Genomic DNA, 60,948 nt, shown 5'->3' with positions numbered 1-60,948 from the left:
CCTTTTGCTGCTTGTTATACTATGCAACTCATTAATATTTTACTTCCAACGTTTTGACATATTTTTTTTCATCTCAGCTTTTACACAATGTTAAACCTGACATTACTTACTTAAAGTTTTTGGCTCACTTTGCTATACTTCAACTCTTCAAGCTCATAGAACAAAATTTCAACCTCGTGCAAGAAAATGTGTTTTACTTGGTTTTAAAACAGAAGTGAAAAGCTACCCTTTTGTTAGATTTCTACTATAGGAAATTTTTTTTTATCAAGGAATGTAGTATTTTATGAAAACATATTTCCTTTTCTTACTAGTGACAAACACTCACCTATTGATACACAAAATTTCTTGGATTTTGTCACCAAAATTATTTTATCTCCATCGTCTCTTTTCCCATAAATTATTGATCAACCCTCTTTACCACCTACATCTCCTCCTTCTATTGTTTCCGACCTTGATATTTTTTCTTCTCAACCTTTTTCTGTTGAACCTGCCACTACTACTCTACAAAAGAAATCAACCCGACCAAAACATAAACTATTTTATCTGGAGGACTATCATTGCAACATGTTATCTACTTCATTCGCCACTCAATCATCCACAAGTACCTTATATCATATCTCTTCATATCTCTCGTATGCGTTATCATACTTTCATATTACACAATTTACGAATAGAAATTAAATTCATAAAGAATAATTTGGTTACAGTTAGAGAGGAAATGCAAGGCACTTGGTTGTCCATAATATATTTACTGCACCAAAAATTATGCAATGGTTGATTTTCAAATGAAGACCTTTATGAAGAACAAAACTGTTGCAGTGTGCATAATATAAAATAAACAACTAGGAAGTGGATTATTGATAAAATGAAGGGTTCACTAAACACCAGCTCAACTTTAATTAATGTCGAAGCTTTTTTACTGCCTCAAAAGCGAAATCAGTGCATCTCTTAGAGGATCAAAAAATATTTAGATTTATGAAAAAGCAGTAGAAATAATTAAAGACAGTTACAAGGAGCAGTGCAAACATGTATATAACTATGCTCATAAAGTAATAAGGAAGAATCACGGTTTAGCACATCAAATAGATTCCACCATTTGTGCCCCCATTTGAAAGATTGTATGTTTGTTTGATCATTGTAAAAAAATTTCAAGGCATATTGTAGACAATATATGGATACTCATTAAAGGGATATTTTAGTGGGTAGTTACTATTTGTTGTACGATAGGATGCAAATAACCATACATATGTGATTGCCTATTGATGTAAAGGATAAAGCGATAATATTAAATGTCATTTCTCATCAGAGATACACCACACTCTACTACATATTCAAGAAGGATATTTTCATATTTCTGGTAAACATCTGCTAAAATTCAAAATGACAGATCTATTCCTAATGCTGCTTCGTGAAGATTTGAGTGATCATGTGAACAATAATTACAATTTTATCTGTGACACGCAAAAGGTATGTGCAATCATGTACCACTTTTTTTTTATTCTCTCAAGGACCTTACTGCATTTATATTCTAAATTTGAAGGACTTGGTTGCCACAACTACTTGCTCAAAGACTAGTTGCATTGATTGCTTAAGAAAGAAGAAGATGAAAATCAGGAGACTATATGATAATGTTAGTCTAAGTTGTACACAAGATGAAGTTGGTACAAGAATAAATTGAAATGAAATTGTTTTCATAGGTAGGAAGATGGGTGTAGCCGTCAACAAGGAATGGGGAAGAAATTAGGGTTTTTAATACTGAAGGTGGAATTTTAAAAGTTAGAGGGGTGTAAAACAAATGAAGATGCACTGACCTTCCACCTCAACACGACCATTTCTTTCTGCACCTCCTTTTTTTCTTACTGCACCTCCATAAAACCTAATATTAATTGCTACCCTCATTAAATTATATACTAAAGCCTAATTATTTTTCTCCCTCCCCTCTCCGTGTAGCAGTCCTTCCTTTCGTTCTCTCTTTATCTCCTTCCTTCCATTCTCCTTCACCCGATATTGTTGGGTTCCTTCCATTCTCCTTCACCGATATTGTTGGGTGAGAGAAGTGAATGAAAAAAAATGGACGAAAGGAGGGTAAAGAAGAAAGAAGGAGAGTGGTGAAGAGAAAATGAAGGGAGAGAAGAAGTGCATGGAAAGTAAAGGATAAATATAATGAAGGTTTAGGTATATAATTTTAATGAGGGATAAAATTGGGTTATTAGAATTTATGGGAGTGCAAGAAGAAAAAGGGAGGTGCAGGAAGAAATAGTCCACAAAAACCTCCTCTAATAACACAACCAACATAAGAAAAAAATAAATTTGAATAAATGCAAACAGATCCAGAACCCAATTCAGAAAGAAATATTATTTGAAGTGCAAAAGATGGATTCTGATTTGCTAACAGAAATTAAAGCGAAAGAAAAATGTTTGTGTAATAAACCTATAATTAAACTATATATCCATTGACTGGTAATTTTGGTACATTGTAAACCCACCCTAATCTCCGCTGTCTGTATAGTTAATAGATCCCTAATTTTGAAGTAAATTATACTGATGACAAATATCACTAGAATTCTTTTACGATTTTCAATAAAAATCACAAGCACTTCAATTGTAAATTTTGCATTGAAAGTTAACTTTAAATTAACGAAGTAAAATTATATTTTTAACAGAAATAAATAACTACTTGAGAACTCCATTTAAATTTGACCTTAGTTGCATCTTCACCAAAAACATAATATTTAAAAAAAATATTAAAAAGATACTCTAATAAACCAAAGCAAAATGACATATTGATAAGCTGTTTAATAACTGACTGTTTTTTTAAACAACCAAACGACAACTAATTTTTTGAACATTCAAATGTTTAATCAAGATTAAATTATTCAATAAAAAAGTTTATAAAAACAAGTGATCATATAAAATAATAGAGTTTTTGGAACTCAAACCCATGTAAATTCTTGTAACCGCCTTCTGTGTTCAGCTCCTACAAATAAATAAAAAAATTGTGGAGACCTATGAATGTACCATTATAAAATAAAATGAATGCAAAGGATGCAATTCAATGCCCAATACTTGGCGTAACAAGGGAACTTCCATTCCCCACTCGTTTCGTCTATCATTCCTAACATCAAGCGTTTGACACGAAAGCGTGTACAAAAATATAACCTTATTCTATATTTTGTCATCCTAGGTTAGTGAGAAATCAGCATAACAGAACAATATGGTTTGTGATTGACGATGGGCTGTTCCAATCCCAAAAAAAAAAACATTGGAAAAAATACCTCGTACGAACAGAAAAGTTCTGGTAACACCAAACACGTGTGCTAAATGAGAATTGGACATTCCAGAAATCATGCCGAAAACATAATTAACTTTAGGTATAGGTGCATCATGCAAAACTAGAAACCTATAATGTACAAATCACCTTCAAAGCCCAAAATGCAGCAAGTGAAGAAATAACCTGAATTTAAGCACACCTATAGTCCTATCGATTCAACAATTTTCATCAAAGATACACATAAACCACACGAGTTTCGGCCTCCTCATGTTCCACTCCAGAACATCGGTCTTCCTCAAATTACCTCCTCCATTCTGCTTGAATTACCTTTCCTGCAAGGCGAACAGACCCATTGATGATTACGATCCATTCATAGTAAAAAGAAGACATACCAGAATGTGACTCTGACGCAGATTGAAAATTGGAAGTTCGCATCTGCTAAGTTGTTCAATTGCTAATAAAAGGAACTATGCCGTTTCAGAATTTGCATTTTAGACATGTTTGGCATGATTAAGCTAATCTGACAACTTAGCTAACAGTAATTTGAAATAAGTGAAATCATTTCCCAATGTATTTAAAGCATTATGCTTTCTCGGGTGAATTTTCAAAAAACCACTATATAGAAAAAACTATCACATACCATTCCCATCTCTAGAAGATGATGATACAGTTCTGTCGCTTCTGTTGCCCCCTTTGCCACCTGAGTGAACTGGTCTGTGTGTCCTGGGTGAATGCGAACTAATTTTGCTGTTAGTTGAGGATGGCAAAGAATGGCGCCGGGTCTGGTTGTTTCTTTCACTTCCATCTTGTCCAAATCTTGGAGATCCTTGTGCCCTTAACTTTGCCTTTGCAGATTCAGTTGCTGCCATGTAACTTGGCAATGTTGGACTATTCTGTATTCCATTATCTGCACGTTCCTGTTTTGCTACATTAGAGCCTTTTCTGTTCGGTTTCTGGTTTTCACTGCCTATTGGATCTTCCTTGTGACTCAAATCTCCATTTGTCAAGAGAGAATTTTCATCTCCACAAATAAGCTCTGGCAAATCTATGGGCTCATATTTTACTTCATCGGAAATATTTTTATCTTTAGTTGTAATTTCAGTCAAGGGCTTCGATTCCACAGTCACTTGATTACTAGTTGGTGTGTCAAGCATTTCGTTACTAGCTGAAAGTCTTGGAGTAGTTTCTATATCTTGCACGCTGGAAACAGTTAAGGCTGCTTCCTTCTTGACCTTGTCATTAAAACTAACGACCTCTTGTTCTGAAACAGCAAGGGATGAGGTAACTGTGGCCTTTTCCAAATGTTCCTTTGGCATCTCAGTTTCAACTTCTGAAGGAACAGCATTCTCAGCAACAGGATTATGAACCTTTCTCAAGTTACGTTTAACCTTTTCAAGCTCATTTTGTGGATTTTCCTGCACGGGATCTGAGGGTTGACTTGGAATTTTCCTTGAGTTTCTTTTGGGTTTCTCAAATTCAGGATTTGCTAGCACTGGGACTGAGTCAAAATTCGAAGTAGGAAGCTTCCTGTTAGTACGTTTTGACTTACTCGTTTGAGTATCTCCAACTGAAATATTGCCATGCTTTCTTTGAGCCTTGCTATCCTGAATTTTCTTGGGTTGGGGAACTGGTTTCCAAAATTGAGATGCTGACCAGCGCTCCAACCAACTTAGGACTGAATTTGGATCACCCGGAACATATTGCAACCGCAATGCCATTATTGTAGTTGACGAAGTAAAAAGCTGGAACAACAAACATCATTATTACATGCCCAAGTTAACTGATCATAAAAGACAAATTTTAGTGTTAAGATAGGCAAGATTATTGACATAGAAATATACAAAAAAAATAACTATATTCACCCACAAATTTTAGTGTTAGGATAGGCAAGATTAAAGACAAGTTCACCATATAGAAAATTTAACCAAACAAAAGAATAGACACAACTAACATCCCACTCAGACCCAGATAGAACAAATACAGTCTCAACATTTTAAGATGGGTAATCATAGTTTCTTGGTATGAATTCCTCCTTCCATACATACATCCCAGGACAATCAAAGCCTATTACTCTTCCTGTGAACAACTCCCAGTGTTTTTATGACAAAAGTAGCAGTAAATAAACTGTTGAACCTACGATTAAGATTAAAATTGAGCATGCACACACTTTAGCAACAACTAATTGATTTTACAATCCCATCATTGGATTTAATTTATTTAAATTGGAGTCTCTAAAATTTTCAGTTTAACTTTAAATGTTTGCAATTCCAATCTATAAATATAAGAAAAAGTCTTCATCATTCTTAAAAAATGAATTTTAAACTTAACTCAATCTCACTTCACTCGCCATCATGATAAGAACATCAAATGTGAGAATAGTGAAAGGGCTGATAAACCAAACAAACCTCACTAAAATAGACTCTGATACCATATAACCAAGTGAATTTTAAGCCTAGTTTAACCTCAAAACCAACTTGTAAGGATCTCCAACGGTCGTGACAAACTAACATTTCTTGGTTTACCTAATGACCACAAATTTCATATAGATAGTGACTTTGAAAGTATGAGCACCTGCCTCTACATTCATGCAAAAGGTTACTCTTACTTTAAACAATGGTAAGTCAACAACAAAAACAAAATTGTTGTGAACAGCGGGAGAGTATTACAAGGATTGCTTGTAATTTGTGTGGTGTGGACACTAGAATTCATATGTATAATACAGAATATATGTAGTAATAAGGAACAAAATCAATAATAATGAGAAATATTTTCTTAGACATTTTCCTAATTAATGTAATAGGATCATATCATATTTTTCTATTTAATGTAACCAAATTATCTTTAACAAGGGGAATGGGGAACAGCAGGTCATACACAACCATTTTTAGGCCCAATTTCATCTTGAAGGTGATGATGCTCAGACGGATAGTGTACACAAGCGTTTATGGTTGTAATCACTTCAGTATCTATTGTAACTAACTTCAGTCAGTTATGCTGAGTTGTCAGTTACTTAGATTAGCTGTAGTCTAGTCAGTATAGATTGCTGTGAACCTGAGAAGCCACAAAAGAAAATGTAGATCTTTGGTCCATACTATACATCCTGTTGTTCATTGGACTCAAAATTGCAGATATTACATAATCATCTTACATAAAACCTAAATAAGTATTAATTGAAAAATGTATATTATTACCTGACGAAACCAATAGCATTACTGTGGAAAACAATTACAATCTTTTTGGAATTGGTCCCTATTTAGAGAGGTTAATGGAGTGTTTTACTGTCTCTGTCACAATGATGTTTTCTCACTACAGACATTCAAATTTTTACATTTAAACAAAATACATTGTGATAGGTATCCAGAATTTACTAGAGAATTCCAAGACAGATTCTTGGATGTCTTATTAGAAACAGAACAGAACAGTTCTACTAATGTGGTAAGAACAAGAACAATCACATACAACACTCAAGGTCTTTCAAGAGGACCTGTCTCTCCTAACTTTTCCCCTTTTCAAAACACTCCAAAAACTCCCTGCTCCCCTCCTAAAAAGACTATTTATAATAGTCTGTTACAGTTATGTAATCACAACTGTACTAACTACCTTCTTTTTTCCTTCTTTTGTAAACTGTATCAAACCTATCAATAACCCTCCATGAAGATTCACCTTGTCCTCAGGGTGAAATTCTGGAAATTCTTTATGAATGCAGGAAACAGATTCCCAACTATTCTCAATATCTGAAAGATGTTTCCATTTGATAAGAACTTCTAAGTCACCTTGAGTGGTCTTTCTAGTATCTAGCCGTTGTTCTGGATACACTTCTAGAATATAGTCTTCAGTAAGTGGAGGAGGAAGTGGAGGAGGCATGGGCTGGGTAGATGTGGCTGGCTGCCCTCCCTGGTGACTAGTGATGCTACTTGTCATGTCTGGGGTCTCCCCTTTCCCTCTCTTATGATTACTTGCGACAATAGAATTTCCCACATCTCTGGAGAAACTTCTAGTTATTGAATATGGCCTATACACATTATTGCTCCTGTTTTCATTCGGTGTTCCCCCTGTTGCTATAACCTGATTTCTTCCCCAACCATCTGAGCTTTCATCACCAATTCAGCAAGATTAGTGGGTTCATATAATTTGACCTCAGCCTTGATATCCTCCTTCAACCCATTCAAGAAGATGCCACCAGATAATCCTATTGAATCCCCTTCAAGAACCCAACATATTGTTCAAATTGCTCAATATAATCTTCCACTAAACCTGTTTGTCACAAGCCAATCAGAATTTCGAAGGAATTTTGAAGCATCGTTGGTTGAATGCCTCCCACATAGGATTTGGATTGCAGGTTTCCTGCCACTAAAACCAATTCAAGGCTTTCCCTTCCAAAACAACCATGACAGCCTGCATTCATTCCTCTTCACTGACTTCCTTTAATCGAAAAACCTTTCCAATCTGTTAGTCCACCCATAGGCCTCCTCTCCTGCAAAGACAAGGATGTCCAGTTTTCTCCATTTTGAGGACACTCCCGAACTTTTCTCCTCATCTCTCTCTGCTTCCATCATTGTCTCCATTTGTGACCAAATCATCATCAGTCAGTTTCGTTATTGAAGACAGTTTCTCCACCACACTGTAAACCCCAAATCATGTCTTCCAGATGTTGGAACCGTGTATGATACTCGTTATCATGTTCTTGCCCCATCTTTTCAAGCCCATCCAATCTTGATTCCAGTCTTGTATTCACCATGCCCCACAGGACCAGAAAAGAGGCTCTGAATACCAGTTGATAGGTATCCAGAATTTACTAGAGAATTCCAAGACAGATTCTTGGATGTCTTATTAGAAAAAGAACAGTGCTACCAATGTGGTAAGAACAAGAACAATCACGTACAACACTCAAGGTCTTTCGAGAGGACCTGACTCTCCTAACTTTTCCCCTTTTCAAAACACTCCAAAAATTCCCTGCTCACCTCCTAAAAAGACTATTTATAATAGTCTGTTGCAGTTATGTAATTACAACTGTATTAACTACCTTCTTTTTTCCTTCTTTTGTAAACTGTATCAAACCTATCACACTTTAATTAACCAATTTACAAGGAAAAACTAATGAATTTAGTTAATAACATTAAACTTGTCCTACATTTATAAGTTCTTTCCAAATCTACCCTTAATATTAATGAGACATGCTTTATTTTATTTCTTTGAAATATTTGTATTCTATTCAATTCTTTTTATCTCTCTCTTCATAATATATTTATTGCTCTTGTTGCATGTGAAGAGAAAAAATAAAGTTGTTTAAGTACATACAAGGCAAATTGGACTTCAAAAAACCCTTATGCACTGATTTTTTCCACCATCTATTTATTGAACCTGAAGAAATGACTCATAATTAAGAGTATTTTGAAAGAAAAATTATCTATGCTGCACTTTATAGTGGTTCTCATAAAAAGGACCGAGCAAAATCTCTATTTTAATTCTTATAAAAAGGACAAGAGGGAGCATACTATTGTACATTCTGGAATGAAACTTGCACAGAATAAGTAGCCCAAAAAAGGAACTTAACATGAACATAGAGTAGTTACCTTAAGAATGAATGCATTTGCTGACAGCTTTGTAATTTTCGTGGATATAGCAATTGGCTTGACAAATTTGCCATCCTAAAGGTACAAGACATCGAGAAGGAAAACTATTAGCAGTAGTTAGAAATATAACACATGCAATCTTCCCCCACCTTCTCTCATCCCTGACTTGTGAACACTCAAAAACACAAAATTATCTAACAACAGCTAACTGGTGCACTACCCAATAACCAAAAGAAACTCATTACAAAATTCACAAATTGTTCAATACAGATTGTTGACGCATAGCAATATTTCACCATGTAAAAAACTAGTTAAGAAAAGTTGAAGACAATCTTAACAGCCTGTATAATGCACCAATTTCTTCTGATTGTGACAAAAAAAGTAGTGCATGAAAATGACCGTCTTATTTTTGTAGGAATGAATAATTCAGAATAAGTGTTCGTATTTAATAGAATCAGTTAGCTCGAATGTGACAAAGAGAATCAGGTAAGCTATAAATTCAGTTGCATATCGGCATCCCACTCCCAATAACCCAGAAGAATACTATGACCAAGACAACACACGCATTTGTCACTTGCATACTTTTCCATACAGAGAGTTTAATCAGAAGAACAATATGAGTGACTAACAATTATTTACTGAGAATTCAATTTTTTAAAAATTACCAGAGGGTTCAATATATTGTACTTCTCATGGATTTCAGAACCAACATTAGACTGCCTAACTCTTCCTCCACGAACAAGTGCTTGAAACTTGACAATACCATACATAGTGCATAATGTAACAACAGCTTGTCTCCTAACCAAGTGCCCACGAATGAGTGCTTGCAGCCTTATTATGCCTTTCAAGGCCCTAAATGCTCTTCGAGCCTTCATGAAAAAACTCCGATTAGTTAAGGAACAACAAGGAACAACACCAAATATTACAACTTACAACAAGTCACACAATCGAAACTTGACAAAGATAGTTCTGACAGGTCAAGAAATTGTTTGTATGCCAGCCTTTCATAGACATATTTATCAAATTATGAGTGAAGCGTTGAATAACTCAAGAGAGCAAAAGATTTTACGGATGAAGTACAGCTTTCTATAAAGAGTGTCATAGAAGGGGGAACCCCCAAATCAGGCAGAGTTTATCTTCGTCAAGAAAACAATTTCCCAAGTAACGATAAACATGTCAGTCTTAGATAATATTTACAAAATATGGTCTCAAGTTGGAAAAGAAATATGGGAAGGGGGAAAGATAAATTACAAAAGCCCAGGGATTATAACTCTAAATATCACATTAAGCGTCAAGGTTCAATTCTAATAATAATAAACAACTACACCTCGTAATTTCTTGATCCACCAAAGCCTCCAAGTCAGATGTAAAGATAATTTACAATAATAGCAGATGTAAAAATCAACTCCACTCAATTACTATTCTTTAGCAGTGTAGATTAAAACATACTTTTCATATTTAGAGTTCAGTTTTGCTTTCAGACTAAAAGACATTAGCAATTTAATCAGTAAAGCATTCTATAAATCAGTTAATTGCATACCAAATAACCCCTGAAAGCAGCTTGTGCCTTTGTTGCTGCTTCCTCCAGCCTCATTTTCTCGGGATCCAGTGCATCCTCTTCATTAGTAGATCCTACTAAGTCTATTTCTTGATTGTCAGGTAAAACATTTTCTGCTTCTTTGTTATCCACTTCCTGGACTTCATCGCGATTGGGAATAGCATCAGAGGTTGGTTCTAAAGTCAAACCCGTTTCCGGCACCTTGGAGGTAACTATTACTCCTTCTTTTTTAGTAACAAGCTTCTAAATGAAATTACAGTAAACCAGAGTCAGGTATTTTATTACAGAAGGGAGAGTCCATATGACATACTATCACTGTCATTGAGAAAAATAAGTTTAAGATATACTTTTAACAATATAACAGAATCAATAATTATTAGCAATATATGACTAATTGTAGGTTATTTTCAAATTCCTCTGAGTGCCAACAAAGGTCAGCACAGTGCAAAGTAGTAACAAAAGTTAAGTCCTGCAACAACAACACCAAACCAGAATGTATTATTTAAGGAGAACGGAATTTGTGTTCTCTACTTCCTGTTTTCATTCTCTCTGTCCATGACAATGTATGATTAACAGTACCAATCACATGCATTAAAATTTAAATGAAAAAGAACGCTAGCAACAAGCTCTCTAGTACATCTAACTTCTTATTTAATGAACCTCGCACATGATTTTGTAGTTTTCAATGAATTTTATCCAATAAAAAGTGTAAAAAAGAGTGCTAGAGTGTATTGCATTTTTCTTGAAGAAATATATATTGGGCTATTTATGTCATGAAAAAAACAATGTAATTTGAAAGAATATTTGTAAATGTATTCGTGAAATATGAATATAGATAAACATGAACAGAATGGTGATGTTGCCTTAATTATCACAACATTACCTCTCTGCCTTTTGAAATATTGGATTTGGATGACTTTTTCCCAAACAGTACGGTTTTGATCCATTTTCCAGGTGACTTACCCATACTGGCACCTGTAAAAGAAGGTAAAACTGATCTCTCAGTTGATCTCCATGATTGTTGCTTCATATTAGTAAAATTGAAAGTATGTAATTATCCTGAAATCAAGCACGATGCCTGCTTGGCTGCTTAACTAGATCACCAAATTCAATTAACTTAGTGCAACTAAAAGAATTTACAGTGAACTCGTCAGTTCCTTTAGTTAGCCAAGCATATAGGTGGGATCTTAAAAAACCTGGCATGCCCTCCATTTGGTACGCGAAAGTATTCAGAAAAAAAAAAAAAGTAAGATAATGTTATGATTTTCAAAAAGAAATTTTTTTTTAGAGGTCAATAAAGGAAATTACGTTAAATTTATAGCGATAATCAAACAATACCTAAAGACACATGTAAATGATAATATAGAAGTTAATAGACCTTTAAACAAAAATAACGAATCTTCTATGTATAAAAGCACATCTGGCGACGGCTTCTCAATAAATATAATTATGCAAAGAAAATAACTTATACAATAATAACTTTTTTCCCTTTCCGCATTATTTTTAGCAGAAACATACAGTAGCTTTTTCTTCCATTAGGATGTTAGTCTCTGAATAACTAACTACCTTTCCTTATCAATAAAGAAAAATCATCAATGATTATTATGTAATCAACAACAGAAAAACAAAATTTCCCAAATCTAAATCAAGTATTATCAACAATTTGGGATGACATAATTACTGACCAATCAACTATCCACAGTAAATAGTCAATAGATATCATGCTCAATTAGTACCATCTTTTAAACTGATGCAATAATACAGCACTAAAAAAAATGGTATCATGTCCATATCCTTTTTAATATGATGCACCGTCACTCTTTGACTTTTTCCAAACCCCATCGCTAATCCTCGACTAAAAAACAACAAGCCCTATAAGCCACCGACAATCATAGCGTACGGAAAGGAAATGATGAAAAAACAAATACAATGCAAACTACGTTTGATCTCTCGAGCTCCAAGCTCCTGCCTGCTGAGATTCGATTGAGCACTACAAATCTAAAAGACTACAAATCAACAGTAATCAATCAACAACATACAAGCACAAAACAGAAAAATATATTAACACACAGCGAAAAAAGGTAATTTAAAATGGAAAAATTGAATTCACCAAAACCAAAAATCGAACATATTTCACTTGAAATTCCGCAACACTGAAAATGTATTAACGGACGGGAAAGAGGTAATTGGAAATGCACCAATACAGAAACCCTAGAATCCACAAGATCTGCTATGTGCAAGAACTAGGAGGCACAGAACAGTGCTCGGTCCTTGAATCAGTGTCTGAAATTGGTGCCAATAAGCTAGAATGAGACTAGATCTGAAGATTACCTGACCAATGTGGAACCTTTTCACTTCAAATCTACCATTACTGCGAACCACAACCAAACAATGAGAATGCAAAATTAAAACAATAATTTATTTCCCCATTTGTTTAGTTTACTATTCTAGAGCAAGAGGATAAATATATACAGAGGAGTGAACAAGAGAAGAGAAAGAACACAAGAAGTTGGTGTACCATGGGAAAGAGAGAGAGAAGATTGATCTAAAGCTGCCTAAACTTTGTGGTTGCTTTGTTTGATGCTGCTGCTCTCTGTAAACTGTGCTAGCTGGATGAGTGAAATTTGAAATAACAAAAAATGTCTGAAAGAAACTGAAATGCCTGGATAAGTTGTAGGGAAATCACCACGTGTCACTCGTGCACAGTCTAGAACCCTCTTCGTAACCGTCCGATTCAAATACTTGGTTGATTTTAAATCGTTGACAACAAGAATGGTTTAATCCAAGGGTGCAAATGAGAGGATGTGCTGCACACGAGGACACGCTAAGAAAAAAGAAGTTGCTGTGATTTAATAGAAGGTTGTTTCTGGGAGTGCCAGTGCAGTTACTTCAAAACGAAGTGTTCCAGTTTCTTTAATCTTTATTCCGAAGCATTGACAAATGACTATTAGACCCCTGTATCTCGAACTGTGCTTCACGCGTTGAGTCGCGTCTGGTAGAGTTGAACCGTTGATGGAATTAGGTGGAGGGCAGAGATGAAAGCGCGTGGCTTGTAATGAGGGTAGTTTGCGTGGTGCAAGGTTTGGAAGCCACGGTGGCAGGAACAGTGTGGGAGATTGCGTGGAGCATGCGATAAAGAGAGAGTGAGGGTGGTGTAGTGAAGTTAACAGCCCCACCTTATCACTCCCCGTAATAAACGCACCATATTCATGCCGTTTTTGTATTTATGGGCGGGCACAGTGATTTTCTTACGTAAAATTTATATTTTGTTTGTGTACAATGAAAACAACAACTTAAAACTTATCATTACAATTTCAACTACTATTATTATTTAGCATTAATTTACATATTTAAATATTTCGTTATTATCATATGATGACTAAGAACATATTTTTTATATCAATAAATTTACTGTGTGAAGTAAGAGAGAGTGAGACAATCACCTGCTTGTATTAGTTGATTTGCAAGTAATGGAAAGCGACAATTTGAGAGTGATGCACCCAATTTCACTATTTACAAAATGAGGAGATTTGAGGTGATGTATTGTAGGGGTTCGTTACAATGACAAAATTACTCATTGTTTCTTGTTTGAATCTTGATAAATTATGTTGTATGTTTTATAAGAGTTAAATCATTCCATCCATTTCCCTTTTTGTATAAATATCTTAAATAGGTTAGGTTTTCCTTTTTTTTTTATGTATATCAATTTGATCTCTAATTTAAGAACATAGATGTAATTAGACCTTAATAGTAAATTATGTGAGCCAATGTTAAATAAATCATGATTGAATGTTAAATAAACCATGATTAGGCATGTTTATGTGTAATTTTCAACTTTCGTGGCTTAATAAACAATTCATTACGTGGAAATTTGTTTTTAAAATAGAAAAGATAGAATATTTGACAAAAATAGAGTTTATGGGCAAATTGGGTATTAAAGCCTTAGGTTCATTTATCAACTTTGAAAATTGAATTCAGTAAAATTATGGTTCATTAATGAAATTTGATGTCCTTTGAAAACTGATTTGTTAGAGCCATGTGTTCATTAGAAATGAATGTCAATAAATGTTTTTTCTATTGTAGTTTGCAATTCATTGTTTACTGATTTTTTTTATGATGCCTTGTAGAGTTTGTGTTTTGGAAACCATATTATTGGTTTTAGAGTATGATTGTTGATACTTTGGCAAGTGTACCAAATCGTTCAAGTAATAAAACCGGTAAGACCGGATATCGTTTCCCAAGAGACTCATGTCCTAGACAATCGTATAATATCTAACTAATTTAGACTAAAGAATGATTCCATGTTTTTGGGGTTTTCATGCAATTAAATTAAAGATAAAACATAAAGGGTAAAAGTGATCTTTGATAATGCAAACACTTGGAAATGAAAAGATTAGAAATGATATGAATGATATTGTTGGGGGTATGATTTCACCTACTTCACTCTTATGCAAAGAAAAACACTTCCTCTTTATTAATATGCCAATGTCAATCTACTAAATTACTCAAACCCAATCCCTTGGTAGAAAGAGCCTAGACTTACTTCTTAAACTCCAATCCCTTGGAAAACCTAACAAGTTCATCCGCTTTAAGAATTGAGATTCAAGACAACCAAAGGTCCTAGTTCTATCCCTAGATACAATTTCCTTTAGGTGTTTAATCCAGTTCTAGATTCACCCAATATTTCCCAATATCAAGCAAACCCTAAAATCAAGATATGGTTGAATCAATCATACAAGCTTTAAGCAAAGGAATTAAACACTAACAATTAATCAAAGAGGCATATAATCATTCAAAACAACTGTAATTTACATAAGAGATCCGTGGTTACATCAATCCCCAACAATAATGAAACTAGCTCTCCATGAATGGAGAGTTTGATCTTACAACAAAGGTGGAAATGGAAGAAGGATGAAGACCCAAGGATGAAGAAGGGTTGTTCCCACAGCTCCTAGATCGCCTCTGCACGCTCCAATTGAGAGAAATCGTGTCTGGGATGCCAAAGATGCCAACCCCTTCGCGTTCCAGAACTAAATAAGCCGTTTCTGCCACATCAGCAAAAGTCGCGCCCGGCGGCTCGACAGACAGGCGCCCAGCGCTCCCTCGGTCAGCACTGTCACGCCCGGCGCCGCCTAGGCCAGTAGGCGCCCGGCGTGACTCTCTGCAGCAGCCTTGGTTCTTCATCTTTTCAGCTACTCTTCTCTCTTTTCTTGGGTTTTGGCAATGTTCTTTGGTGAGTAGCTTCTCCCAGCTTCTTTGAATGGGGATTAGCCATCAAATGGGCTAATTACAACTAATAATGTAATCACTTACAAATAACAAGAAATTGAGTTAAACAAGACTAGAAGTAAAGGAAGAGTTGACAATTTCCATCAATTTGATGTTGGATAATGAAGTAAAATTGGTCATTATCAATGATGTGTTTAAATGTGAGTAACGTTTTAAATATTAGTGTTTGTCTCACATGTTAAAATATGTTTTAGTCGTAACCCCATCTTTAAAGTCATGTTGGAGTATCTATTTTAGTTTAGTATAAGTTTAATATATATTTTAGTGTCATGTGTCAAATTAACATCATTCAATGTGACTGTGGCAGTGTAATGCAACAGTGTTAGTGGCACGTGTCACTATCATGTTAAGTGTCATTATCTTACTCTCAATTTAGTCATTTTGTTTTTATTTTATCTCTTATATTTCCTTTAAAAGAAAGCATGTTGTCCCTCTCCAAATTGAAATAAAAATTAACTTTACAAATATTTTATTAAAATTTATATTTTTATTAAATATTTTTAACAAAATTAAAACTTTATTTAAAATTACTTTCAAATTTTAAATTGTTTAAACGTTTTAAATTATTTTAAAATTTTATATCTTAATTTGTAAAATTGTTATTTTTAAGCCAACTCAAACGTATATAATTTATTGAATTTTACACATTTTTAAAATATACAATGATTTAAAAAAAATTGAAAAAGTTGTTAAATTATTTTATTTTATGAGATGCAAATGATATACAAGTTCATAATATTTGTTAGTTTAAATTATTTTTGACTTATTTTCTATTAACATTACTTTTTATTAATAACTTGACAACAATTTTAAACAAAATTTAATCTAAAATATAAATATAAATAAATTTAATTTTGTTAAAAATATTTAATAAAATTATTTGGATAATATTTATAAAAATTAATGTGTTTAAATTTGAAGAATGACAAAATTGTTTAATTTTTAAAAAAATTAGGTTTGAATCAAGATAAAACAAAAATACACGACACTTGGTATAAAGTGACATTAAATCAGAAAACCGATTTAAGATTTTCCTTGACGAATTAAATAATTTAACCTTTATTTTACTACCCATATTTATTTATTTATTTAGTTTACAATTATCCCTAAAATTTGGTTATTTAGTCATTTGACATTTTTTATTTATTAACTTTTTCTCTAAACAAGCTCACCATGTACATCAACAACAAAGTTCAATTAAAGACATTTAAAAACAATCATTTCCCAAACAAAACTCAATAACTAAAATATAAAGATTTAAATATAGTTCTCAATCAAAGCAAAATCTAGTGATTAAGTCACTTTTATATCTACATCATTTATCTTTTAGTTCTATTAAAATCACAATATTTCATTTATTTGTAATACTTTATTCCAATTAAATTTATAGCTTAAACACAAACTTATTAAATTTTAAGGAACTATAACAAACTACCCAAATTCCAATTATTTCAATATATAATAAAAAAATTTCAAAAGATAATTTTTCTCAACTAACCCACGCTGAAATTTGTTTTTAGAGTAAATAAAAACTTTATCTATTTGAAAATATGATCCTTTAAATTTTGAAAGATATAAAATATGGAAATAAAATTTTAGAGAGAATTTGGGAAAAAAATAAGAAAAAAATAAAAGGGATAGAGGGAGAAAAGAAAAGAAAATATAAGAGAGAGAGAATATAAATATTAAATTTTAACCCATGAATATACAATAATGTAATGAAGATTGCAAAAACAATGTCTACATTTTCTCTACTTATATATAATTACGATGTTCAATACTTTCTAAAAGTGTAATTTTAAAATATATTAAAAAGTACTTATATTTATATTATATAGTATAAAGTGATTTTTTTCAATCAAATCATTAAAGTATAAGTTTATACTATTGTTTCTATTAAAGAGGGTGAGTGTAGATAACTCCCAACTGATTTCATTCCCATTTTTATTATTTCTTCCTTTATTTATTAAATATTAGACCACTCCGATATTAAATTTTCATTTACCAGCAGTATAATTATAATCCAATCACTTTTTAAGGTGGTTATAAAGTTTATTTGTATTAATTTCCACATATGTTCTTAATTATGCCAGATGTATGATTTTGTTGGTCAATTTGATAATCTTAGGAATCAATCCGATTGGTTAACATAAATCGAGTTCATACTATACAATTATCATTATCATGATTATTTGTTTTTATTTTGATTAAAATTGAACAATAATAATCAAATGTCAAATGTATACATAATATATATCAAATGATTTAAAATATTTTACATATTATCTAGGTGATGTGATTTTAATTCGACTACAAATTTAAAATAAAAAAATAATTTGATAGTACATAACATTAACGGCTTTAAAGTGTAAGGAGAAAAAACGTTTGATAGTTACATTCGCTTCCAATCTCAATTAGAATAGAGGCGCAGTTTCCTTAGCATTCCAAACGGAAAAAAGACGGAATAAAAAAAGCGGTCGGTTTTTAAAATTTGAAATTCAAAACAAAACATTACAACTGACATGTGAGTTGTTCCACTCCACCCAACCAGAGGCATTGCATGTTTTCCCGCTCATTGTGACTTTTATAAACCCATTTTCTATTTTTATATTTAAAACATCAGAAACCACCACCAGTCATTGTTGTTTCTCAATTCTGAAGCAGAAGATGGAAATGGAAGAAACCGTGAAGGAACAGTCTCTCTCTGTTGGTACTTTCTTTCTCATCCCCTCCCAATTGTGTGAATTTACTTTTTTATTTATTCATTTGTTCATGTTTTTGTTTGGAGTGACAGTCATAATCGTAATAGTTACGTGAAATTGAGTTATGACAATTGAATTGTATGGTGGTTCTGTTTCAGGGAATTCTGCGAGATCTAAACTCCTGAGGTATCCACTACGATCGTCCTCTAAATTCAAAGAAAGCAAACCAGACCCACCTGATGCCACCAATTCCTCTGCATCTAAAAGGTACTTTCTCATGTCTTCTTCTTATCATGTTAGATTACGTCATTAGGTATTATCTTGATTGAGAGACAATTTCGTTTACTTATTCTTGTCTTAGAATAATTTTGAATCTCGATCTTACTAATATGCTTCTCATATGGATGACATTCTCTGCACCAATTACGAATATTGTACTTAATTCGGCGTTACTCATGTTTGAGGATAAAAGAACTTTAGTAGTCTTTACTTTTATTATTTGTACGCGTTGGTTCCTTTGATTTTTAAAGTTTGTCGCTTAAAACATAAGTTTAGTCCCTTTGCAGCTTTTACAGAGACTAAAACTCAAGTTCTCTTCACTCATAAGGCCAAATTATTAGTTTTTTTGTGTTTGTGGAAAAGTTGCAAATTCTGCAAGTTTAGGCCTTAACTCTCTCTATTGGAGAGCTTTATGTTCCGCTTTGTTTTTAAGCTATCTAGGTTGTGTTTGGGAATTGGGACAGCGGTAGGGAAATCACGTGGTAGTTGAAAATCCCACGTTCACAAAAATAAACAAAATAAATAATATGTAAAGAAAATAATAAATTCATTTCTTTCATATTTTGGATCGTAGTTATGAAATTTAAATACCCAGAATTGATTTCTTTGAACTTCTGATATTAATTTCAGTTCTTACTTGCTTCGCTGTTTGACCTCTCTTCTCGAGGCAACATGATAAGTGGCTTTTGTATGAACTGTGAAATTTGAATTTATTGTAAAAGAATTTTCATTTTCAGAGGGTTAAGTACTCCTAGTGTAAGCAGAAGTGTTGTTGGTCTTAATTTCTCCGGAAAGGACAAGTCTACTGGTGCTAAACCACCAAGGAGACTCTCTGTTCCTGTCAAAGCCTCTTCCTCTCCAAACCCAAAGTTGATTGGCAACATTACCCCAATCTCAGATACCAGAAAAGTTAGGTATGGTAATGATGACCAAGGGCCTCAAAGCAGAAGTCAAACACCCGCATCTGACATTCCCAAAACTCACGGCCGAATGAAGTTCAATCTCATTTCTTCCTCTTCATATTGGCTAAACCAGATCCAGCTCTCTGAATCTGCTGCTAAGCACTCTGTTTCACTTGGATTCTTCAAACTGGCTTGGGAAGCAAGATGTGAGGTAACAATGTCTATCAGTAGACATTGGGTTTTTTCCTTTTTTAACTTCTTCGCTTGTTTTTGTCTGCCATATTATCTTTACGGATTGCAATTTGCAACAGAAAACATTATCTTTTCCTTGTTCTTTTATCAATTATAATTGAACCCTTTTCCGTTTCTTGATTCCTTGGTTCAACGGGAACAACCACCATAGCCGTTCCCTAAGATGCAGGACGAGCTAAAATCTTATGTGCAAAGACATCGGCTTGCTGAACTCGAAGAAGTGAAAGAACTGCTTCAAAGCTATCGCATTGCAGAAAATATAGAGCAGAGCCAAGTTTCTGAAAGCATTTCGCAGGTGCCAGAGGAGGAGGGAACTCGATCCTCTGGTGAAGAAGTACACTGCTGTTCTTCATCCATCACGGATACTGAAAAAGTGAAACCCGAACCATTGGAAACGGAATCCACTCGACTTACTCCTGTTAAAACAGAGCAATCAAAGAAGGAAACTGACCAAAAGAATAACCTCGAATCCACGTTGAGAGAAGATCTCAAAAAGAACCCTGCAAATTCAAGACCTGCTTCTGACAGGGGGAGCTCTGGGTTGGTTAAAAAATCAAAGAAGCCAACTAATAAGCAACAGACTAAGAAGGGAAGCAGCGGGGTCAAGACACAACATAAAAAATCTGATGTTATTAAAGGCAAGAGTGCAACAATATTTCTCTTTCAACATTGATGATATTTGTTTCGTTCAGTTAGTCTGAGATTTTCATCATCATTTTTTTTCGCAGTTCCAATCAGCCCTACAGGTTCTGAAGAAAATGCACAGGGAAACAAAGAAAATATGGTAACTCACTCTCTAATAAATATAATTTTTGACAAAGTTGTGAAAAGGGGGTTATATGACTAAACATTTTGTTTATTTCACGTGTAGGACGTTCGGTCAACTGATGAGGTCAGATTGTTGACAGAAGTTTCGTAAACAAGACTGCAGATATTAATGTAATCCTCAAACTTTGCTTACAGTGCTTTATGTTTGCCCAGTTTGTCTCTCTCTAGGAAAACAGGGTGAAAATTGTTTTCATACCGTTCTGTGCTTCGTTTCTTGATGTGTTATCAAACCAAACTGTATTAAATATTCTGGCTTGTCTTGTCTATGTGCTTTTATAATAATAATATAGATTTCTGACATGTAATTAGCATGTTTAAAATCATTATTTCTTAAATGATAATACGTTAAATGATACATAATGTTTAAATTGGAATATGATATATGAAGTTTAAATTTGGAATATGATACCAAAATATATGATACAATAAATATCGTCCAAAATGAGAAAATTTTAACCTGAACTTAGATTCATTTTAACCAAACAATATATTGTCTTTCTCTCCTTGGAAGAAAATTCGTGTTTTCCGACATGTTCTTGAGACTGAAGTTTGCTAATATTTTCTGTTTTTTCAATGGGTTTCATCATAAGTTATGTTTACGTGATTTTTATTTATTATAAGAATACGAAAACACAATTTAATTTAAATTATTATGAAAATTTTCAAATTGGGTTTGAACATAAATTATGTCAACGTGATTTTTATTATAAGAATACGAAAACACTATTTAATTTAAATTATTATAATATACAATTAAGCGCAAATTTGATTTATCATAAAACTGCGTAAATTATTCCCAGATCCGCCATAAACTATTCCTTGAAAAAAAAAGTTTTTAAACACGTACTTTATCATGTTGTATTATATGTATGTGTGTATAATAACCATATAAATAAATGCATTACAAAATAATAGGTTTAAACCCTCGTTTGATCATTCTATTTGTGTGTTAATCTCAAGTGCATTATCGTTTTTTTTTTTCGGTTTCAACCGGGTTCATAAACTTGTAAAAATGAGTCAAATAAGCTCTCATCGTTAAATTTTCACTAATGGTGTCTAATTGTAATGACGTGTTTATGATAGCGTGCATTGTTTCATTACGTGAAATTTTTATTTAAATTGACAAAATTAAAAAAGGAATTAGAGATTTGGAAACCACCGCGTCGTTTGCCTCTAGGTTGCCACCGTCACTGTTGCAGTAGGTCCACTGTGCCATCAACCACACTGGACACGACGGTTTGACCCTTTCACGCACGAGAGAGAGGTTTTGTTGTCCCCGTCGATGTGCCCTCCACCATCACGAACAAGGCTCGTCGCCCTTGGTGCCAACCACTTCATTTTCCTTCTGATTAAGTGTAGGTTGGGGAATATCAAGGTGCATACAAGGTTAGTTTACTTGTCTTGCCAACCCCTGGATTTAACAATTCGATACCATTGTGTATTACCTATTAACTTTCTTTCTTCTTTCATTTTAGATATCCAAGGGGCTGCTCGAGAAGTATGGCCCTAAGAGGGTTCTCGATACCCCAATCACTGAGGTCATTTTCCTTGTGCACATTTCGTATCTCTTTCATACTTCATACTTATCCACCCATTTGGTTTGCAACTTATTTACCATCTCCTTCCGTCCCTCCCTTGTATTCGTTACACTGCTTCACTGTATTTAATTTTAGGTAACAATGGTTGCAAATTGGACACATTTGGTACTTCTTGAGGCTCTAACCCTATCCTAGTTTTAGTCTATTAGATATAGTACCATTCAAGAAAGAAAGAAAAAATTCGCAGTGAGAAATTCATAAGTATTCAATTTTTGGTTAAAAACCTATATTTAATTATAAGTTGCAACCTTTTTCCGGTTTTGATTCAGAAAGAGAAATTGGGCAATGGTGGGATGAGGATAGAAGGGGAACAAAAGGAAATGGTGAGAGGGGAGTGGAGGCTTTAACTTCACCAAAGAGGGAACTGGAATTGTTTCTGCACGAAAATAACTCTTTTAGTTTGTTTTTTCAACATTGTTATTGTTATCTACACTCTTCGCTCTCTCTATGCTTCTCTTTATATCTACTCTAATAGCGTGCAGGGATTAAATATAGAATATAGAAATGGAAGATTATAAAGATACTGATGAAGGGATTGAATATGGAAGATAGAAATGGAAATTGTTCTTCTGAGGAGATGATAAATTTGATAATGACTTGGGTTTTTCGATGGCAGCAGTAACAACAACAGCTTGAAGACTAGAAACACTAAGTTTGCAGAGGGATCCACAAGCGATAGACACCGAGTCGATCACCCCTTCAGGCTTTTCCAAAGAACATCCAGAAGAATGCGCGGTGGTTTCCAAATCTCTCATTCACTTTTCAATTTTGCCATATCATAATTATTTTATTTAAATAAAAATTCCACGTAATGAAACAATGCACATCATCATAAACACTTCATCACAATTAGACCCGTTAGTGAAAACTTAACGGTGAGGGCTTAATTAGCTCATTTTTACAAGTTTATGAACCCGATTGAGATCGAAAAAAAAACGATGACCCACTTGAGATTGACACACAAATACGAGGATCAAAAGAGGGTTTAAACCAAAATAATATAAGAAAAGGTGTAATTGGTAATAAATTTATTTAGGTTGATAAGACAATAAACAAAGGACTTCTGAAATTATTAGGTCCTTTTTTATGCGAATCAGGTCGAGTCTAAAACAAATAAATAGTGATGCTTAGGTTGTCTTTTTTATTTTAAGGTTATACTCAGATCTATTTTAAGGTTTATGATGATGTGTTTAAGGTTATACTCAGATCTAAAACAAAGGATTTCTGAAATTATTAGGTCCTTTTTTTATTTTAAGGTTATTTTAAGGTCGAGTCTAACAAAAGTTATTTTCACACCTAGAACTGTGATTCACCTACGTCGACTTCCCTGTCACAACAGAAGGCTGAAACCAAGATCAACATGCAATGAAAAATAAGACTACTTAATTTGACTTATACATTGAACCTATTAGACAATAATCCAAATTCAAATTAACACGATTCTATAATACATGAACTGACATTAACAATGCATAGTCTAGGAGTGATGAAACATAAGATAATCCTAACATTCAAAAACAGTAAGGAATACGACATGAAATTCACTAAGTTGGCACAGTGATTCTTGTAGGTAGCAGTGAAACCTGATACATGTCTTCAAAAGCCCACAAATATATGACGGGTGGTCAGCTTAGTCAGCTGTCCAACTTTGCTCCACAATTTCTCTAACTCGTCTATTGTACTCGCGCTTGTTCGTACTAAAAGTTCGAGCTGCTTCTGAATTTGCAGGAGAACTTGAGTTGGGATCACAAAGTAGTGACTGCCACAGTAATGATTACTTTTCAGAAAGTAATTGTAACATGTTAACTACTATATAGCAAACATGCCAAAGACTAGTACCGTGAAGTTAGCAATTTAGACATGCACAATTACTTTTCAATAATGTACAACAATGTCTTATCCATAACAAATGGTGTACACTATTACAATAAGAGAAGAGAATACTGATACCGTCGTCTGTTAAAATCCATAAAAAGAAAAAAAAAAGAAAATGTTATAAGAAAATGAAATCTGAACAGAAAAGGTAAAGTAATCTCCTTACAAAGGTTTCCCCATCACAGAGTTGTCCCTTTTACAACTGAGCTAAAACGCCGTTTTCAGACAATAATCAGTTAATTAGTGGTCCATATTCTGAACCACAAGAAACATGAAGAGAGGGAGGGAGGTGGGAAGAGGAATTGAAAATACACTATATCTGAACCACAATGCAGCCTCTTAACAGATCAGACCTTAAAAAATTTCTTACAAGCCCCTTGTCCCCACACGAAAACTTGGAAAACGAACCTGTTCTATTAAAATATTTCACAAATTTAAAGGCTCACAATTCTGGAGACTACAACTGACAGTAACGAGGTCAAACATTTAGAAGGGATATGAAAGGACTGACAGACAATATAAGAATCATTAAAATTGAGAGCTACTAGATCAAAACAAAGTGCCTTGAAATCTGTAAAGAGAATAATAAAATGAATAATCTTTTAAAAAATCATGTTCCTGAGATGCATTCTCCAATTTTTTGTTGAAAGTGTGAAATTAATGGTGTGAAAGGGAAACCCAAGTTAACAGTGTTGGCAGTGAATCAAGTCATGAATCAGCAAACAGAAAAGGACATTTAAAACGGAAGGTAATGACTTGAAGTAGAAAGCACTTCTAAGACAGAAAGACACAAGTAATTTAAATGGCCACATGATCTTGCAGTAATTTGTGCAAAATGTTGGTGTGGTCATGCATAGGTCAAGGCAAACAAAACCAGACCTCAAGTTGGGAACTAATTGTGCAAATATAAGTGTTTCCCATCTTCTTATTGTAATATATTTACAATGGAATAAAAATAAATGTAGAATTGTTAACTATATTATACAAGATAGTACCTGGATAGAAGTGAGTATTGCAGCTACATCGTATATAGGACTCCATTGATTTTGTAATATATCCAAACAAATACTTCCATCAGCATAAACTTCCCATAGAAGAAAAACGACATTAGTAGCTAGATAGGTAATTTATGTATAAGAAGATTAATCATTTCCACCTTAAACTTACTGTTTGGATGAAACATTCGAGAGACAAATCGTACAGTCGGTGGCTTGTTAGGATAATCCTCAGTAAACTGGAGAGTCAACTTAAACGTGCCTAAATAATTCAAAACGTGAAGACATTGCTGTGATAGGGTTAAGAGAAAAATCTGATTTCCAAGTATGTGAATAAAATTTATTCACTATGAGCATCCAATTTCATTTAATATTCTAACAAAATATCCCTCAGTAGTAAATGTAAATGCAACCTCTAATATTAACGTAACAAGAACAAAAGTCTTATTCCACTGAGTCATCACCTCTGACAGAAACATAAACCAATATAAAAAGAAACAATATAAAACTAACGTATAACAATATATAAGCAGAAATTAAAATTAGTACTGCCAATCAGAAAGCAAAAAGAAACAATGGTAGCAACGAAATTGTCCCAAGATAGTAGCCATGGTAAAAGCAAGCTCATCTAAAATAAGCTAACCAGTAGCGTTGCATACAATGTAAAAGATGGCTAAATAACAGAGATGACACATGCATAATTTTTTTTCCAAGATATAGTAAGAGGTCAGACTCACCTCCATCCCATGGAGTGTCATCAGGACTGCAATCCAAAGCAGACAAGAAAGCAGAAATTGCTTATCCATCCATACTTTAACAAAGTGGGGAGTAATATAAAACAAAACGAACTGACTATAATATATAAGTAAACCGCACAGTGGATCTTCTATCCAATTCAACTCACCCAAATATGACAGCATTCCACAGCATTATATTGTTATCCTGAGGGGCACCACTGATTCCTGCAGGTGGGTCCTGTTGCAGCCTCTTGAAATCTCTCATGAGCCTCTTCCTAGCCGGAGTCGACATTGCTACCACCAAGAAAAACTAACAGCCACAACAGATAAAACATGAAAGACTTCAATTCTCTTTCCAACAACAACAAAAATAAAGGAAATAACCTAGTTCACACACACACACACAACTAAAGTTTCATTCAAAACATAACAACAACAAAAACAAACCCCAAAATTAAAAAGAAAAAAGAAAAAAGAGTGGGAATTTCCAAGGAACATTGAAGGGGGGCTTTGATGCAGATCCACCCTGTGTACCAATCGTCCAGCGTTTAGGCCATAACAAACGCAGATTCAAAAGAAAAAATGAATAAAAAGAATGATAAAAAAGCGAAGTAATTGAAAGTGAAGGTAAAATGAGAAGAAATCGAGTCACCGAAGCATGTGAGTCTGAAAGATGGCGAGAAAGAAAAGCAAGAGCAATAAAAGATGGAGGATTGTGGGATCCAAACTATTGGCGGCAGAGAAAAAGTTACTGCTTCAATCTCACGACATTGATTGGCAGAGCTTAGAAGCGTGCCGTAACTGTGCCTATATCTGTCTCTGATCACCCGTTTAAAATATGTACATATTTTGGTCGAATGTTTCACCTACAAGAACTTTAAGTTCAAAAAATAAAAATAAATAAACATTTAAACACATTCAGCTTTTACCTTTTTACTAATAATAAACATCATCTCCCATTTTACCTAAATTAATACTTAATCTTAATAGGTATTCTCATTAACTTGATATTGATAATTAACTAAATAAATCTACATAGTTGATTTTGAATGTTCCTCCTTTCTTTTTAGAATACTAAAATCGTGTAAAATAAAAGCTTCTAAAAATAAATAAATAAATAAAAAACACACAAACCCTTACATCCAAAAGCTTAGCTAAGAACATGTAATGAAGATTGAAGTGATAAAACGAAAATCATGTCATCCTCTATTGAGTTTTAAAGTTACAAGTGTAATTGTTTTATGTTGCATAATCAAGATTGATAAATCATTTGTTCTTGAATTATTCTGATAGACTGACATGAACTTTTTTGAATTTTATAATTTTAAGGACTTGAAACTGTTTGTTTGGAGTATTTTGATAATTAACATTATTAGTGTTTTTATTTTTGTTTACTTTTATCTTTTATTAGAATTTTTATTATTATTTTTTAGATAATTAAAGTTTTTATTTAATAAATTGGGAAAATAAATATTTTATTCTTATTTGTGAAAATATTATAAGTGAAAATTAGTAAAGATGAGAAAATATCTTAACAAAATCACTTATCAACAATTTCAATTACAAAAATTAAACAAATAGGAATAACTGAAGATTGAAAAATATTTTAATAGAATGAGTTGAAACTTAGTTACTTCAATAAAAAAAATCTAATACAGATTTAAGGTTAGCAAACTTGCTTAGACCCTATAGACAAGAGGTTTGACAGAGTTCAAAAAATACGCAATTACAACATAGAAAACTAACTTTAAAAAATATATGACACACGCTAGAAGTTAAAGCTAGAGACATTGCTTATTATTGTATTCTAAGTGTTGAAAATACCTATGAATAACTAATTTTCTTATTCGGAATTAAACATAATATATCTTAACTCTTTATGATTTATACTATTTAATATATTTCTTTTTCACCGCTTTTATATTATTTTATTGTTCTTAAGTGCATTATTATTGTGTGCATACTTACTTATTGAGAAATAGTTTGAAAAATCTAATTGGAATATAACAATTGATAGATTTCAGATTACATATATGTAAAACAACTAATAATATATAACATTAGAATGTTTGATGGAACTTATAATAAAAATTACTAAAATATTATGAATTTTTTTATTAAAATTTAGATTTATTACATTAGGATTTATTACATGTGCTTTAATAGAAATTAGAAATATATTGCTTAATATTCTTGCATGATTAGATCATGAAACTCAGTCCTACCATATATTTTATTAAATCAATGTAATTATTTTCTATAATCTTAGAATTATTTTATAACTAAAAATCAATATTTTTCGTCACTTAAAAATATTCTTAGTTTTAATTAGTGGATATATATATAATTTTTCTCATTAAAGTAAGTCTTTATAAGAAATGATACATGAACGTTCTCAACATGTTACTTGTAATGAATATTCAAGATGACAAAATGATGGACTAGTGCCATCACTTCTTTTCATCAAATCCCCATCGTATTATATGACTTTCGGACATACTTATACAGTATGTTTAAGTAAGTTATTAAAATCAGTGAAGGTGGTTGAATAGTTTGAATTTTTTTTTTTAATTCTTAAAATATGCCTTACTTATATATATATATATATATATGGGTTTGCTAACGTGGTTACGCTTATTTTTCAGTTGATACATTTTATCAATGTATATTGGATTTTAGTAGACAAAAATACCCTTGTATATCATGGATTCTAACTTTTAAGGTTAATGGTATTTTAATAATTTTCATCCTTAAAACTAAAAAAAAAAACCCAAACCCTTATTACTCAGCTCCCTTATTTCTCTGAACCCTTTCTCTTCCATCTCTCTCACTCCAACATTTTCTCTGTCATCTCTACTGTAGTCCCAAATCAAAAAAATCATAAACACATTCACCTTCAGGTAAATGTTCATTCAAGATCTCTTCAATTTCACCATCTTCACTAACCTCTCTTATTTCATCATCTGCATATGTTGAATCATCATTTGTCGTATATATTAAGGCAAATTGTTTAACAACGAGTGCTTCTGATTTTTTTCCAGACCAATTCCTTTGATGTCATTATACTTGTGAAAATTAGATAAGACAAAAATTATAAAATGAAAAGTCATTATAAAATATTTTTTTGTAAGAAATTGTTTAACAACGAGTATTTTTTAGAAAACTCATTATAAAATCATTTTTTGTAAGATTGTTTAATCGTCAATGTTTCTGATTTTTTTCGATTGGGCTACCAGGTGTTGCTCCCTCCACCACCCCAAGTGCTTCTGCACCTTCCCACTATTTTTTTTATTCCAAAAATACTCTACACCTCCCCACTATTTTCTTTTATTCCAAAAATACCCTACACTTCCCCATGGGTTAGATTTAAACTTGATATATTGCAAAATATAAAATTCAGAGAAAACTTCAATATTAGTGCTTCTACCACTTCCATTTTATAAACTTAAAAGTTAGATACAAATACAAAATAATAAACATAATAATATTAATAGTAAATAATATATTATTATTATTATATACTAACTTTATAATGACGAAAGAACTAAATAAATTTTAAATCTTTAACTAATAAATTTTCTTTTATATTTGAAGTATTTAATAATATTTTTATATTATTTATCTAATAAATTAAATACTTTATTCAAGTTATTTGAGTCAAACATGTCGGTAAGTTAAAACATAATATAATATTAAAAATTATAGATATTAAATGTAAAAAAAAACACACACATATATAAACATTTTTCTAGAAATTTAAAACAAAATTTTACTATTTATTAAGTAATTTGAAGAAAAAAAAATATTGAACAATGAAAATAAGATTGAATCAAACTTATTTAAGGAAAAGTGTAAATAAAATTTTGCAATGTATCACAAGTTTAAATCTGAGTCATGTGAATGCTTGATTAACGTGGAGAGAAAGAGAAAGATATTGTTGAATATAGTGGGGAGGTGTAGGGTATTTTTGGAATAAAAGAAAATAGTGGGGATGTGTAGAGTATTTTTGGAATAAAAGAAAATAGTGGGGAGGTGCAGGAGCACTTGGGGTGGTGGAGGGAGCAACACCCAAAGAGAAATGGTTGAGAGGAAGGAGGGAGGTGAGTAAGAGTTTGGAGTTTTTTTTTAGTTTTGAGAATGAAAATTATTAAAATACCCTTAACTTTAAATTTAGAATCATGATATATAAGGATATTGTTGTCTACTAAAATACGGTATACATTACTAAAATATATCAACTGAAAAACAAGCGTACGCGCGTTAGTAAAACCCATATATATATATATATATATATATATATATATATATATATATATATATATATATATATGACATTCAATGAATTTAATTTGTTATGATGCAGTATTAACAGGGATGGCTACAATTCAATTATTGTCAAATTTAATTATAATCCATAAATTTCAATTACAACTTAATATAAACCAAGATAATTTAATTTCAATATAATTCTATACATTTTTGTTTTTCATTTTTATATTATACGAACATAATTTTATAATAACACTACAAATAAAACTTAAAAATAGTTGTAATTATAATATTCTCCTTTTGCATTTTTTATCCGAGTCACTGTGGGATATTCAAGCAACATATCATCCTCTTCCTTCACAACTTTCCATAAATTTACTTTCTCTAAATAAGTTTACATTCTTAACGTCTGTAAATCATAGCTTTCACCATCATACAGTGGAATAACAACTTATAAGAATTTTTTTACCATTCTACAAGTCTCATAAAAATTTGACTTTGATACCATTGTTAGAATTTGTAGGACTTTTGAAGAAACGATAAATAAAAAAAATGTTCTATCACCGCCATTCATGTTGACTTCTCGGTTTTCCGGCTTCAATAAGTTATAATTAAAAGTTTTCTTATCACCGCGATTCAATTTCAGCTCTTCAACATTTTGGCGAGGAACATAGGGATTGGTTTCAAAGTCTGCGTAGTTTGTGTGCAATGGTTACCCATTGGCTAATTATTTATATATTATTATAGTTGTGTTGTGATTGGCTCCTCATGGCAGTTAACATGCAATTCTGGGTGATATATGAATTGTATATGTTTTGGCGAGGAATATATGAATTGTATATGTTTATGATATAGAATATACGGTTAAAACAGATACCTCATGACTTATGGTGGTGATGAATATGTCAAGAATACCAAGTATCTGTCTACTCTCAGTCTTCAAGAGCTGCTTCTTGCTAATAATTTAAGCAAGAGCTCCTACAGCTCTCCCATGTCAGACTTGCTTTCCAAGCCTCCATCTTTAAGGTACCATTTTCATTCTCTTTATTTTGCTTCTAAGTTGTACCTTTTCCTGTCTCCAATTCTGTTTATTTGAGTTCGTGCTCATACATTTGAATGTTGCCGTTAACAGCAATGGGGAATTTTTTGTGTTGTGTGAAAGTTGAGCAATCTACAGTGGCTATAAAAGAAGGATTTGGACGATTTGAGAAGGTGCTTCAGCCAGGATGCCATTGGATGCCATGGTTCCTTGGGAAACAACTTGCTGGTCATCTCTCTCTTCGACAACAACAATTGGATCTTCGTTGTGAGACCAAGACAAAGGTTTGTTTTTGCCTAACACTTTAACTATAACCAAATATTTTAAGGCATTTCGGCCTTTAATCACCATGAATACTTTCATTTTGGCATGGAATTTTTTTATTAAGTTTATTTGGTTGTCATTCTCTGCTAGAGGGAAGTCCTGTAGGAAAAGGCTGAGGGAGGAGACCTAGAAAAACTGTAGACAAACTAATGAAAAGGATTTCGAGATCAATGATTAGTCTAAGACATGAAAAGGCTTGATTTGTTGTTGTATGTTCGTTTGTCTTTCAGTCTAGTGCTGGTTACTTTCAGTTATGTACGACATGTTATTCTGTGAATATTTATTATATTTTCCAGTGAATTAAATGTTTGTCTGCTTACAGGATAATGTCTTTGTTAATGTTGTTGCCTCAATTCAATATCGTGCCCTGGCCGAGAGGGCCAGCGATGCTTTTTACAGACTTAGCAATACAAAAATCCAAATTCAGGCATATGTTTTTGATGGTATAATCCATAATATTCAGTAACAGAATCCTGAAACAAGTGGTTTAAGCATATTTGATTAGCTAAGGTGAAATTTCTATTCTCATTGTAGTAATTAGGGCAAGTGTTCCAAAGCTGAACTTGGATGATGCTTTTGAGCAGAAAAATGAAATTGCCAGAGCTGTGGAAGAAGAGCTTGAGAAGGTTGTTTTTAAATGTAAAAATATTATTTACTTATAAGATGAACTGTGAATTTATGTTAATTTGAATATTATGCTTTATTGTCTTCGTAGGCTATGTCAGCTTATGGGTACGAAATTGTTCAAACACTGATTGTTGATATAGACCCAGATGATCGTGTGAAGCGAGCTATGAATGAAATCAATGCTGGTATGTTATATGATTCTTGTATGTTATACGAGCAATCTTTCCTTTGGTCATGGAATGACTTATATTTTTATGCTGCTTTTTGCCCTTTATCAGCTGCAAGATCGAGGGTGGCAGCTAATGACAGGGCAGAGGCAGAGAAGATCTTGCTAATTAAACGAGCAGAGGGTGAGGCTGAATCTAAATATCTCTCTGGGTTGGGTATTGCTCGGCAACGTCAAGCAATTGTGGATGGATTGAGAGACAGTGTGCTTGGATTCTCAGTCAATGTACCTGGGACGACTGCAAAAGATGTCATGGACATGGTCCTTGTCACTCAGTATTTTGATACTATGAAAGAAATTGGCGCTGCCTCCAAGTCTTCTGCTGTCTTTATTCCACATGGGCCTGGTGCTGTTCGCGATGTTGCTACCCAAATTCGTGATGGCCTTCTTCAGGCTTCTCATCAGTAGCTTCTATTCCATCAAGATCTTATATTTCGTTTGCATGGGAGAATGGTGAAGCTATAGCGCCTGTGGTTATATACTTGTGTTTCTGTGCAGCTTTTTGTGATTTGGTTTTAGAATAAACTGCTAAATTGATCCTCCAAAAATGATAACATCAGCGGATTTATCTTCTAAAGATTTTTGGCATCAAATTAGTCCCACAAATATCTAAGACTTTACCTCCTTTGTTCTAAAATTAGTCTTTGATTTGTATCTTTGAGGGATTGATTTGTTGGACAAAATCTTTGTGTCTTTATTTTGAATAATGTATAATAAAACTATCAAGTATCTGTATATAAAAGTTGTCTGGATAGTGGAAGTTGCATATAAATTTCTTATATACCGTTGGAGAATGATTCGTTCTAATCCTTAAACTCTAGTTTCTAGCCTTCCATATTTTTGCACAAATGGAAAATGCTTCCAGTTATCATTATCTCCATTAAAGTAATCTGAAGGTTTGCTTGTAATGCAGTGCTAACTTTATAACCCAATCTGTCGCCCTTAAACTCATCTCCACCACAATGCACACCCATACACATCGAAAATAACTTTTTAAGACTGAAACTATTGAGTTTGTTCAGTTTTCTGTTAAAACATTGTCCATAAAAGGAATCACGAAGGAGTTGATTAATTAAAGATTAATGTTGAAAATGTTCTTGACCACTAAATCAATTATCCACTTAATTATGGCCAGTAATAATCAATTCTCCCTCATGGTTACCTTATAAAATCTCACATCACAGCATCAGTTTCACACACATGCATTCGGTTTCAGAGCTTCACACAAGTTTACAAACTTTCACATACTCTACATTAATCCTCGCTCTTCCATTTGCATACAGTAGAGACAACAAAGAAACAAACATATACTAAGCCGTCTTTTATAAAACTTTAGAAATCTTTTAAATAAATAAACACTACTATGTGATTCAAAACTCAATCATATATATTTTTTAAAACATATAAATTATTTATTGTTAAGAACATGTATACATAAAAATATCTATTTTTTTGGCTTCTATTTTTAAGAAGAAAAAAGAGGTCGAAAATTTGTTTTAATTTTCTACTTTTTCTATACATATATTTGTACCATACAAAACGTCCCTGTTGCGTTCCTCAATTTGGGTCTAGAATCAGGAAGACAAAAACAAAAATCTTAATCAACATAACATTCTCAATTATTTATCCAATATAAACAATGATTGATTGAGAGAGAAACCGATATGTGTGGCACTGCTTCAACGATATCTATATCTCCACCATCTAAACTCTACTCTTCAAATACCCTACATGTAAAATAATTAATTTATTATAACATGCCATTTTTCAGTTAATGTTTTCAAAATTTCATGTCAAAAATAGTTCAATAAATTAATCATTGTCAAATAAATTTAATTTATAAAATACTTTGTCAGAACCCACCTTTTTATATAGATCAGTGTTAAATAGTTATCTGTTATATGGAGGTGTTTAAAGAGCTTACTTTTTTATTTAATTCATTTTATGATATAAACACAAGAAAAGAGTTTACAAGAAAGAATAATTTGCGATATGCTATTTTTAGGTTTTTTGTTTTTTTTTTTATGATTCTGGGTTAATTTATTTTAACAACGTATATTGTTTAAAAAGAAATTATGAAAGGAGTTAAGTCATATTGTGTAATGGTGACATTGTTTGAAAAAATTCGTCGAAAGGATAAATGAGTTTTGACCATAGTGATGAAGTCGTATCTTTTGTAATTTTTTTTAAAAAAATCTGCAAATAATAAATAATTTGCAATTCTTCTAATAATATATAGTAATATAAATTAATTATTTTTATTTAAAATAAATTAACATATAAAAAAATAGCATAAGAGATTGTCAATAGTTAAAAAATATAATTAATCATTTAAATTTAAATATAAATAGTAAGAATAGTTTTAATTACATTAATGTTAGATGAAATGATGATTGTAATCAAAATCAAATTACACTGAAGTCGTCAAAGGAGATGACAACTTTAATTCAAAATCAAATTACACCGAGGTCGAAAAAAAGATGATGACTTTAGTTTAAAACCTATTGAATTGAAGTCATCACATAGAGAAAATTCAACTCAAAAATTATATTAAAGTCATGAGATGAGATGATGACTTCAGTTTAAAACAAATTATACTAAAATTGTCAAAGATCTCGATTAAAATACAAATTTCATTGAAGTTATTATTGGCTAGCAGGAGTTCTCTATGCAAAAATTGTAACAAAAATTATTAGTCCTTACTGGTTTTTCAAATTAATTAATGTTTAATCTTATTACGTTTTAATCCAATTATGTAAGAAAAGACTGAGCTGAATTTGCGAAAAGTCCTCGTTATTTTACAATTTCATCACGATGATTAAAACTCATAAAGTGAGTCCTTTCAAATGTTGTCCCTATGCACCATGATTTAATCCCTATTTCATAATTTATTTTGAAACAAAATCCATATGCATAATTTTCAAAATAAATTAAACTCGTTTTGTAAAACAACTCTTTTTTTAACTTATCCCAACAAACTCTATAAAATAACTTTAAAATAGCTTAATATTTTATTAGAAAGTGGATTTAAGTCTAACTCAACTCCACAAAATCGACTTGTATGGTGAGATTTGCACCCCAGTTATATATATATATATATATATATATATATATATATATATATATTATAATTTAACCTTATCTCTAGTCGATGTGAGACTCCAACACACCTTCTTCACGCCGAGGTATAAGCATCTCGAGCAAGAGAGTAGAATTAATGGGTGGTCTGATAGTGGCCGACAACGTGTGAAACAAAATGCCCATCTAGATCTCGCTAGGAAATACTCCAACCATAATTCTGATACTATATTAGAAAGTGATTTTAAGCTTAACTCAATCCCACAAAACTGACTTGTATAGTGAGGTTTGCGCTCTACTTATATATTATAATTTAGGTTTATCCCTAGTCAACGTGAGACTTTCAACGTATTTTAGAGATAAAATAATAGTATTTATTTATTTTTATTCATAAGAAGTTATTTGATAAACACTTATCAAACCGCTAAAAATCATTGTTAAAAGTCGTTTAAAGTTTTCTACTGTAAAAAAAATTAAAACAATCAGTAGTTAAAATAAATCTAAAATATGCTTTAAATAACATTATTTTGAATATATAGTTTTTCACAAACTCAACTATTTTACTTACAGTTTGTTTTCATCATTGTAAACGAAAATAAATAATTTCTTATTTAAATTGGTTCTTTTGATAAATTTACTTTATCGTTTTCGTGTTCTCAAGTTATTTTTTAATTCTCTATATTCTTACAGTGAAGATCTATTACTAATAAAAGATACGACAGATAAAATGTCATATTATCGCTTAATTATATAATTACGATGACTGGTGCTAACACGCTAAAAAAAATTACATTTAATGTTTTGATTTCATAAAATAAATAATTATAATTTATAAATTATCTTTAATTATAATTAAAGAAAAATTGCAGGAAGTTAAATGTAAATATATATTTTAAATAAGAACATTAAATAAGAATTTGATAAAAAAAAGTTATTTATAAATATTAATTTTTATTTGAGTTCAGCTAATATATATATATATATATATATATATATATATATAATTATCCAGTTATAACCTAATAATATAGGAAGAAAGAAATCAAATAAATATTAGTGTTGGAAGATATTTACTTCTTTTTTACCAATTTACTTGTTTTGTAAATAATTTATTATTTTGACCATTATATTAAAAGAATAAAAGATAAAAATGGAGAATTCACATTCCAGTGTGCACATGTTTGGCAAACAAAGAAGTTACACTACAATAACTTCTAAACTTATGCATCCCCATCAAAACATGAATCAAAACAACTTAAATAATAAATTCCAAATAGAACGTTAATGTTCCCCAATTGAAAAGCAAAGGCATGCATCCAATCGGGAAACCACAGTTACTGACTTATTCATACAAGTCAATATCAAATGCAGTAGCTTCTGGTTCAGTTTCATAAAGTATATTTCATCCAAAAAATATAAAACAAAAAAGGAGTAAATATGTTCATAATTTATTTACGTGTTTTGTGCTGAATTTTACTTAGCATATCTTAATTAATTACATCAATAATCCAAGAAAAAAATACAGTAGCCGGTCATAGAAAAATCACCAATTATTTAATTGGTGGTGTCGCTATTATCAGCCGGAGATGCAGATGCAGACGCAGATGCACTTTTGGGGGTAGAAAACGGTAAAGACGACGGCGGTAGAAACACCAGACTTTTCGTCTGTGTATTATTTGCTGGCGTTTTGTTCAAGAAGCTCGATGCACAACCATTGACTTTCGAAGTTGAACAAGACAAGGTAGAAGATGAATTATTAGACGCTGCAAACACCTCACCCCACTTCAAGTTTTGACCCAAACTTGGACTTTCACCAACACTGTTACCTCCTTGATTTCCTCGAACACCGCCACCAATAAACGAAGTGAGCGCTGCTGCCAAAGCTGATTGAAAAGTGGGGTCTGCTGTGATCACTTTCGTTGCTGCAGATATAGTATCAGCCGGTACACCACCTTGAGGAACGCTTGGAATATTGCTGTTGTTCTTTTGCAGATAGGATTGGTATATATTTTCCACTTGTTGCCTCCCAAAGTTTACATTCCCAAGTATGTTCCTGCTATTGTATGTAGGTTGAATAGTATTATTATTGGTAAGGAAGCCGTTGCTCCAAGACAATGCGTTGATTTCTGAGGAAGTACTGAAGCTTAGGCTTGAGGAAGAGGGGTATCTGGGTTGGTTGTAGTTTGAAGCGAATCTAACGAAGGGTGATGAGGAAGAAGAAGCTGGGTGTGAAGTGAGGTCGAGAGTGATGGTTGGATGTGAAGGTGAAGACGACAGTGCAGGGTTTGACAGGTATAATTGCCTTGGTTTTGCACCATCTGATAGATAGAAATTGAGGCCGTGGAGATTGGTTGCTGTTGTTGACGGTGCTGAGACAGAGAGAGAGGTTGAAGAACCAGAAAGAAGCATGGAGGCTGCTGCAGAAGTTGTGGATGCCATGGCAGTAGCCGAAGGTGGAAGAGTGTGGTTGTGGGTCCCTTCATATGTCGTAATTAAAATGGACATGTCATCGACACATCTTTGCACCTGAAATATGTACACATGATGTCTGGAATCATTTTGCTTTGAAGTAAATGGAAATTCTTGATAGTGATATATAGAAATAGATAAAGATATATACAGATACCTGTTTTCTGACTGGACATGATGGTGCAATGGTGCAACGATAGTAAGCTCGAGGGCAAGGATTTCCCTTTGCGATCTTCTGTCCATATTTCCTCCATTGGCATCCATCATTCATCTGTGTGAACAGTAAATATGAATATGATAGTTGAGAAAAGAGGGTAAATAGAAGGAGGTGAGAGAATAGAGATTTACTGTTGGAGTGTCACATCTTGCTCTAACGCAAACTCGTGGCTTCTTCATAGGGTTTTGCTGAGCAACTTCATCTTCTGTGTCCCTAATTGCCTTCTGTGTGTCCTTACTGGGTGGCCAAGTTTCCCCAGCTTCTTCCTTTCGAACTTCAGAACTGTTTTCTGGGCTTGGATTAGGCAAAGCTTCAGTTGTGCTTCCCGACTTTGATTTGCATTCTAGTCCAAGAGTCAACTCTTGGTTAAACCCTTCATCATCCTTCAATGCCTTATAAACCTTTGTTTTCTCTTCGTTTCTTTGATTGCTCGGAACTCTTCCTAGGCTCAGAGAAACTAGATCCGATTCCTCTACTGTGTCTTCTTCGTTACCGTTTTTCCTTTTCGTCCCTTGCTTAAGTATGTCTTGAAATTGCATTTCCAGTGTCCGATACTCATTCATTATTTTGTGCAGAGACCTCTTTAACCGTTCATTTTCTTCTCTCACCACACCCATTTCACTTTTCGTGCTCTCAAGTTGATCATCAACCTGCATATACATATATATTCTTATAATACTTCCTGAACCGTGGAAATGAAAAAAATAAGAACTCATTGTATCATTATAAATCTATAAAACCTCTTCCTTTTTGTCTGCTGATGTGCTAGGTCCAGCCTCCTCTATGGGTGCTTCCTGCATCGCACAGTAATAATCATCAAATTAATATGCAACTATACAATTCAGCTTTTCCCAACTGTATAGTTTTTGGATGCATTTTATACTTCCCCTAACTTTTATACACTATTGTTTTTAAAATGCCAAATATTAAATGGTTTACTTTAAAAAAATTTATATAAATGTATTAGATTACTATTGAATAATTCAAATTCTTTTTATTCATTGAAATGAACTGTTTACATATAAAACGAGGTTATATATGTCAATTAAAGAAAGATTAATCAACGTTCTTAAAGATAAACAACTACCTTGTGATTTTAGAAACTAATAAGGACAAAGGAAAATTAGAATTGTTATGTACAGTAATAGAATGGAACGATCCTATTTGTATTCAATGAAATAAATACTATGTGACTATAAGAAACTCATCTAGAATCTTTCCCGTTCTTATTTGGACCGGTTAGAATCTGTTGATTTTAACTTGCACGTGGATGAATTATATCATGTTGAAAATATAATTAATTTTCTTTTCAGGCACATGCGTTGGTCAACTCTTACCAGAGGTCATTAATTATTGAACTAACCCTTTTAGTAATGCTTGCCAAATAGAATACAGTGTTATTTCAATAATTTTCGCAAAGGCCATTGATCATGCATGATTGGACATTCGTATCAGTTTCTAAGCTTTTTTTTTTTTTTACTTTTGGTTTAAGATTTCTTTAGAAAGAAGAAAAAATTGGTTTAAGATTTTATGTACAAACTCATCATTCAAAAATGTTACTTCTTGATTAATTTGCACCGACTAGGACGAAGTTTTTTCACTTTTCTTTTTTCAGAAAATTCGTATTTGAAATCTTGTTTACAGGAAATTAGTTTCCTTACAACTTAATCTAAAGACGTTAATATTGACGTTTTCTTTTGAATATAAATCTTATATTCGAGCTGACTAATTCAACTACTTTCATGTGCTATTGTTCAAGTTGTAGATATACACCCAATTTTCCCTTCTTTATCGTTAACAGATAGATAGATAAATATATATATATACCATGGATTTTACCAAACAAAATCCATAAAGGTTAATTGGCTGTGATTTTAGGATGCTGTGGTGATGATACGACAAAAAAAGAGAATCCGAAACTGTTTTCGGGAAAAGCTATGCCCTGACAATCGAATTGAATTTCTTGTGAGGATTGAAAACAGCTTGCAGAAGACCGACCAAATTAAATTAAAGACTATGTTTCAATTCTGGAAAACTGTAAGGAAGGGGAGAAGTTAATCAACATTAAAGTTATCAAAGTATCGAACAATTTACTGTGTTTCTTTATTAAACAAGATCATTCTTTTAATTTCTGGGTTGGTCATTTATGAAAGTCTGGAAGGATTTCTAGAGAGAAAAGAATATCCTACATGAACTATAACACAAATGAGATGCATGCTTAAAAAACAAAAACAAAATTTATGATTTAATAATGATGTTTTTGTGATTTAAGAGATAAAAAAGATGGTTCTTAAATAGATGGATGTTAATTAGGAAGAGAATATTAATCTTCACCTCTAGAATAATTTCTTGTCTACGAGGACCATCTTCATCATCAGCAACAGTATACTCATCAGTTCTGTTTTCTTCCTTGAGTCCACCTCCTCCGTTACCAGATCTCTCGGAAGCAAGCTCCATTTGTGGAAATTTTGGTTCTTCGCAAGCCCTTGCTCCTTGATCTGTTTCTTTCTTCTGGGTCCTCCAACAAAGCCCTTCCTTTTATATTAGCATAGACACTGGAGAAAAAAGGGCCTGCATGAAGTATTACACACATGAAAAAAATTGACTAATTAAAACGAAAAAAAGGAAGAAAATTAGTGATTGGTGGCATCTTTGAAGTTTCGTACGTCTTGTAAAGTCACATGGCCCAAACGTCGACAACAACGGTTTTCAGGTCAAAATTTTTGCCACCATCAGTGACCGGAGCCTCTCTTAATTTCCTGTGTATCTATATCTATATATATTATTTTAATTAATTAATTTCGTGGTCTTCTCTTTGAGTCAAGTATTTTAATCTAATGCGACTTCCTTGCCTTTGGCGTATACACACACACCAGTTAAAGATATAATTAATAATATAAGATTTGAAGATATTTTTATCTCGTTCATTTTCTTTAAGAAAAGTTATAGGCATGAACAAATGTGATGAGTGTAAATTTTAGAATTGGGTGTAGGTATTACAATAAATCACTGCCCCCATTTTGCAATGCACCTAACTACACCCATCTAGATATATATAGGAAAAAGAAAATTCAGAAGTGGGACAAGGCGAGGGTCAAAGTAGGGTTGTGAGAATATATTCTTCATTGTTTCATGCTGATGTAGTGATGACATAGCTTCATATTATAAGGTTTTAAACTTCTACCAACTTGTTCGTGGACATAAATTAGCCATATATATTTGTTATAGGGTTGACGTAACAACTCCGAAGGTAATTAAAGGAATGGTTGATGAAACTATCATGGCGACGGGCGATTTCTTTGAACAATACTTTGTGAAATATTCAAATTTTCACCTCAAGATTTCTTGTGGTGTACACAATGTAACAACAATATCTAGTATACTTGTTATAAAAACTGACTCCGTATTACAAAAGTTTTAGACATTTTTAAGCGCATCTTCAACAAAAAAGTAATTTCATTTCGATTGGTTGATTTGTTCTGAACGTTGTTGTTTTTTCTTTCTTCGGTAAGTCATGTTATGAACATGAGAAGGTTAAGTTGCGAGTTTGTGCAGCAAAGTATGGTGTCGTCTCTGCATGACAAAGAAGGTATATATTCTTTTTTCTCTTTTGAAGACATTCACACAAAACTTTGATTATCACATTCTCTTTATTTTCTCATTTCTTTTTTATATTATTATGGATTTAGTTATTTATTCTTATTTAGAGTTCTTCGTTAGTTTGATATCTTCAAATTTTTTTGAAAAGTTTCAGTTATATCTTGGGAAATTTGTGTAACACACCACATATAAGTCTTAAGGACAATGAATCTATACACTTTAGAAAGTCTTTTGTTCATGATTTTGTTAATATTTACAACAATCTTAAGGATTTACGGTGAACATTAACAATCCAAATATGAAGAATCAAAACATTGTTTTCAGAGACCGTTTTTGTGAAATTTTTTTCTAAATCAAGGTTTTCTCTAAACAGAACTTTCGACGCTAGCAAGAACGTGTGTCTATCTTATTAGACATGTATGGAGTTGCTACTACTCACCTCCAAAACCCGACTCCAATATCCCTTCAAAACAAGTTGAAGATTTGATTCATGCAAACAAGGTATGTCGACACACTTTACTTAATGCAGTCTAATGACTTATTTGATGTGTATTGTACCTATAAGAAAGTGAAAGACATTTGAAATTTATTGATTCTCAAATATACTATCAAAGATAGAGGTGGTGAATATATATTGTTTAATGAATATTGTGTTAGAGAAAGTATTATCCATGAAGTAATCCCATCAAATTCACTTGAGTGTAATAAAATAGTTGAGAGAAATAATAGAATTCTTAAGGAAATGATGAATGTCATTCTTATTAGTTTTAGTGTACCTGATAACCTTTGGGAAGAAGTCTTTCTTACTACATAGTTTTTACAAAATAGGATATCTCGTAAGAAAACTGGTAAAACTCTCTATGAGTTGTGGAGAGGTTATCAACCTAATCTTAAATAAGAGTGTGGGGGTGTCTAGCTAAGGTAATGTTATTCGATCTTAAGAAAAAGAAAATAGACTCTAAAATCTCTTATTGTATGTTCTTAGGTTATGTTGAACAAAGTGTCTCTTATAGGTTTCTTTTTCTTAATAGTAGTGATGTGATTGAGCATAATACTATATATAGTGGAGACAAAAATGTTAAGTTTTTTTAACATGTTTTTCCCATAAAGATTAGTGAGACGTTTGAACCTATTGATAATAATAGTGATGTCGTGTGTGAGGATTTGAGAAGAAGTAAAAGACAGAGAAAGGAAGCTTCTTTTAGAGATGACTTTTATACTTATCTCATTCATAATGATCCAATAAGTTTTGTAAAGGCTACTAGTGTTGTTGATGCAAAAATAGTGGGATAAGATCATTAGGACTGAAATTGAATCAATTCAGAAAAATAACTTTTGGACCTTAGTAGATTTTCCTAAAGTAGCAAAATCCATTGATTGTAAGTTGATCTTTAAGAAAAAAATATTATCTTAATGGATTCATAGAGAAGTATAAGTCAAGATTACTAGCAAAAGGTTTTACTTAAAAACTCAACATATTACTTTGATATTTTTGCCCTAGTGACTAGGGTGTCTTCCATTTGAGTATTGTTAGATCTAGCAACTATCCTTAAGCTAGTGATAGACCAAATGGGTGTTAAAACAATCCTTTTGAATGTTGATTTAGATGAAAAAAATTATGACTCAGTCTGAAAGATGTGTTGTACCTGGTGAAGAGAATAAAGTATGAAAAGTTTTAAAATCTTTGTATGGGTTGAAACAAGCACCAAAATAACGACATGAAAAACTTGATAATGTGTTGCTTTGTGATGACTTTTCACCTAATGATGTTGATAAATGTGTGTACTCTAAATCTAAAAATGGTGATTGTGTTATTATATGTTTGTATGTGGATGACATGTTATCTTTTGTGCATGCAATGAGATTGTCGCTAGAATTAAATTATTTCTAAGATCAAAATTTGGAATGAAAGACATGGGTGAAGCCAATGTGATTTTAGGTGTTTGAATCATAAGGAAGGGAGATAATATATTACTATCCCAAGAACAATACATTAAGAAACTTCTTAAAAAGTTTTGATATTATTACTTCAAACCAGTTAATACCCCTTATGATGTTAACTCTAAATTAATGAAAAATAAAGGATAATATATTCCTCAACCTCATTATGTCTAGATAATTGGGAGCTTACTGCATTTGATGAACTTTTATTGACCTAATATTGCTTATTTAGTACGTAGACTGAGTAGGTACACTCAATGTCCAAATCAGGAACATTGGGACGCACTTGCAAGACTTATGAGATAATTAAGAGGTTTAGTTAATTATGCCATTGAATATAGTGGGTTTTCCATTGTACTAGAAGAGTATAGTGATACTAACTGAATCTCTAATTCAGATGAAACAAAGTCCAATAGTAGTTATGTATTCACACTTGAAAGTGGTGCAATTACATGAAGATCAACTAGATAAACAATTATTGTAAGACCAACAATAGAATATAAGTTTTTTGCTATAAAAATGACTTGTAATGAGTCTGAGTGGTTAAAAAACTTTTTAGCAAATATTTCACTAGGAATTAAACGAATCTCATTGGTGTTAGTACATTGTGATTGTCAATCGACAATAACTATAGCTAAAAACAAAAATTAAAATGGAAAGAACAAACATATAATTGAAACATAATTTGGTAAAGTAGTTGCTAAATAGTAGAACTATTTTCGGTGATTATGTGAAGTCAAAATAGATTCTAACAGATACTCTAAAAAAAGTCCAAGGAAGAAATGTGATTTTAGAAATATCGAGAAGAATGAGACTTAAGCCACACTTGCAAACAAACAAGTGATGGTAACTTAACTTTTGTGATTGAAGATCACATTAATAAGGTTCATATGGGTAAAAAGAAGTCACTGATTATTTCTAATAATACTAAATTGATTTTTAAATCAATTATGTTTATTCTTATGGTGTTTGAAAGTGTTAAAGAATGCATTATTTATTGGGATGTTAAACTTTATAATTAAAATTTTACGTGATATCAGAATTTTAGTTTAAACAAAGTTTTTAATGATTTTCATATCTCTTATTTTCTTGGATAAATTTTCATTCAATTTTCAAATGTTTGATATCCACTTCATTGATTTCTAAGTTATTTTTTATTAACACTAAATAAATTTGTAATTTTTATAAATTTTAATTATGTCCTTTTTGACTTTATTTTCTTTATTGTTTATTTATTTTTTGTCAAAAAATTATTTAATATTAAATATAATATAGAATCCGTATAATTAAATATGTAATCAAATAAAAATGAGATACAAATTTCATATTCGATAGAATCAAAATGAAGTTATCATCCCTATCATGTATACAACAACAAAGAATGATATATTGATAAAGAAAAGACAGAATTTGCTAAACATTTTTAATTTAAAAAAAAAATTGTTACTAACAAACAATCTTAGCACGGACATAGAAAATTAGTGTAAGGACCGTGCAAAGTGGGGAGGGGTGGCTGCACGTTAGAAGTGGAGAGGGACGGCTGGGTGGAGTAGGTAGCAGACATGGTGGTGGGTCTTCCCACTTGGAAAGTGCTCCAGCCACCAAAACACCATCATCTCCATCCAGTTATTGGGCTTGGCACTAGGAAGGGAAAGGAGTGGCTGGGAGTGCAGGGTTTTCCACTTTAAAGGGAGAACCGTGGGTTTGAAGAAGGATTGGAAGAATTGCTGCAAATTCTGGAGAGAAGAAGAAAAGAGCTTGCTGCACGTACGGGAGAAGGAGAAGAGGAAGCTTGCTGCATCCAGTGGTGAGGCAGAGAACGTCTGGAATTTCACTGCATTCAAGATTTGCTAGGAGGTCTTCAAGAGGTAAGGGGAGTTGGATTTTTGGATGTTGATAGTGGTTGCATGAGTAGGATGCTGGAAAATTGTAGTTGTATGTATGGTTGGACTGAAATTGAGGTGTTGATTCATGTACGAAATCTTGTATGTTTTGGAATTGAAGGAAATTGGAATTTCATAGCTTTTTAGTTATTTGGAGAGGAAGTGAGGTAGTGATTTTGAGTATTTGGGATCTAGAGTGTTATTGAGCCTTTGGAACAGTTTCACCCCCTGTATTATGACTTGTTAGAGCCATCAAATTGATCAAAATAAGTGTAAAGTGGTAGAATTGGATTTTGGGTATCTAAGTTGTGAAAATTGGTGTTTTATGGTTGAATTGGAGTATGAATCCCTTAAGAATTGAATAAGGAACGTTTATAATCAATTAGGTAAGTCCAATCTAGTATAAAACATGAATTTAGGGTGTTAGAAGTTAATAAAAAGGGTTGAAAATGGTAAAACGAGGTTCTGGCCTCAAATCTGCAGAATTCTGCATTCTGCAGAATTCTCGCCCGGGCGCCCCTGTCGCGCCCAGGCGCCCCAGCCTCTGGAAATGCCGCGCCCAGCATGTCGCGCCCGAGCGCGAGATGCTGCGGAGCGCGTTCGTCCGAGCCAAATTGGACGTTCGTCCAATTTGCTCTACAAAGCGTTCGGCCTTAAGTTTTAGTGAGCGTTCGTCCTTAAATTGCATGTTGAACGTTCGTCCAAATAGTGAGCGTTCGTCCTTAAATTGCATGTTGAACGTTCGTTCAAATGGTGAGCGTTCGTCCTTAAATTGCATGTTGAACGTTCGTCCAAATAGTGAGCGTTCGTCCTTAAATTGCATGTTGAACGTTCGTCCAAATAGTGAGCGTTCGTCCTTAAATTGCATGTTGAGCGTTCGTCCGAATAGTTGAGCGTTCGTCCAAACAGTGAGTGAGCGCTCGTCCGAATAGTTGAGCGTTCGTCCAAACAGTGAGTGAGCGTTCGTCCGAATAGTTGGCGTTCGTCAGAATAGTAAAGCGTTCGTCCAAACAGTGAGTGAGCGTTCGTCCAATAGTGTCCAGTGAATAGTGCTCGTCCAAATAGTATTTTACAAATATGTTGAATTTTAAGTTCCTTTGCTTTTGGATTGAATTATGTACCAATGTTTGGAATATTATCTATGGCATGAAATATGTGAATGTATGAAATATGTCGGATTTGTTGTGTTAATATGGCGGTATCTGATTATTCATAATTGTGGTTAAGTTTCAAAGTAACAATATGATTCATGGACGTAATTCCATGATCCTCAAGGAGAGGATACATGGTGGTGTTTTGGGGTTGTATAGAATGATTACACGGTAGCTCAGTTTTGGGGGTCATCCTGAAACTCCAATGGTCTTTCTTCTCATGTAGAGAGGATTGAACATGTGGTGAGGAGTAGCAGGAGGTCCTAGTCTTGGATGCTTCCATATGATCCAAGGTGAGTGATAACGGATTAACCTCGTGATTGTGGCTGGGCGGGAGTGCCCAAAAGTTTCACCAGGCGGGAGTGCCAGAGCGGGAGTGCTCAAGTTCCATAAAGCCACCACGAGTGCAAGACCCGCCATAGCTCGGTAATCATTCTGGTCCGGACGAGTCGGGATATAAAGTAACAAGTCGGGGTTTAATGTAATAAGTCTTGTGATATTGATTTACCATGTATGATTGACTTTTGTATATCACGTTAAATTGTATAACATGCTTTTTACATCTAGCTCACCCTTGCATTGTTTGTGTTGTGTGCTATTTGGGTATGATTCTTTGGCGATGATCATCCACTTGGATGAGAGCAGATGGTGATGAGGGTACTTTGGAAGCATCTCTTGATGGGGACAGCAGTGCTGCAGCTTAGTTTAGCTAGTTTCTCTTCGTGGTTCTTAATGTTTGGAATAAACTTGTGTGTATTCTAAGTTTATTTTCTCTCCGTTTTTCATGGAGAAATTCTATCTACCCTTGTTGAATTTCCGCTCTATTCTGAGGATGACTGTAATCCTTAATATTACTCTTGACTGCTTTATCATATTACGTATGATGACGTCTTTATTATATATGCATGATGTATATTTTTGGGACGTTACATTAGTGGTATCAGAGCAGTTTCTTCCTTAGAAACCTGTAGGTTATGAGTGTGCTTCGTTTGTGATTGCGTACTCTAGTCTCGTATAGGAAGTTGTGTTAACTTGAATCAATCTAATGGTTTTTCTCTCTGTGTGGGCAGAAGATGGCACCCACGTCTCCACATCGTTCTCCTCCGCGAGTCGATCAACTTGACTCTAATCAGATGCTGAATGAGGTGCTCCAGACGTTACGACAACAGAATACTGAGTTGATTCAACAGAATACCTTTGCATTGCAAAATCTTGAAGCCGCAAGGGTATCGGCGGAGAACGCGAGAGTGTCTTCCGAGAACACTCAGAGGGAGTTGATGGAATTTATGACTAATGCTAGGACTCCTCCGAGTGTTTCTTCAGTTGTGATTCCTGCACAAGAGTGGAGCTTAGAGAGCTTTCTGCAACATCGCCCAGCGAGATTCACTGGTAAGTGTAGCCCTGATGAAGCCGATCACTGGTTTGAGGACATGGAGAGGATATTCGAAGCCAAGGGATGTCCTGATGAGAAGAAGCTGGCTTACACCCAATACTTGCTGACAGGTGAAGCGGGACATTGGTGGAACAGTGTGAAGACGATCTTGGAGAGTAACGGGACTGCTATCACTTGGGAGATGTTCAGGACTAAATTCTACACTGAATACTTCCCAGACAGTGTCAGGTTTGCTAAGGAGATAGAGTTTCTTGAGTTGACTCAGGGCAGCAGATCAGTATCAGAGTATGCAAACAGTTTTAAGCACCTGCTTCGCTTCTACACCATGAAGATTAATGAGGAATGGCAGTGTCGCAAGTTTGAGAATGGCTTGAGGAAAGATATAAAGCTTCTGGTGAAGGGATTGCGCATTAGAGAATTCTCTGCTTTGGTAGAGATGGCCCGTGATATGGAAAAGACCAAGGGAGAACCAGAGGGGCCTCAGAAACAACAGAGCCAACCCCTTAGGGTTGGTGGACTTGTGATGTCCCGGGGAGGATCCATTTCCAGAAGGACTCCTTTTTCTAGACCTTCTTCATCCGGATTCAGGGGTTCCTCCTCTCAGTCATCGGGACGATCCAGTTTTGCCAGTTCCGTTAGATGCTTCAAGTGTGGTGGACCGCACTTCCAGAATTCCTGCCCTCAGTTAGAAGGGTATAGGAGGTGTAATATCTGCCGGCAAGAGGGACATTATGCCAGAGACTGTCCTACTACTAGGAGGGTAGGACCACAGCCAGGCCAGGCTGGCAGATCTATTCAGAGGGGTGGGCACAGACCTCAGGCAGCAGGGAGAGTATATGCATTGACCGGGACTGAGGCAGCCAGTGCAGGTAATTTAATTGTCAGCAGTTGTTTGTTATTTGGAGCATCGTGTGTGACTTTGTTTGATTCGGGGGCGACACATTCTTTTGTGTCTAAGGCTTGTGTGGAGAGGCTTGGTTTAGTTGTCAGAGAGCTTCCGTGTGATCTGGTGGTGTCTACACCAACAGCTGGGTTAGTCAGGACATCTAATGTGTGCTCCAGGTGTCCTATTGAGGTAGAGGGCCGCAGGTTCAGAGTGAACCTTATTTGCTTACCTCTGCAGGAGCTAGAGGTAATTTTGGGAATGGATTGGTTGGCAGCCAATCGTATTCTTTTAGATTGTGGCGGCAAGAAGCTAATATTTCCCGAAGAAGATGAAGACATGTCATTGACACTCGGTGTTTTGAGACAAGACATCTTCGAGGGAGCCAGTTGTTTTCTAATCATGTTTCATGAGGATGGGACTTCTGGTTTGAATTCTTCAGCGCTTGTGAACCAGAGTGTAGACCTTCTGGTTGTGAATGACTTCATGGATGTTTTCCCTGAAGAAGTTCCTGGTTTACCTCCTCCGCGAGAAGTGGAGTTCTCTATTGATCTGGTCTCAGGAGCAGGACCAGTATCCATAGCCCCTTATCGGATGGCTCCAGCTGAGCTGGCTGAGTTGAAGAAGCAGATTGAAGAGTTGTTAGAGAAACAGTTTATCCGGCCAAGTGCTTCGCCATGGGGTGCGCCAGTGTTGCTAGTAAAGAAGAAGGATGGTAGTTCGAGGTTGTGTATTGATTATCGACAGCTGAATAAGTTGACGATCAAGAACAAGTATCCGTTGCCAAGGATTGATGATCTGATGGATCAACTACACGGAGCCACGATATTCTCTAAGATTGATCTGAGGTCGGGTTATCATCAGATTTTGGTGAAAGAAGATGATGTGCAAAAGACGGCGTTCAGGTCTAGATATGGTCACTATGAGTATGTAGTTATGCCTTTTGGTGTGACTAATACTCCAGCCATATTCATGGACTATATGAATCGAATTTTCAGACCCTTCTTAGACAAGTTCGTAGTGGTGTTTATTGATGACATACTTGTCTATTCTAAAACTCGGGAAGAACATGAAAATCACCTTAGGGCAGTACTTGAAGTGCTGAGAGAAAGAAGATTGTACGCCAAGTTGTCCAAGTGTGAGTTTTGGATGGAAGAGGTTCCTTTTCTTGGACATGTGATTTCGGCTGGAGGAATTGCTGTTGATCCCGCTAAGGTGCAAGCAGTACTTCAGTGGGAGAGACCTAAGACGGTTACAGAAATCAGGAGCTTTGTGGGTCTAGCGGGATACTATCGTCGTTTTATCGAGAGCTTTTCCCGGATTGTGGCACCGTTAACAAAACTGACTAGGAAGGATCAACCTTTTGTTTGGACCGACCGTTGTGAGACTAGCTTCCAAGAGCTGAAGAGCAGATTGACCAGTGCACCAGTTTTGGTTATCCCTGACACAGGTAAACCTTTTGAGGTTTTTTGTGATGCCTTTCATCAGGGATTAGGGTGTGTACTGATGCAGGAGAAGAAGGTAGTGGCATATGCATCAAGGCAACTTAAGGTTCATGAGAAGAATTACCCCACTCATGACTTGGAATTGGCAGCTGTGGTCTTTGCTTTGAAGATTTGGAGACACTATCTGTATGGCGCGCAATTTCAGGTGTTCAGTGATCATAAGAGCTTGAAATACCTCTTTGATCAGAAGGAGCTTAATATGAGGCAAAGGAGGTGGATGGAGTTTCTTAAAGATTTTGATTTCGATCTCCTTTATCACCCTGGGAAGGCTAATGTGGTGGCAGATGCATTGAGCAGGAAGTCAGTGCATATTTCAGCCTTAATGGTCAGAGAGTTAAAGTTGGTGGAAAGCTTCAGAAATTTGAGGTTGCAGGTAGAATTTGGAGCTGACAGCATCAGATGCAGTAATTTGGTGGTGTCCAATGACTTGTTGAAGCGTGTTAAAGAAGAGCAGTCGAAGGATGTTGAGCTCCAAACGTCATCCAGTTTGATTGGGACTGAGCAAGGAAAAGATTTTGCTTTGGGGACTGATGGTATCTTAAGATTTAAAGGCAGAGTTTGTATCCCTAGCAATTCAGAAATGAAGAGGTTAATCCTTGAGGAAGGCCATAAAAGCCGTTTTAGCATGCATCCTGGCATGACTAAAATGTATCAAGACCTCAAGGAGTCTTTTTGGTGGTCCGGTATGAAGAAAGATGTAGCTCAGTTCGTCGCTTCTTGTTTGACTTGTCAGAAAGCGAAGATAGAGCATCAGAAATCGGGAGGTTTAATGCAGCCATTACAAATTCCAGAGTGGAAATGGGATAGCATCGCTATGGACTTTGTTACCCATTTGCCACGCACTATCCGAAGGCATGATGCAATATGGGTAATAGTGGACCGATTGACCAAGAGTGCTCACTTCTTGGCGATCGATTTGAGAATGTCTATGGCGAAGTTGGCGCAGCTGTATGTTAAGGAGATAGTAAGGTTGCATGGAGTGCCTTCGAGCATTGTATCGGATAGAGACCCGAGGTTCACGTCCAGATTTTGGCAAACTCTTCATAGTGAGATGGGAAGTAGACTACAGATGAGCTCGGCTTATCATCCCCAAACAGATGGACAGTCTGAGCGGACGATCCAATCGCTTGAAGATTTGTTGAGGACTTGCATTTTGGATCACTTAGGGGTATGGGATGAGATATTGCCACTGGTTGAGTTCACTTACAACAACAGCTACCAGGCTAGTATCGGCATGGCACCGTTTGAAGCGTTGTATGGGAGGCGCTGTAGAACACCTCTTTGTTGGTTTCAGGATGGAGAAGCAGTTTTGACGGGACCAGAGATAGTTCAGCAGACTACAGAGAAGGTGAAGCTGATACAAGAGAGGATGCGAGCATCTCAGAGTCGGCAGAAGTCCTATGCTGATCGGAGACGCAAACCGTTAGAATTTGTAGTTGGGGATCATGTGTTCCTTCGAGTGACTCCTACTACAGGTGTAGGAAGAGCCATTCGTGCTAGGAAACTTTCTCCTAGATATCTTGGTCCTTATCAGATTCTTCGACGAGTAGGACCCGTAGCTTATGAGATAGCCATGCCACCTCGGTTAGCTAACTTGCATCCAGTGTTCCATGTATCTCAGTTGAGAAAATACATGTCTGATCCGTCTCATGTGCTCGAAGTTGACGATGTGCAAGTCAGAGAAGATTTGTCAATTGAGGTGCAACCAATAAGGATTGAGGAGAGTCAAAACAAACAACTTAGAGGAAGAGATGTCAGACTTGTCAAAGTTATCTGGAGCAGTGGAACGGGCGACTCTACCTGGGAGTTAGAGGACGAGATGAGAGAAGCTTATCCCCACTTATTCTGTTAAGCCTAATTTTCGAGGACGAAAATTTTGTTGTTGGGGAGAATGTAAGGACCGTGCAAAGTGGGGAGGGGTGGTTGCACGTTAGAAGTGGAGAGGGACGGCTGGGTGGAGTAGGTAGCAGACATGGTGGTGGGTCTTCCCACTTGGAAAGTGCTCCAGCCACCAAAACACCATCATCTCCATCCAGTTATTGGGCTTGGCACTAGGAAGGGAAAGGAGTGGCTGGGAGTGCAGGGTTTTCCACTTTAAAGGGAGAACCGTGGGTTTGAAGAAGGATTGGAAGAATTGTTGCAAATTCTGGAGAGAAGAAGAAAAGAGCTTGCTGCACGTACGGGAGAAGGAGAAGAGGAAGCTTGCTGCATCCAGTGGTGAGGCAGAGAACGTCTGGAATTTCACTGCATTCAAGATTTGCTAGGAGGTCTTCAAGAGGTAAGGGGAGTTGGATTTTTGGATGTTGATAGTGGTTGCATGAGTAGGATGCTGGAAAATTGTAGTTGTATGTATGGTTGGACTGAAATTGAGGTGTTGATTCATGTACGAAATCTTGTATGTTTTGGAATTGAAGGAAATTGGAATTTCATAGCTTTTTAGTTATTTGGAGAGGAAGTGAGGTAGTGATTTTGAGTATTTGGGATCTAGAGTGTTATTGAGCCTTTGGAACAGTTTCACCCCCTGTATTATGACTTGTTAGAGCCATCAAATTGATCAAAATAAGTGTAAAGTGGTAGAATTGGATTTTGGGTATCTAAGTTGTGAAAATTGGTGTTTTATGGTTGAATTGGAGTATGAATCCCTTAAGAATTGAATAAGGAACGTTTATAATCAATTAGGTAAGTCCAATCTAGTATAAAACATGAATTTAGGGTGTTAGAAGTTAATAAAAAGGGTTGAAAATGGTAAAACGAGGTTCTGGCCTCAAATCTCCAGAATTTTGCATTCTGCAGAATTCTCGCCCGGGCGCCCCTGTCGCGCCCAGGCGCCCCAGCCTCTGGAAATGCCGCGCCCAGCATGTCGCGCCCGAGCGCGAGATGCTGCGGAGCGCGTTCGTCCGAGCCAAATTGGACGTTCGTCCAATTTGCTCTACAAAGCGTTCGACCTTAAGTTTTAGTGAGCGTTCGTCCTTAAATTGCATGTTGAACGTTCGTCCAAATAGTGAGCGTTCGTCCTTAAATTGCATGTTGAACGTTCGTTCAAATGGTGAGCGTTCGTCCTTAAATTGCATGTTGAACGTTCGTCCAAATAGTGAGCGTTCGTCCTTAAATTGCATGTTGAACGTTCGTCCAAATAGTGAGCGTTCGTCCTTAAATTGCATGTTGAGCGTTCGTCCGAATAGTTGAGCGTTCGTCCAAACAGTGAGTGAGCGCTCGTCCGAATAGTTGAGCGTTCGTCCAAACAGTGAGTGAGCGTTCGTCCGAATAGTTGAGCGTTAGTCCAAACAGTGAGTGAGCGTTCGTCCGAATAGTTGAGCGTTCGTCCGAATAGTTGGCGTTCGTCAGAATAGTAAAGCGTTCGTCCAAACAGTGAGTGAGCGTTCGTCCAATAGTGTCCAGTGAATAGTGCTCGTCCAAATAGTATTTTACAAATATGTTGAATTTTAAGTTCCTTTGCTTTTGGATTGAATTATGTACCAATGTTTGGAATATTATCTATGGCATGAAATATGTGAATGTATGAAATATGTCGGATTTGTTGTGTTAATATGGCGGTATCTGATTATTCATAATTGTGGTTAAGTTTCAAAGTAACAATATGATTCATGGACGTAATTCCATGATCCTCAAGGAGAGGATACATGGTGGTGTTTTGGGGTTGTATAGAATGATTACACGGTAGCTCAGTTTTGGGGGTCATCCTGAAACTCCAATGGTCTTTCTTCTCATGTAGAGAGGATTGAACATGTGGTGAGGAGTAGCAGGAGGTCCTAGTCTTGGATGCTTCCATATGATCCAAGGTGAGTGATAACGGATTAACCTCGTGATTGTGGCTGGGCGGGAGTGCCCAAAAGTTTCACCAGGCGGGAGTGCCAGAGCGGGAGTGCTCAAGTTCCATAAAGCCACCACGAGTGCAAGACCCGCCATAGCTCGGTAATCATTCTGGTCCGGACGAGTCGGGATATAAAGTAACAAGTCGGGGTTTAATGTAATAAGTCTTGTGATATTGATTTACCATGTATGATTGACTTTTGTATATCACATTAAATTGTATAACATGCTTTTTACATCTAGCTCACCCTTGCATTGTTTGTGTTGTGTGCTATTTGGGTATGATTCTTTGGCGATGATCATCCACTTGGATGAGAGCAGATGGTGATGAGGGTACTTTGGAAGCAGCTCTTGATGGGGACAGCAGTGCTGCAGCTTAGTTTAGCTAGTTTCTCTTCGTGGTTCTTAATGTTTGGAATAAACTTGTGTGTATTCTAAGTTTATTTTCTCTCCGTTTTTCATGGAGAAATTCTATCTACCCTTGTTGAATTTCCGCTCTATTCTGAGGATGACTGTAATCCTTAATATTACTCTTGACTGCTTTATCATATTACGTATGATGACGTCTTTATTATATATGCATGATGTATATTTTTGGGACGTTACAATTAGTAAGTATTATTGGGTCCGTAAACTATCGGTCAGTATTATATATCGTATAGCTAAATTTAGAAGTGTAATATTAGTATAGAAATTTAGTATAAAATCTGTACCGAGTAAAACAAGTTTAAGAACTAGCATTTTTTTAGTATACATACGAAAATTGTTTATGGTGACACTGCTGACCATATTAAAAGTATATATAGTCATAAGGTTTAAATTATTGCGCAACTGCATCGTGATGCTGTGGGGATAATGCTTTTCTATAGTAAGCATCACTCTTCAGCTTTTGTTCTTCAGCCAGTGTTTAAGGTTTCTCAAATCAAGGGATCTAATTTTATTTTATTTTTCTTTTGTAAGTTCCGCATTTTAAAATTAAAATATAAATTAGATAATTTTGATAAATTGTTCTTATTAATCAGAAGAAGAGACTGATTGTCTCATTCTAAGTGGATAGTGTTGTCGGCCTCTCTTTTTCATTTGGATTTGCTTTGGAATTCCGGGAGGCTTATTATTATTAAATTTCCATTGTTAGATTTTATTATTACTTAAGGGTGTCATTAATCAGTGCTGTAGAATACTTTAAAAACCTTAAAGATATAAGTGAAATCATCTTAAAATAAACAAAAAGATATTGTTTTTCGTATCTCAGTAAAAGAAAAAAGTTTCAGTATTTAAATTTTCGTATCTACGAGCCCCCCACTCCGCCCGTTTTTTCGGGTCACTGCTTACTATTATAAGCATTAGAAGAAAGACTTCTGAATGCAGTGTGTAAAATTTAAGTAGAAGCACAGTATTCCATATATCAAACTATCTTATTTTACTCAATTGGCTTTTCATAAAAGCTTACAAGTTTATTCGATCATATTTCATATTTTATATATACCTTTATCCTGATTTTTAAAGTATATATAATATGATTGTCGAATTCAACAAGCGTTCAAACAGTCATGTCATAAAAATAATCACACACAATCATACACTGTTTTTAAAACTGTGCCACGGTGTCGAATGATCAATTTATAAAAAAGTTATTTTAAAAAATATTAATTTAAGATAAAGTAAGATTATTATCAATTTGGTCGTAATTAGACGGTCACTAATCTAAAATTCATCCCAAAATTTATAAATACATTTTTTAGATAAAGAGATAGGTGATGATATTTAATACATATTAACAATTTGAATTGTTAATTTTTTTATTGACTTTAACGTTGAAGTACCTCCTTCATGTAACTTCAAAACATAATAAACAAACGACAAGAACTAACAACGATAACGTGAGAACGATCAATTAGATCATTAACCACTCATAGAACAATAAACTATTGACCTCGATCCTTACACTCAAAATCATCCTAATTTTTTATATTACACATTTTTCTCTTTATGTTTACAATTGTAACATGTTATAACCGTCCTTTACCTAGAACATGTAAGCAATTTCTTTAATTTTCAATTGAATGAAAAACAACACACAGGATCTTGAATTTTCATGATACTCACAATTCCCACATATACAGTAAAGAAGAACTAACCTGGATCCATTGTGCACTTCTTCCTGTCTTTTCCTGTCAACTGTTCTCTTTCTCTTACTCCACTTTAATGCCTTCTGGATGATATAGAAGTTGTAGGAGGTTTTTCTTTTCTCTGTCAGGTTTCTCTTCTTTTCTAAGAACGTTACATTCTCTCGCTTTAGAAACTTAACATGTCCTCTTTTATGATATTTTAATTAACTTTAATAAAATACCAAAATGCCCTTTTAGAGTGAGAAGAGAGGGATTAATTTTAATAACTCTAAAATAACCCCAATAACTTTAATACCTTATATTCTAATAATCATCACATTAGAATCCTTACATCAAAGTTATACTTTAAATTACATGAACCAATGTAAATTATTAATATAATTTAACATTCTCTCACTTGGTTCATGTGATGACTTGAAGATCTAAACTAAACTTTAAGTGCGCACCATTCATTAGAATTATCAAGTCATCATCCTTATATGAATTGAAATTATCGGATCATGGCGGGCAAAAGTCATGAACGACAAAATTCCTTCCATGTATCACATAATCAAAACAACTCAACATAACTTTAATCAATCTTTTAACTTTCATGTCTCTAAAAGAGATATAACATGTTATCACAATCAATAATACATGTATATAACTTAATGTGGATAACAGTAGAATAAAGAGAAACATAACTTTAATTGAATTCACAAGTGTCATAACAATACAAGCATATAACTATACATATCCATAAAGATAGATAACATCATCATGTTAATATTGACTTATCCATAATGCCCATACTTTCAACATGGCCAATAAAAGTTTTGGGCGGTAGTCCTTTAGTTAACGGATCTGCTATCATCAAATCCGTTCCAATATGCTCAATCAACACTATATGTTTCTGCACTTCTTCTTTAACCGACAAGTATTTCAAATCCATGTGTTTAACACCCTTTGAGTACTTGTCATTTTTAGAGAAGAAGACGGCTGCGGAATTATCACAATAAATCCTTATCGGCCTAGCTATACTGTCAATAATGCCAAGCCTCGATACAAAGTTCCGCAACCACAAAGCATGAATTGTGGCCTCAAAGCATGCCACGAATTCAGCCTCCATGGTGGAAGTAGCAATGACTGATTGTTTTGCACTTTTCCAAGAAATTGCTCCTCCAGCTAATAGATAAACATATCCAAATGTGGATTTTCTTGAATCCACACATCCAGTATAGTCTGAATCCGAATAGCCAATCACTTCGAGATGATTTGACTTTCTATAAGTGAGCATGTATTCTTTGGTGCCTTGTAAGTACCTAAGAACTTTCTTTGCAGCTTTCTAGTGATCCATTCCGGGATTACTTTGATATCAGCCTAACATTCCAACAGCAAAACTGATATCTGGCCGAGTACAAGTTTGAGCATACATCAAACTCCCAACCACTGACGCATAGGGAATGGACTCCATGGCCTTTCGTTCCAAATCATTCTTGGGACATTGCATTTGACTAAACTTGTCTCCTTTTTGAATTGGAACTATTCCAGGAGAACATTTTTCCATTCTGAATTTCTCTAACACTTTATTAATATAGCCTTTTTGAGACAAACTTAACAATCCTTGTGATCTATCACGGAATATTTCTATTCCTATCACATAAGATGCCTCATTCATATCTTTCATTTCAAAGTTGCTAGAGAGAAACTTCTTTACATCATGTAACATACCAACATCATTAGTAGCAAGAAGAATGTCGTCAACATATAGAACTAATATAACAAACTTACTCCCACTGATCTTCATATATATACACCGGTCAACGGTGTTCTCTACAAAACCATATGAAGTTATGATATCATTGAATTTTAGATACCATTGTCGGGAAGCTTGTTTCAGTCCATATATTGATTTCTTCAATTTACACACCAAATTTTCTTTTCCTGTTATTGTGAAACCTTCTGGTTGGTCCATATAAACTTCCTCTTCTAAGTCACCATTCAGAAAAGCGGTCTTTACATCCATTTGGTGAAGCTCTAAATCATAATGAGTCACCAAAGCCAAAACAATTCTCAAAGAGTCCTTCTTAGAAACAAGAGAGAAGGTATCTTTGTAGTCAATGCCTTCCTTTTGAGTGAAACCTTTGGTGACTAATCTAGCTTTATGTCTTTCAATATTGCCTTTTGAGTCATGTTTAGTCTTAAAGACCCATTTACAACCGACTCTTTTTGAACCTTTAGGCAATTCAACTAGATCCCACACTTTATTGTCATCCATTGATTTCAATTCTTCTTTCATAGCATTCAACCAATTCTCTGAATTGTTACTTTCCATGGCTTGTCTAAAAGAGACTGGATCCTCATCAATGTTTAAGTCACATTCATGTTCAACAGAGTAAACCACATAATCATTCGAAATAGCATGTCTTTTCTCCCTTACAGACCTTCTTAATGCTGCTTCTTGTGGTTCCTCTATCAATTGTTCATTTATGACTTGCTCATTTGTGACTTGCTCATTGTCAATTGGTTCAACATTTATATGTTCATTTTGTGGGATTGGAACATTAACTTGTTGTCTCTGCTTGTTGTGTGACTGTGATACAACAAGAGGGATAACAACTTCAGAAGAGACATTAGATGTAGAAACACTATCAGTATGCTCTTGAATATCCACTATTCGTGATTCCTCACTCCCACTAAATTGACCATTTTCAATGAACCGAGCATTTCCAGACTCAACTATTCTTGTACTATGGTTAGGGCAATAAAATCTATATCCTTTTGATTTTTCATGATAACCGATGAAGTAACCGTTAATGGTTCTTACATCAAGCTTCTTTTCATGTGGATTATATAACCTTACCTCTGCCGGACAACCCCAAACATGAAGATGTCTCAAACTGGGTTTCCTTCCAGTCCATAGTTCATAAGGAGTTTTAGAAACTGCTTTGCTAGGAACCCTGTTAACCAGATATACAGCAGTCTTTATTGAATACATCCACAAAGATAAAGGAATATTACTATGACTTAACATACTCCTAACCATATCCATAAGAGTACGATTCCGCCTTTCTGCTACACCATTTTGTTGTGGTGTACCGGGCATTGTATATTGTGCACAAATACCCCTACTTTCAAGAAACTTTGCAAATGGACCTGGACATTGTCCACTCTCATCAGTTTTACCATAATATTCACCACCTCTATCAGATCTCACCACTTTTACTTTTCTATCTAATTGCCTTTCCACCTCATTTATGAACACCTCAAGGGCATTCACTGATTGAGATTTTTCATGTAATAGATATATATAACAATAACGTGAGAAATCATCAATAAAGGAGATAAAATATTTTTCACCACTCCAGGATTTAATGTCAAAAGGACCACAAATATCAGTGTGTATTAACTCAAGAAGTTGACTGCTTCTTGTGGCAGGATATTTTGATATGTGTTTTGTTTGTTTACCCTTAATACAATCAATACATACATCCCAGTCATCAAAATCCAATTGAGGTAAAATTTCATTTTTTACTAACCTCAACATCCTTTCTTTGGATATGTGACCCAATCTTTTATGCCATAAGAAAGCAGAACATTCCTTTCCTGCACTAGAATTTCTATCAACAACATGTTCAACATTAAACAGGGATTCAGAAAAATTAACATCAAGATTTAAACGATATAAACCATCCAATAATGTACCAGAACCATAATAGTACGAAAGTTTATACAAATAAAAAATACCATTTTCAATCCTAAAGTTAAAACCTAAACAATCCAACTTTGCAACATAAATCAAATTCCTAGCACAACCAGGAACATAGAGACACTTTTCAAGATTCAGACAATAACCAGTGTCTAGAATCAATCTGTAAGTCCCAATTCCTTCTATTCGTGCCTTCATTCTGTTCCGCATATATAAATACTTTTCAGTTACTTTTATGGGCTGGATTGAAAGGAATCCCTGCATAATATTAGAAACATGAGTAGTAGCTCCAGAATCCAACCACCAGGTATTATTAGGCACTTCAACTATATTTGCTTCAAAACTTACAGAAACATAAAAAATACCTTTCCTTTCGAACCAAGATTTTCTTTTCGGATAATCTTTCTTGAAGTGACCTACTTTCTTGCAAAAGAAACATTTCTGGTCCTTCTGGATACCGCCCTTATTCACTTTCATTGGGGCTTTGTCCTTCTTGTTCTTCTTTCCTGATTTACCTTTACTGAAGCTAGCACCTTCATGAGTTGTGAGATGGATAGAATGATCTCTCATTTTCTTTAATCTCCCTTCCTCTTGAACCAACATGGCTTTGATTTCTTGGAAGTTCCACTTATCCTTAATAGTGTTATAATTCACTTGGAACTGGCCAAATTCAGGAGGAAGAGAGTTCATGATGAACTGTACTAGGAAAGACTCATTCACCTCCATTCCCATTGACTTCAATCTTGCTGCTATATTTGCCATTCCAGTTACATGTTCATGTATGGGCTGTGACCAGTCAAACTTTTTGGTAGTCAGCTCACTCATAAGAGTTCCCA

General features: G+C 34.2%; 5 protein-coding genes across 9 annotated transcripts; 2 read left to right on the top strand and 3 right to left on the bottom strand.

Annotated features, from left to right (window-relative positions):
• Positions 1–3,313: 3,313 nt before the first annotated feature.
• Positions 3,314–13,267, bottom strand: LOC108345465 (protein IQ-DOMAIN 31). Of its 2 annotated transcripts, XM_052869661.1 has the most exons (9): positions 13,089–13,267; positions 12,921–13,002; positions 12,734–12,773; positions 11,286–11,377; positions 10,385–10,645; positions 9,510–9,713; positions 8,845–8,919; positions 3,912–5,013; positions 3,314–3,603 (listed from the first exon to the last, which is right to left on the bottom strand). In XM_052869661.1, exons 4-9 carry the CDS (start codon positions 11,367–11,369, stop codon positions 3,572–3,574), a joined length of 1,758 nt encoding a protein of 585 aa, XP_052725621.1. In that variant the 5' UTR covers positions 11,370–11,377; positions 12,734–12,773; positions 12,921–13,002; positions 13,089–13,267; the 3' UTR covers positions 3,314–3,571. The 2 variants fall into 2 exon arrangements, with proteins under 2 accessions (XP_052725621.1, XP_017439552.1); XM_017584063.2 differs by lacking the exon at positions 13,089–13,267 and having other exon boundaries at positions 10,385–10,642; positions 12,921–13,061.
• A 4,971-nt stretch (positions 13,268–18,238) lies between these two features.
• On the top strand, positions 18,239–20,968 carry LOC108335089 (uncharacterized). The gene is made up of 6 exons (XM_017571029.2): positions 18,239–18,401; positions 18,552–18,660; positions 19,410–19,785; positions 19,978–20,464; positions 20,555–20,610; positions 20,698–20,968. The coding sequence occupies exons 1-6, from the start codon at positions 18,359–18,361 to the stop codon at positions 20,743–20,745; spliced, it is 1,119 nt and encodes a 372-aa protein (XP_017426518.1). The 5' UTR covers positions 18,239–18,358; the 3' UTR covers positions 20,746–20,968.
• Positions 20,969–23,613: 2,645 nt separating this feature from the next.
• Positions 23,614–26,707, bottom strand: LOC108321754 (ubiquitin-conjugating enzyme E2 2). Of its 4 annotated transcripts, none has more exons than XM_017553640.2 (7): positions 26,512–26,707; positions 26,307–26,385; positions 26,027–26,169; positions 25,860–25,885; positions 25,295–25,384; positions 25,123–25,211; positions 23,614–24,011 (listed from the first exon to the last, which is right to left on the bottom strand). In XM_017553640.2, the coding sequence occupies exons 1-7, from the start codon at positions 26,517–26,519 to the stop codon at positions 23,883–23,885; spliced, it is 564 nt and encodes a 187-aa protein (XP_017409129.1). In that variant the 5' UTR covers positions 26,520–26,707; the 3' UTR covers positions 23,614–23,882. The 4 variants fall into 4 exon arrangements, with proteins under 4 accessions (XP_017409129.1, XP_052725609.1, XP_017409202.1 ...); XM_052869649.1 differs by having other exon boundaries at positions 26,356–26,385; positions 26,512–26,705; XM_017553713.2 differs by lacking the exon at positions 26,307–26,385 and having other exon boundaries at positions 26,512–26,704.
• Positions 26,708–31,010: 4,303 nt separating this feature from the next.
• LOC108336787 (hypersensitive-induced reaction 1 protein) lies at positions 31,011–33,125 on the top strand. The gene is made up of 6 exons (XM_017573243.2): positions 31,011–31,154; positions 31,261–31,451; positions 31,814–31,934; positions 32,026–32,117; positions 32,207–32,303; positions 32,397–33,125. Exons 2-6 carry the CDS (start codon positions 31,263–31,265, stop codon positions 32,750–32,752), a joined length of 855 nt encoding a protein of 284 aa, XP_017428732.1. The 5' UTR covers positions 31,011–31,154; positions 31,261–31,262; the 3' UTR covers positions 32,753–33,125.
• A 3,733-nt stretch (positions 33,126–36,858) lies between these two features.
• Positions 36,859–40,849, bottom strand: LOC108329829 (WRKY transcription factor 72A). Its single transcript, XM_017564189.2, has 6 exons — positions 40,775–40,849; positions 40,443–40,679; positions 38,849–38,902; positions 38,240–38,758; positions 38,049–38,162; positions 36,859–37,948 (listed from the first exon to the last, which is right to left on the bottom strand). Exons 2-6 carry the CDS (start codon positions 40,563–40,565, stop codon positions 36,977–36,979), a joined length of 1,782 nt encoding a protein of 593 aa, XP_017419678.1. The 5' UTR covers positions 40,566–40,679; positions 40,775–40,849; the 3' UTR covers positions 36,859–36,976.
• Between the last annotated feature and the right edge of the window lie 20,099 nt (positions 40,850–60,948).

This window comes from Vigna angularis, chromosome 1, assembly GCF_016808095.1.
Source record: "Vigna angularis cultivar LongXiaoDou No.4 chromosome 1, ASM1680809v1, whole genome shotgun sequence".
NCBI classification, from domain to species: domain Eukaryota; kingdom Viridiplantae; phylum Streptophyta; class Magnoliopsida; order Fabales; family Fabaceae; genus Vigna; species Vigna angularis.
This window is presented reverse-complemented; position numbering and strand designations above follow the sequence as displayed.

Excerpts from the sequence above, each read along its gene's own strand:
- LOC108336787 (XM_017573243.2), top strand. The coding sequence starts at position 31,263 with ATGGGGAATTTTTTGTGTTGTGTGAAAGTTGAGCAATCTACAGTGGCT. Across the intron at positions 31,452-31,813 it reads GTTGTGAGACCAAGACAAAG|GATAATGTCTTTGTTAATGT; the intron begins GTTTGTTTTTGC and ends GTCTGCTTACAG. Across the intron at positions 31,935-32,025 it reads TCAGGCATATGTTTTTGATG|TAATTAGGGCAAGTGTTCCA; the intron begins GTATAATCCATA and ends TTCTCATTGTAG.
- LOC108335089 (XM_017571029.2), top strand. The coding sequence starts at position 18,359 with ATGGAAATGGAAGAAACCGTGAAGGAACAGTCTCTCTCTGTTG. Across the intron at positions 19,786-19,977 it reads CTTGGGAAGCAAGATGTGAG|CCGTTCCCTAAGATGCAGGA; the intron begins GTAACAATGTCT and ends CAACCACCATAG. Across the intron at positions 20,611-20,697 it reads AGGGAAACAAAGAAAATATG|GACGTTCGGTCAACTGATGA; the intron begins GTAACTCACTCT and ends TTTCACGTGTAG.
- LOC108345465 (XM_052869661.1), bottom strand. The coding sequence starts at position 11,369 with ATGGGTAAGTCACCTGGAAAATGGATCAAAACCGTACTGTTTGGGAAA. Across the intron at positions 5,014-8,844 it reads CAAATGCATTCATTCTTAAG|CTTTTTACTTCGTCAACTAC; the intron begins GTAACTACTCTA and ends TTGTTGTTCCAG. Across the intron at positions 3,604-3,911 it reads ATCTTCTAGAGATGGGAATG|GAAAGGTAATTCAAGCAGAA; the intron begins GTATGTGATAGT and ends TTCGCCTTGCAG.
- LOC108321754 (XM_017553640.2), bottom strand. Across the intron at positions 26,170-26,306 it reads TTTTTCTTTTTAATTTTGGG|TTTTTCTTGGTGGTAGCAAT; the intron begins GTTTGTTTTTGT and ends TGTGGCTGTTAG. Across the intron at positions 25,886-26,026 it reads TGGAATGCTGTCATATTTGG|TCCTGATGACACTCCATGGG; the intron begins GTGAGTTGAATT and ends TTTGGATTGCAG.
- LOC108329829 (XM_017564189.2), bottom strand. The coding sequence starts at position 40,565 with ATGGAGCTTGCTTCCGAGAGATCTGGTAACGGAGGAGGTGGACTCAAG. Across the intron at positions 38,903-40,442 it reads GACAAGAAATTATTCTAGAG|GAAGCACCCATAGAGGAGGC; the intron begins GTGAAGATTAAT and ends TGTGCGATGCAG. Across the intron at positions 38,163-38,239 it reads CAAGATGTGACACTCCAACA|ATGAATGATGGATGCCAATG; the intron begins GTAAATCTCTAT and ends CTGTTCACACAG.